General features: G+C 36.8%; 2 protein-coding genes across 2 annotated transcripts; one reads left to right on the top strand and one right to left on the bottom strand.

Moving 5' to 3' along the window:
• Nucleotides 1-13069: 13069 nt before the first annotated feature.
• On the bottom strand, nucleotides 13070-33120 carry LOC129939700 (GILT-like protein 2). Its single transcript, XM_056047807.1, has 5 exons — nucleotides 32889-33120; nucleotides 32639-32797; nucleotides 22858-23025; nucleotides 22639-22779; nucleotides 13070-13314 (listed from the first exon to the last, which is right to left on the bottom strand). The coding sequence occupies exons 1-5, from the start codon at nucleotides 32982-32984 to the stop codon at nucleotides 13213-13215; spliced, it is 666 nt and encodes a 221-aa protein (XP_055903782.1). The 5' UTR covers nucleotides 32985-33120; the 3' UTR covers nucleotides 13070-13212.
• Nucleotides 33121-50971: 17851 nt separating this feature from the next.
• LOC129939551 (eukaryotic translation initiation factor 3 subunit D-1) lies at nucleotides 50972-53564 on the top strand. Its single transcript, XM_056047593.1, has 5 exons — nucleotides 50972-51045; nucleotides 51106-51306; nucleotides 51666-51814; nucleotides 51894-52667; nucleotides 52723-53564. Exons 2-5 carry the CDS (start codon nucleotides 51108-51110, stop codon nucleotides 53281-53283), a joined length of 1683 nt encoding a protein of 560 aa, XP_055903568.1. The 5' UTR covers nucleotides 50972-51045; nucleotides 51106-51107; the 3' UTR covers nucleotides 53284-53564.
• The last annotated feature ends 3108 nt before the right edge of the window (nucleotides 53565-56672 follow it).

The following is a 56672-nucleotide window of genomic DNA, read 5'->3' as shown; positions in this document are numbered from 1 at the left end:
ACATGCCACGTGGGCACCACTTGGTATCCTGCCTTCCTGCCTGCCTGCCAGCCTGATAGAGAATGTTCTTCATACATGTATAATGTATTTTTGTGGCTATATACAACACATAACATACACATATTTGTATACATCAGAAGGTTATGGAGTTTGTTCTTGGTTTGTTCTGGGAGATGTGGTAAGGTTCCGTCAATTGATTTATCTGTTTTGGAGTCTTCAAGTGTATAATCTTCATTATAGTCGTGTGTTACACTTATGGTGAAGTCAAAGTGGTGAGGTTATGGGCTAATTTTTGATTAATAAAATCAATATTTTTGTTTGAGAATGTATTTAAAAAGATATGAATCTATAAAGAAAACATTTAATATTTTCCAATTGAATTTTTTGGATCTTAAACATTTCAAGGGCAGATTATCATTAGGTTTTTTGTTAAGAGCTTGTTTTTTAACTTCCCATAGGAAGTTATTGTAATCGGTCCGATTTGTCGAATTGAAAATTTGTATATTTCTCGACGTCTCAAGGTCCCTAGAGTCGAAATAAAAGATTTTTAAAAAGATGCCTGTGCGTGCGTGTGTACGTACCTACGTTTGCGATGTTTTTTTCGTCATCCATAGCTCAAGAACCAGAAGAGATATCGACTTCAAATAACTTTTTGATCTACAGATAATAATACAGAAAGCAATTTAAAAAACGAGGCTGGGATGCAACCCAAACTGATAACTTTCAATCTTGTCTGTCGATTTGTCTTGCTTAAAAGTTTGTAGGTTTTCGTGTTGCGTTAAAAAAGTTGTCAGTTGAATTATCCTTAAAAAATTTAAAATTAGCAACAATATTTTTCATATAAAGAAAAAATTGAGTTTTGTTGAATAGATTTTTAGTCGAACATTTTTTTTTAGTAATTTCTTAAATTTTTACAAATTGGATGAATGCAATTAATTTGAGAGATATCAAGAACCGAACATCAATTTTTACCAAATTTGCGTACTATTTTTGGTAGATTTTATATTTATTGAAAAAACGGACTGTTGGATTTTTATAAAAAACTAGTGAATATCGAAAACAATATTTTCTGCGCAATAAAACAAGTTTGAAGACAATATTCGTAATTTTTAAAAGCTTTTTGAGTCATAAGTAAATTTTTACCAAGTTTTAGTATTGTTTTTTAGTTAGGTTTTTATTTTTTGTAAAAAAGAAAGGTTTTCCCCAAAATTTTACTGAGTGTTGACAACAATGTTTCTTAAAAGATAAAAGAAGTTTAAAGCTAATATCATAATGTCTTAAAAATTTATTTAAGTCGAAAATCAATTGTTACCAAATTTTATTAATTTTCTTTTTTAGATTTTTAGTTTTTGTAAAAAAAAACTGTCCATTCGATGTTTTTAAAATTATTTAAGAATGTTGAAAACAATATTTCTTATAAGTAATAATTAGTTGGAACCCAAAGTCTCAAGTTTTTGAAAAGATATTTGAGCCGAAAATCAATTTTTACCAACTTTGAGTAATGTTTTTTTCTTAAGTTTTTTTTTCTGTAAAAAAAAACTGTCAATTTGATTTTTCTCAAAATTTAACCAGATGTTAAGAACTTTATTATTCGTTGTACAAAATTGTTTTCGAGATAAAATCATTTTTTGTTGGTGAAATTTTCGAGGGGGCAAATATTTTTTGTGATGTTCAAATGGTAGACATGTGCATTCAAGAGGACACAAGCGTCCACAGGTTTTTCTCAAAACCCAACTCTGTCTATCAACTCCTACTCTCACCTCCCCGCGGTAAACATCGGGTGCCTAGTACCTCAGCTGGAGATTGGGTTCCAACCCCAGTGGAAAGTTGTTGGGGGCAGAAAACGAGAGAGGGGGAAGAGGTGTTTCCACTAAGGCACCTCTCTTTATCCAGGTGGCAGCGGACGAATTCTCGAGATGGAATCAACGGTGGCGTCTACAGTTCCAGTAAGGTTGAACTACTTAGTGAACACCTTATAGGGCTTCTTCGACATATTCGGAGCCCAGGCATGTAAGGAGCGGTTTATCCGGCTCCCTTTCCTTGGAGTTATACTAAGGATCTGGCCCTCCAGGATGGGGGTTGTGCCGTACTGGGGAGTTCTTGGCCACGTAAAAAATACCTTAAGTTTCGAAGAACCAACAAGCCTCGGATACGGACGGATTTACTGTTGACAACCCACGCAAAAGAAATAAGGACAACGAACTTCGGATATGGACGTGGAATGTTAGTTTCCTTAACAGACCATGTGCAGCCGAACAATTAGCGGAAGCCCTAAAGTGCTGCAGGGCAGATATTACAGCCATCCAAACTAAAAGACTGCGACATCTACTACGGCGACTGCCACCGAGAACAAAGACAGCGGCTATTTGGGTGTGGATTTGTTGTTGGAACTAGGCTCAGGCAAAAAGTCTCGAGTTTCAACAGTGTGAGCGAGCGCATCACGACAATCCGCATCAAATCAAGGCTAAATTCGCCAACATAAGCCTAATATGCGCGCATGCTCCAACAGAGGAGAAAGATGAAGACACCAAAGACATATTCTTCGAGCTCTTGGACAAGACATATGAGCAGTGCCCTGGCTATGACATTAAAATTGTCTTAGGGGATTTTAATGCCAAGCTAGGAAGAGAAGACATCTTTGGTGGCATAATCGGGTGATACAACCTGCACGACACCACCTCCGATAACGGATTCAGGCTGGTCCATTTCGCTGCGGGGCGAGACGTTCTGGTAGCTAGTACTCAGTTCATGCATCTTAATATCCACAAGGGGACATGGAAATCTCCTGATCAATCAACCGTCAACCAGATTGACCACATTGCAATCGACGCACGACACTTCTCCAGTATCCAGGATATCCGAACATTCCGAGAGGCCAACATTGACTCGGACCACTACCTCGTTGTAGCCAAGGTCCCGATCAAAGCCAAAACAAGAAAGTACTGTGAGAAGATTCGACGTTAGACGGCTACAATCGCAAGAGACTGCCATGTCGTTTTCCGATCGAGTCTCTAATAACCTCTTAAGGAGTCTTATGCTTCCTGCATTAAGCATTGAAAACCAGTGGCAACATTGCCTTGCAGCCATCAGAGATGCCGCCTCTGAAGTGCTAGGTTTCACACGGCCACCACAGCGAAACCCCTGGTTTGACGACGAATGCCGGCAAGCGCACAACAGGAATGAGGTTCGTAAATTTTACCAAAAGGTAAAAAAAACCTCCCAAGGGTACCAGCCACGAACCGAAGCCTGTAAAGACGATCAGGTGAACATCGTAGTAGAACCAGGCATGACTTGTTACGGAGCATGCACCAACTCATCTGCAAAATATGATCGGAAGAAAGCATGCCCGATGAGTGGAATCTCAGCATAGTGTGCCCGATACATAAGAAAGTAGACCCTCTAAACTGCGCCAACTACAGAGGCATCAGTCTCCTTAACATTGCGTATAAGATTCTCTCTGCCGTATTATGTGAACGTCTGAAGCCATTCGTCAACAACCTGATTGGTCCTTATCAGTGTGGGTTCAGACCAGGAAAGTCCACTATCGACCAAATATTCACACTACGGCAGATCTTGGAAAAAACCCAGGAGCTTCAAATCGAGACCCACCAGCTATAGGGAAGAGCTCTACTGAGCAATGTCTAGTTATGGCATCCCTGAGCACGCTGCTCTATCAAGGTCGGAAAAGATCTTAATTTTTAAATCGCATTGTTTAAGGTTATAACAATTTCCCGTAGCTTTTAGCCCATCAGCTCATGAGGCTTGGTTCTTCTTAATCTCCGAACATTGTCTCGTACATTTACCGATTCATTTGATGTCAAAAAAGGTTATATTAAAGGTCGCACTGTCATGCGACTTCTTTAATATAATTCTGGAAATAATTGTGCAAAACTCAACCGTCAACACTAGAGGCACAATCTTCCAAAGATCCATCCAATTACTCGGATACGGGATGATATTGACATAATTGGAAGATCAAAGCGTGATGTCAGTGGAGCGTTTTTGAGCATTGCGACGGAAGCGAAGAAGATGGGTTTAGTGGTCAGTGAGGGCAAGACCAAGACGTCTTGGACAAAACGCCACCATGGACAGCTATAACTCTAAGGTAGTTAAGGACTTTGTCTACCTAGGCACCGCTATTAATGCAGACAACGACACCAGCGCTGAAATCAAACGAAGAATAACTCTTGCAAATCGATGCTTCTTTGGACTCTCGAGCATCTAAAATCATCATCTATAAGACACTAATCATCCCGGTTCTCATTTATGGCGCTGAGGCCTGGACCCTGTCAAAAAAAGATGAGAGCGTCTTAGGATGCTTCGAGAGAAAAAATTCTTCGGGTGATTTTTGGTCCCGTACGCATAGATGGAGTATGGAGGAGAAGATACGATAACAACGAACTGTACGGACTGTTCAGCGACACTGACCTTGTTAGCAGAATTAAAGTCCCACGGCTTAGATGGCCAGGTCATGTAGAGCGGATGGACATCAACGCTCAAGCCCGGAAGGTCTTCGAATCCAATCCCGAGAGACGGCGCAGTAGAGGAAGACCGCGACCAACTTGGCGTGCAAAACTGGAGACAGCTAGCTAGGGACCGAGCTGGCTGGAGACGCTTGTTGGTTGAGGCCCAGGTCCACCCTGGACTGTAGCGCCACTTTAAGTAAGTAAATAAGTATGTAAATATTTTTTGTGCAGTTTTTTTGATCTGTAAAAATAAAAGTTAATTGAATTTTTTTTTCCAAAAATATATTTGTTTTGTATCACGTTACAATAAATAATCCCGTAGCAGTTGGTCAATAACCAACTGCTACGGGATGGGAAGTTATTAGTGTGGGTCGCAACCCAACCTCTTTTTTGTAATTGTGATGGAAAAAGGTCGATAACCAACTGCTTGTAAATATAATAAAAGGTTAATTCAATTACGAAAAGTAATTATAATTTCCCAAAAAAAATATTATTCAGCAATCATGGAAGATTTGAAAAAAAATGTAGATTGTCGTTTTTTTACCAAAACTCAAATTTCGTTTATGAATGTATTCTTTTTAGATGTTCCCATTACAAAACCAGTCAATACATTTAAAACAAAATTATAAACGAATAATCACATCAACAAAGTGCTGCTCATTTTTAACACAACATTCCTTCAGAAGTTCAGCATTTTACCTGGAACTTTACTATCCTGGGCTATTCTCACTCGGGGCTTCACATGGTAACAAATCCGGTAATCGAGTTGGCCATTTCACATCTCATCGCAATGAAATCATACGTCCAGAAAATATTTCTCTTAAAATTGGCCTTGATGTATGGAACCATTCAAGTTGATATAAGGTTTCTCAGTACTTTGTGTTTACAGTGACAGTGAAAGTGACATCCGTAGAGCCCGAGCATTACACAAAGCCGATCGAAGAAGAATGTTCTTAACTGCTTGGCGCACGCTTTAAAAATTGTCTGTAGTCCTTACTGTTGGATCACCGATCGATCGAGAATTTTTAGGTCTGAAAGAACCACTTCTATGGACCACTTTCGTGTATCAATAACAGAGGCCCGTTTCAATAAACGTGTTGTAAACAAAAGAGCAAGTCTCCCTAGTTACTGAAATAACATCAGGCAACGAGTCGATACAACCCATACTCATGAAAATACGGCTTCCTTCATCGCCTTACATACGAGTACCTCGCTGCCGGCCCAAAACAAATTTCGAGATACAAGATATTTTTTCTTAAACGTTTTTTATTCTGAATTACTGTGAATAAAATTATTACTAGGTATAATACTCGTACCGTGATGTTTAATGCTTAGGAATTTCACGCCCTCACATTACTCTCACACAGATAAAGTTGAGAGCTGTATGTCAATAGGCCCTAGTTCTCTTCGAGCTTTTAGACCACCCAATTTATTTTGCTAAGTGAATGCGATTATTGTATTACCACATATTAAAGTCGAAGCACAATATTAAACAGCTTTGCTACTTATAATAAAGAGTATGTCTGGTTAGTCTTTTATAAAAAGCTATTAAATATTGTGTTTCTACTTAAGTATCTCCAAAAATAATAAATGTTTTTAATGTGTTAAGTTAAATTTAATACCAATTTAGCGGGTTTTGAGAATTGATTGAATTGATTGAATATTTCAAAGTCCACAGAAGAAATCAAAGCCAATATTCAATATGAACGAACATCGAATTCCATAATTCCATAAACACCTGTATTGCACATTTTGAGATATCTCAAATAAATTTCTTGTTTTTAGCAAAAAAAAACAAAATATCTTCCGAGAACCAAGTTTAAATACATTCTAAGTACCTTAATTAATTGTATAGATAATAGATATACATGAATTTTATTTCAATTCCTTCAGCAACTGCACTTGAACTCATAGTTCTTAAATCGTGTGCACTTTATTACGTTGCTGGTTCCGCATCCAATGAAGAAAACAGGAATCAAATTCCTTTTCCAATAAAATGCTGAAATTATTTTGGAAATTTGATTTTGTCATCATCAAAAAATATCTGCTTTATCAAATTCCTTATCTCATATATTTATTCTTTACCGAAGAATTTACAATTTAAGAAATCCAATACCATAAGAATCCTTTTTTGCGAATAGTTAAAGATACGACTTTCGGAGATTAACAAACATATGCAATTTGCTTTTGATCAGAATGAAGGATTTTGTGCACATATATTATAAGTTCATATACAAGGTAAAAGATTGATGATGAGGATGATAAAACAAAAGGGATTCCTTATCTGGATTGAAAGTTTCAATGTGCAGCAGTTTTAATAGAGATGTGAATTGATTTTATTTTCTTTCATTTATATTACGAAGGAATATCTAGATGTTAAAAGCACCATGATGATACAACACAGGATGAGTATAAGAAGATTATAAAGGATGATGATGGTGCAGTACCATTTACTCAAGGATCTTAGTTTGATTTCGATAATAATATATTTATCAAACAGAGGGTTAAAAGCTCGATTTTTTTCACAGATTCGAGAAGTTTTTTAAGACTTGAATCAAATATCGAAAATTGTTGGTAAGTTTTTACAGGTATGAAAGAAACTCTCTCATTAGAGCTAATTTTTAAAACGACAATTGATATTTGTATGCACATGAATAGTAAATGAAAAAGTGGCCGCCGCCGCTGGCTCAAATGAATTCAAGCCAATCGATAATGGCCCAATTTTCGACCACTTTTAGAAGTGAAATACTCAAACGGTTGTAAAATTGGATGATCTTGGAGGATACGTAATAGGCCCATGACAACGTAGAATTAAAAAAATGTTCCTACAACAAATTGATTAACTCCATTATTTACTTCCCATAGGAACTTACTGTAATCTCTCCAAAATTTCGGGTGAAAATTTTGACACTTCTCGACGTTTCAAGGTATATAAAATGTTTTGCAATGCTTCTGGCTGATATTCACTCTAAAATCGACAATCCTGCTTATTTACGTACCTACCCATTGAGCCACAAATGAACTTCGACACTGACTGACCATAAAATGGAAGAAGCGCACGATGAACTTTCTTAACAAAGCTCGAATTTCGATAGTAAAATTCAATAATTTGCAAGCAAACTGAAGATGTTTGACATTGAAAGAAAATACGAAACCTTCGTCAGCTGTTTAAACCAGTATTGCCAAAAAGATAAAAGCTATAAAATGACCCTTTATTTTAATTTGTTTTTGAAAAATAAACTGTAAGTTAACCCGTGGCAACATTGTCTTACATCTAAAAGATATCTGCACTGTATGTCCAGCATAGCGAAACCCCTGGTTTGACGACTGGTGCCGGCGTAGGCATGCAATTAAACAACAGGAATATTAAATGACGCTGCACAGAAGGACCAGTGCTGATCGCTAGATCCACGAGCAGAAAAGAAAGAAAGGAGCATATGCTTCTTAGATGGAAAAAAAAGAGCATGAGAAGCGTGAAATCGAGGAGATAAAAGAATATCATACCAACCACGAACCAAAGTTTGTACGGACAATCAGGAGAACATCGTATAAAACCGCAGTCTATACTGAGAATATTGGAAAACCACTTCTCCAAATCATATAACAGCGATGATGAATCGAATTCAGCTGTAAGGTAGATAGAACCGTTCAAACTAGGCGACGCACAACAACCATTCCACTTACCAACCTCGACGAAATTAAGATAGCTCTATCGAAAATAAAGTCCAACAAAGCTGCTGGAGATGACGGAATTGCTGCCGAACACCCACTCATCAGCAAAATATGGTCGGAAGAAAACATGCCCGATGAGTGGAATAGTTTGCCCAACACTCAAGAAAGTAGACCCTTTAAATTGCGTCAACTACAGAGGAATCGTCTCCTGAACATTCGCGTATAAGATCCTTTCTGTCGTATTATGTGAACGTCTGAAGCTTTTCTTCAACAAACTGATCACCATCTCATTATCGATTTTAAAGCCCGATGAGCTCTACAGAGCAATGTCTAGTTTTAGCATCCTTGTCAAACTTGTCCGTTTGTGCAGAATGACGATGGAGAATGCACGCTGCTCTATCAAGTTCGGAAAAGATCTCACCGATGCGATGTCAAAAAAAGTTCTAGACAAGGCGAACCACTGTCAAGCGACTTCTTCAACATCAATCTGGAAACAATTTTGCAAAACTCACCCGTCAACCCTAGAACCACAATCTTCCAAAGGTCCATCCTACTACTCGGATACGCAGATGATATTAACATAATTGGATGATCAAAGCGTGATGTAAGTGAAGCGTTTTTGAGCATTGCGACGGAAGCAGAGTAGATGGGTTCGGTGGGCAATGAGGGCAAGACCAAGCATATGCTGTCATTAAACAAGGACATTTAAATCAAACAAAGAATTATTCTATCAAATCTATGCTTCTTTGGACTTAAAAGGCATTTGAGTAATAAAGTCCTCTCTCGAGCATCTATACTCACCATCTATTAAACGCTCATCATCTTGGTTCCAATTTAAAGCGCTAAGGCCTGGAACTTGTCAAAGAAATATGAGAGTCTAAGGATGCTTCTAGAGAAAAATTCTTCCGGGGATTTTTGGTAACGTCTGAATATATGGAGAGTGGAGGAGAATATGTAACTACGAACTGTACGAGACTTACAGCGACACTGACCTGGTGGAAAGAATAAGACTCCAACGACTTAGATAGCTGGGTCATGTAGAGCAAATTGATTTCAACGCTCCAGTCTGGAAAGTCCCATGGCCCTATTTTCGTCCCCAAATTCCAGGTTCTCTGAGGTTCAAAGGATTCAAAAGAGAATCCCTTTCTGTTACAATGTTGCTCCTCATTCGATCCTAGTAGTGGCAGTTATCGGAAAAAAAACGATGTTTAGGATCAAATGAGGACGACAGCAAAAGGCCTGAAATTAACCTTTTTCATCTTGATCATAGCTTTTTTCATTGTTCATTTACTCTCTCTTTCTTTTGTTTTTGTTTCCCTTAGGCTAGTTTATTAGACAATCTCTCGAACTCGTTCTTATTTTCTGTTCTCTTTCTTTCTCTCTTTCTTAGTCTTTCCTATTTGCTTTTGCTTTTTCTCTCTCACTTTATTTCATTTCATTTATTAAGACGCTTTTTTCTTTAAATACTATAATTATATTTTAATTTTATTCTTTTTTTAGCCCTTTAAAAAGAAGTTCTTATCAACATTATTGATTAATTTAAAAGTAATAATTCTTAGTCGAAATCTTCTTCTTCGTCGTCGTTGTCTGCATTGGCGTCGTCGTTGTTGGTGTCGTCGACAGTACCAGCTCCGTCGCTACCATTTTCACTATTACCAGCTCCATCCTTGTCATTTTCACTATCATTGTTGTCATTGTAATCATCATCTTCAACAGTGAAAACAAAAAAAAGGTTGATTTTTCTGTATGTAGGAGCAAATGAGGAAAAAAGATCCTCTTAAGGATCAGAATAGAGCCAAAATTTCGACTAAGGCTTGGGTTCAATCCCTCCATGTGTAATATAAGATTTTTTTATCGGGTACTGCCTTATGCTAGGGATTGACAAATTATACAAGAGTAATTCTTGTCATGAAAAGTACTATCTCAAATGAGCCATTTGTATTCAGCTTAAAACTGTAGGTACCCTCCAACAATGGCAACCGTACTCGCACACAGGAATGGTTGACAGTTGTAAGTCACAAGGACCTAGTTCTCAACGGAATATTGCGCCTAATTTATTAACTTCCCATAGGAAGTTATTGTAATGGGTGTGATTTGTCAAATTGAAAATTTTGACATTTCTCAACGTTTCAAGGTCCCTAGAGTCGAAATAAAAGATTTTTAGAAAGATGTCTGTGCGTGCGTGTGTACGTACGTTTGCGACGTTTTTATCGTCGTACATAGCTCAAGAACCAGAAGACATGTCGATTTCAAATAGATTTTGTTATACAGATAATAAGGCAGAAAGATGTAGAAAGGGCTCTCAAGACAATTGCGTGGGTCATTTTTTTACCATAGCAGTTTGAAAAAAGGTGAAAATTTTGGTTAACCCTAAATATCTTACGAACAAAAAACGCTAGAGACTTGAATTAAATTTTATATAATAAAATGTAACGTGATCTCAAAGATGTAAACGGTGATTTCTTAAGAGCTTGAGAACTTTTTAAAATAAAAAAAACGCATAAAATTTGCAAAATCTCATCGATTCTTTATTTGAAACGTTAGATTGGGCCATGACATTTACTTTTTGAAGATAATTTCATTTAAATGTTGACTGCGGCTGCGTCTTAGGTGGTCCATTCGGAAAGTCCAATTTTGGGTAACTTTTTCGAGCATTTCGGCCGGAATAGCCCGAATTTCTTCGGAAATGTTGTCTTCAACAAATGTTGCGTTCAACAGCATCTTTGAAAAAATACGGTCCAATGATTCCATAAGCGTACAAACCACACCAAACAGTGCATTTTTCGGGATGCATGGGCAGTTCTTGAACGGCTTCTGGTTGCTCTTTCAACCAGAAATGAGCCTCATCGCTGAACAAAATTTGTCGATAAAAAAGCGGATTTTCTGCCAACTTTTCTAGGGCCCATTCACTGAAAATTCGACGTTGTGGCAGATCGTTCGGCTTCAGTTCTTGCACGAGCTGTATTTTATACGGTTTCACACCAAGATCTTTGCGTAAAATCTTCCATGGGGTCGAATAACACAAACCCAATTGCTGCGAACGGCGACGAATCGACATTTCACGGTCTTCAGCAACACTCTCAGAAACAGACGCAATATTCTCTTCTGTACGCACTGTACGCATTCGTGTGGTTGGTTTAATGTCCAATAAAGTAAACTGAGTGCGAAACTTGGTCACAATCGCATTAATTGTTTGCTCACTTGGTCGATTATGTAGACCATAAATCGGACGTAAAGCGCGAAACACATTTCGAACCGAACACTGATTTTGGTAATAAAATTCAATGATTTGCAAGCGTTGCTCGTTAGTAAGTCTATTCATGATGAAATGTCAAAGCACACTGAGCATCTTTCTCTTTGACACCATGTCTGAAATCCCGCGTGATCTGTCAAATACTAATGCATGAAAATCCTAACCCCAAAAATCACTCTTTATATATTTTGAAAAAAATCTATTTAACTTTTTTTTTATAAATCAAAAAAACTGAAAAAAAATTTGTCACCTCCAAAATTTAACGACTAAAATATGATTTCATCTTCAAAACAATTTTGTGCAACGAAGAATAATGTTTTTGCAATCTCATAAAATTTTGAGAAAAATCGAATTGACAGTTTTTTTTACAAAAAATAAAAACCTAAACAAAAATTAATAAAAGTTGGTAAAAATTAATTTTCGACTCAAATAACTTTTCAAAACTTTGAGATATTGGCTTTAATTTACTTTAATCTTTCAAAAAATATAGTTGTCAACATTCAGTAAAATTTTGAACAAAATCGAATTGACAGTTTTTTTACAAAAAATTAAAAACCGAAAAAAATTAACAAAAGTTGGTAAAAATTGATTTTCGACTCAAATATCTTTTTAAAACTTTGAGATATTTACTTAAATTTACTTTTATCTTTAAAAAAATATTGTTGTCAACATTCATTAAAATTTTGAACAAAATCGAATTGACAGTTTTTTTTATAAAAAATTAAAAACTGAACAAAAATTAACAAAAGTTGGTAAAAATTGAATATGGATTCAAATATCTTTTCAAAAACTTGAAAGTTAGACTTCAAACTTATTTTATCTTATAAGAAATATTGTTTTAAGTATTCTGAAAGATGTTGAAAAAAATCGAATTGACAGTTTTTTACAAAAAATAAAAACCTTAAAAAAAAAATTATAAAAGTTCGTAAAAATTGATTTTCGACTCAAATATCTTTTCAAAAATTGTAGATATTGGCTTTTAACTACTTTTATCTTTCAAAATATATTGTTGTCAACATTTAGTAAAATTTTGAAAAAAATCGAATTGACGGTTTTTTTACAAAAAAATAAAACTCTAAAAAAAACAATACTAAAACTTGGTAAAAATTTACTTTCGACTCAAATAGTTTTTCAAAAATTAAAAATATTGGCTTCAAACTTATTTTATTTTACAGAAAATATTGTTTTCGATATTCAGTGATTTTTATATAAAAATCCAACAGTCCGTTTTTCATAAAAAATAAAATCTATAAAAAATAGTACGCAAATTTGGTAAAATTGATACTAGTACATATAGACAAACTTTTAAGGAAGACAAATCGACAGACGGGATGGGAAGTTATCAGTGTGGGTCGCATCCCAACCTCTTTTTTATTTTATTTTTAGTCCCGAAGGTCTTTGAATCCAATCCCGATTGACGGCCGGCGGGCGAAGTAGTGGAAGACCGTGACTCGGGTGCGAACTTGTCGTTGCGAAACTAGGTAAGGACCTAGCTGGCTGGAGACCCATGTTGGTTGTGGCCCACGTCCGTCTTAGAATATAGCGCGGCGTTAAGTAAGTAAGTAAGTAAGAAAGGTAATATAATCCAAGAAGAAGCGATTATCTTATTATTTTGTGTGAGAGTTTCTAACGTTTTAACAGAAACTCTGTGTTTCTAAATGCTAGTAAAAACAATTAATCTGGTTTATCATGACTTTCTTTATTTCATCGAACCTTAATAACAACTTGATAACATTGAAAGTGTCTTGGTGTTTATTTATTATCTTATCAAATCATAAATATTAATCGATTCATGTAAACAAAACCCGCATTACAATATTATTAACATCCACTGAGCTTAATGTTAAATTTGTTTTCATATCTCTTACAGAATACAGCATCAAAATCTTCAAGTATATCCTCCTGTTCATCCCAGCTGTAAACCTATGAATAAACACAAAAAGCAAAATATATTAAATAATAAAAACAAGACTACAAATGGTATAAATGTAATAATTGTTTTCATATTATGAAACATATAGGAAACTTAAAAGCATCATACTCGTATCTATTCTAATTTAAATTTAATTCAGTGTAAGTCACATACCTACCTAACATAATCCGATTTTCTATCTATGGCACATTATTTGTCTAATAGGTAGAATCGTTCGATATTATTGTCTATTTTAAAATAAGGGTGACCATATACCTTTTTTTAAATTTTAATTATTAAAAAAAAAGAGACATATCGTTCAAGAGTTGTTTTATGATGATAGGTAAGTAGGTATTGAGGTAGTTGGTCGTAGAACTTTTTTGACTGATGTTATATGAATTGATATACTGGAGACACTAGCGGTTTTTCTAAGTACATAACGTTGATGCCGTTAAAAACCGTTTGATTAGCTTTAAGAAGTGTATTTTTAACTTCCCATATTAAGTTATTGTAATGGTCCGGTTTGTCGAATTAAAAATGTTAACATTTATAGACGTTTGAAAGTCCTTAGTGCCGAAACAAAATATTTTTAGAGAGATGTCTGTGCGTGCGTATGTACGTACGTCCATACGTTCGTATTAACTTTTTTTGTAAATCAAAAAAAACTGAAAAATATATTTGTCACTTTCAATATTTTACGAACAAAAAATGATTGTATCCAATAATAATATGCAAATAATTTTATGGAACGAGAAACAACCTTTTTTGCATCTGGTAAAATTTTGAGAACAATCGAATTGAAAGTTTTTTTTATACATTCCTACAATATCTTTTGAAAAAAAAATCAGATTATGGCTTCAAAATAATTTTATCTTATTAAAAATATTGTTTTTAACATTCGGTAAAATATTGAGAAAAATAAATATCCAACTGTCGTTTTTTTTTATAAAAAAAATAAATCTACAAAAAATAGTACGCAAATTTGGTAAAAATTGCTTCTCGGTGTTTGATATCTCGTAAACAATAGATACAAGGTACAAAACAAGATTTGACTTCCAATCAGTTTCATTCATCCAACTTGTATTTGCTTATATAGGAAATAAAAACTTTTAAGAAATGCTACTAAAATTGGTAAAAATTGGTTCTCAAAATATTCTTGGTAATTTTTATGGTTCTTGATTTTACCCGGGTAGTACCCATTTCAACAAAAATCCGGGTACCCGGGTAATGCGGGTATCTATCATCTACGTAGCATCAAATCTACTAAAACGTGACACTTTTATTGTGTTCCACGAATCACGCACTGCTTCCCACAATTATTTCAAATTCTATTGTTTTGCTTTATGAACTGCGTTCTTAAAATCCCCCCACAAATTTGCAATATGGTTTAGGTCTTGGGATTGAGTGGGTCACTATATAACGGATAACTTCTTCTGGGCAAACTATTAGTTTGCCTTTTTAAACGTATGCTTTGGGTCTTGTTGGTATACCCAAACCAACGGCATTTCCTCCTCTGCATAGGGTAACATAACCTCCTGGAGAATGTCCACATACTCGGTTGCATGCCTTATACCCCCCATGAGATAAATAGGCCCAACCCGTAAAATGAAAAGCAAGCTCACATCATAATTTTTCCTCCACCATGCTTCACTGTTTTTATAGTGTACCGCGGATAGTATGCTACATTTTAAGGTCTTCTTGACGACCTGCATTTAAGGGTCTCTCAATGACCCTTCGACCCAAAAAGGACGACTTTGCTTTCATCGCTTCACAGAACATTCCTCCATTTCACTTTAAAGTTTTCCTACTATCCGAAAAACTAAAATGCAAATTCTTTCAATATAATGAAATTTTCTTACCAATTACTAACTTAAAAAACATTAAACCAATGTACATATCTGTTACATGGTTTTTGAGACAAAAAACTCAAAACGCATTTTTTTTAAACACAACAAAGATTTTCACTTGGCCTTTTAAGAATAACCAAATTCTAGTTACAAAGTTTGCAGAAAATATCTTGAGTCCATATCCATTTTTGGCCATTTTGTTATGAGCATTCAGACAAATAAATAAAAACGCAGTTCAGTCAATACTAATCTTTTAATTCCAAAATTATTAATCTAATAAAAATCGTTAGAGCCGTTTCGCACGAAATCCAGATAAAAAAAAACCGTTACATGGAAGTTCGAGCTAGACTGGGATTTTCTTTAAACTCTTATATATGAAGCTTTAATAAAATTGCCCCTCCCGGCTGAACGGAGGGGAATAGACCCCCTCCAATTCGATTTTTTTTGTCTTAACCGATATAGCTTTTTGACACACCTAATACAAAATGTTTAAAATTATAACATTGTTTTAAGAGATATATTTTGTTTGATTGAACTTATATTAGTCCCGATCCCAAAAATGCGGGTTCTACGCCTTCTTCATCGAACAGTTCCACAGTTTTGAATAGAAGGAGAAGCAGTAGTGCAGATCCTGCCAGAAAAAAAAGACGCCAAAATGACGAAACTTACAACGCAAAGCGACAAGAACAAATTTGGCAGGCAACCATATTCATGATATCTTCAAATGGGCTGCCGATTTCATTCGTGGAAAGTGATGGATTTAAACATTTTATTTCTGTTGTTGAACCCAACTATGAAATTCCAGCAGTTTCAACTATTTTATCCAGGTTACAGCTATTATATAATCAGGTTAATACAAAATTAAAAATGCGATAGGGTAAGCTTCTTCTAAGGCTTTAACTACAGATGGTTGGTCGTCCAGAGCACAGGACTCATTCGTATCAGTTACTGTGCTCTATGTTAATAATAATCGGGAACTAAAAAATTACGTATTATGTGCAGAATACATGGAAGAAAGGCACACTGCAGAAAACTTGACACTTGACACTTAGAAATGGTCATAGCAAAGTGGGATCTACAATAGAAAATATGTGCAGTTGTAACTGATAACGCAGCGAATGTTGTATCTTCAGTACGTTATGTTGAAGAAATTCGAAATAGTCTTTGCTGTGCCGCACACACGTTGCAAATCTGCGTTAAACATGCCTTGCAATCAGTAGAAGCATACCAACTTGCACTGAAAAAAGCGAGGACTTTAGTAGGTCACTTCCACCACTCTAATATGGCTGCTTTTGAATTAGGTAAGAAACAGCTACAACTTGGTTTACAAGAATTAAAATTAATTCAAAGTTGCCCTACAAGATGGAGTTCATCATATCTCATGTGTGAAAGGCTTATAGTAAATCGACCAGCTGTCGTTGAGGTTTTGGAGGACAGAACTAGAACATGTTCAAAACTGGCACTGAAGCTAGAAATAAGCCAGAAGGAAAATGCGCAATATTAGAAGCTATGACCAAAATTCTAAAACCATTTCAGGTTGGAACTACAATTTTATGCCAAGAAAGTATCACCATTTCTATTCTTTGACGGATTATCAATGGACTCATTAATAAACACCTCACTTTCAACGTGCGTCGGAGATGACGAAAATACTATCAAATTCGTGGAAACAATAAGAGAAAGTTTGCCACAGAGGTTTAAAATGGGTTAAAGGGGTGAATTCGAAGAAGTTCTCACGGAACAAATTTCATAATTTTTAGAACCAAGACACAAAAACTTAGACGTCGAAGCTGAACACATGAAAGATGTTATAAGAAACCATGTGCGGCATCTAACAGAAAATTCTTTGCCGAACGATAATAGAGAAATCGTTTATGGGAAGCGAACTGCCATTGACTTTTTATTAGATGCGAAATCTGATTGTGCAAATGTCAACAAGTTTGATATGTATCTGAGGGAACCACAGATAAACTGCAATGTTTCGGAGCCCTTGAAATGGTGAAAAATAATGAGGCTAAATATCCAAACCTAGCACTGCTGGCCAAAAAGTATTTATGTATAGCAGGTAACCTAAAAGATCAAGTCTGTTGCCAGAAAATGTTGGCTTGTTGACATTTTTGATTAGCAATCAAAAATTGTTACAATCAAGTCCTAAATAAGTTTATATTTGTAATTAATTTGGCCACGTTTTAATATCTTAACGAAAAAGTTATTGTGTTTTTAATGACTAACTACTTCTTTTCCGAAAATGTTTATTAAATTTACGTTTTTAAGATGAAGATACATTTTTTTAATAAAAAAATTGATATGAATTTGTTTATTTTTAGTCGAATCGAAATTGGAGTACTTATCTATGTATGTTGTATAAGGTAAGCAACAGAGAAATTATATATATTTATTATTTTCTTTCAATCTTTCTTGCGGGTACTTGGGTACCCGGGTAATTACCCGGGTATGCGCCTATGCGGGTGTCTAGAGACCTAGTAATTTTATTTTTTTTAGAATAATTCAACTGATAACTTTTTTAACAAAACACGAAAACCTACAAATGTTTTAAGCAAGACAAATCGAGAGACGGGCGATGGAAAGATATCAGTTTTGTTATTCACAGACTAAATGAACAGAACATAAAATGTGCTTCGAAAACATTAAATTTTCAAAATATGGTCACTCTGTAATTATTATAGTGTTGTTAAATGAAAACCGATGCGAATAGAGTATATTGAAAGGACCAAAGGACCATATAGGTTGTAAAACTAATACCTTTGGTGAATGAATGAAATCATATTCTCTGTTTTATTGTTTTGATGTCAATTGATTTGGCAAAAAGGTTATTGAGACTCTAGAAAGCGAGACTATTGAAGTGCGGAGGTTCATGTTCCTCATTAAAACACACTCATATCAATTCAAATCGTATCGTATCGTGCCCTAGATATATTCACCTATGCTCAAAGTACAGTATTCAACGGCATAATAATAATTGTTAGGTCATTCGGTTTAAGATATTTATGCAATAGGGCTTAAGCCTACACTACACATATTCGTTCATTCATTCATGGAAAATATTCCGAAAAAGCCTTTTGCGGGAAGCTTATGTTCATGTCATGATATTATTATTTATAAATCTCTTTTCAAAAACGTTCAATATTTTCGAAAAAGGGATTTAAGATATCGTTAGATAAATGATACTGATGATTAAGTTTTTGTAAACCATACGTATGGAGGTATTTTCCAAAAATGGCAGAAGGAGGGTGGTTTAATAATAATTAATAAACCTGTGGAAAATGCAACAAATATATTATAAAATCCATAAGAGGAAAAGGCGATGTAAATTTGATTGCGTACAGCAATGACATTTATGATAAAATGCAAAATACATAAACTGTTAAAATAATTTTCCTAAATTTCATTCAATGGGTGGATTTAATCCAAAATAGATTTATAATGGCCAAAATAATTACACACTAATTGTTCAAATGGTAGACATGTGCATTCAAGAGGACACAAGCGTCCACAGGTTTTTCTCAAAACCCACCTCTGTCTATCAACTCCTACTCTCACCTCCCCTAGTACCTCAACTGGAGATTGGGTTCAACAACAGTGGAAAGTTCTTGGGGACAGCAAACGAGAGAGGGGGTGAGAGGTGTTTCCACTAAGGCACCTCTCCTTATCCAGGCGGCAGCGGACGAATTCTCGAGATAGAATCAACGGTGGCGTCTACAGTTCCAGTAAGGTCGAACTACTTAGTGAACACCTTATAGGGCTTCTTCGACATATTCGAAGCCCAGGCCTATAAGGAGCGGTTCATCCGGCTCCCCTTCTTTGGAGTTATACTAAGGATCTGGCCCTCCAGGTTGGGGGTTGTGCCGTCGGGGTGACTTCCTGGCCACGTAAAAACATCATAGTTTCGAAGCACCAACAAGCCTCGGATACGGACGAATTTACTGTTGACAACCTACGCAAACGAATTAAGGACAACGAGCTTCGGATATGCACGTGGAATGTTAGGTCCCTAATAGACGACGCGACGTTCAGACGAACAACTGGCGGAGGCCCTAGTTATAGCAACCAGACATCAATGACATCCAGGAAATACGGTGGAATGGGCCAGCCGGGCAAAAAGAGGATGTAAAACTGCGATATTTACAATGTGGTGACTGCTACCTGGAAAACCAACAGCGCTTATTTGGATGCTGCTTCGCCATTGAAGCCAGACTTAGGCAAAAAGTCTTGAGCTATATGTGCATCAATGAGCGCCTCATGACCATACGCATCAGGGCTAAATTTAGCAACATTAGCCTGATATGCGCGCCCGCCCCCACAGAAGAGAAAGATGACAACACCAAAGATATGTTTTTCGAGCTCTTAGATAGTAAAATTGTCCAGGGCGACTTTAATGCCAAGCTAGGAAGGCAAGACATCTTTGGTGGAATAATCGGCAAAAACAGCCTGAACAACAACACTTCCGACAACGGATTCAGGCTCATAGATTTTGCTGCGGGGCAAAACGATATGGTAGCCAGTATGCGTTTTCTACGCCTCAACATCCACAAAGGAACTTGGACTTCTCCAGATCAATCTACCGTCAACCAGATTGACCATATTGCGATCGAAGTCAGACACGCTTCCAGCATCACGGATGTCCGAACTTTCGGAGGAGCTAACATCGACTCGGACCACTACCTCGTTGAAGCCAAGGTAGCACTTGGGGTTTCCAGACCCATAGCAAAACAGGGAGGTGCTGGGAGAAGGTACAACGTCGAACGGCTACAATCGCCAGAGATCGCTGAATCCTTCTCCGACCGAGTTACAAGTAACCTCCCTCGAAGTTCTCTGCCTCCAACACGATGTATCGAAAACCAGTGGCAACATTGCCAAGATGCAATCAGAGAAGCCGCCTCTGATGTGCTGGGTTTCAAACAGCCACCAACAAGGAACCCCTGGTTTGATGAGGAATGTCGGCAGCCAAATGCAGCCAAACAACAGGCACCCAAAGCGGCGCTGCATAAAAGGACGAGAGCTGCTCATGAGCTCTATGAGCATAAGAGGCGAGAGGAACACCCACTTCTGAGAAGGAAAAAGAGAGGGCATGAGAAGCGTGCGGTCGAAGATGTTGAGAGGTTTAAAAGCAGGAATGAAGTTCGAAAGTTATATGAACAGGTGAAACGAAATTCACAGGTACATAAACCTAGAACCGAAGGCTGCAAAGACGAAAGTGGAAACATCATAGTGCAACCGCAGTCAATGCTGAGGATATGGAAGGACCACTTCTGCAGACTGTATAACGGTGAGGATGAACCGGATTCCGCTGTCAGGCAGGATGATTCAACACAAACGACGAAAGCCAACAATCTTGTCCTCCCGACTTAGACGAAGATTGCCATATCTAAGCTGAAGTCTAATAAAGCCGATGGAGTGGATGGCTTGAATGCCGAAGTCCTTAAAGTAGCTGGAGATAAGTTGGTTAGGAGCATGCACCAACTTATCTGTAAGATATGGTCGGAAGAAATCATGCCCGATGAATGGAACCTCAGTATTGTTTGCCCGATCCTGAAAAAAGGAGACCCTCTTAACTGCACCAACTATAGAGGAATCAGTCTACTTAACATCGCCTATAAAATCTTCTCTGCCGTATTGTGTGAACGTCTAAAGCCTATCGTCAACAACTTATCAGTCTAGTTTTAGACCAGGAAAGTCCACAGTCGATCAAATATTCACATAACGCCAGATCCTAGTAAAAAACTCAAAAACACCAAATCAATCACCCAATATCTTTTCATCGATTTCAAGGCCGCATATGACAGCATCTACAGGGGCGAGCGGTATAGTTGTATGTCTAGTTTAGGCATTCTTGCCAAACTCGTCCGTTTGTGCAATGACCATGGGGAATTCACGCTGCTTGATAAAGTATGGAAACAACTTAACAGAACCTTCCGATGTCAAAAAAGTTTAAGACAAGGTGATGAGCTGTCATGCGATGTTTTTAACATCGTGCTTGAAAGAATAGTGCAGAGCTTACACGTCAAAACTAAAGGCACTATCTTTCAAAAGTCTGTCCAATTTCTAGCATATGCGGATGACATTGACATAATCGGAAGAACCCGTGATGTCAATGGAGCATTTGTAAGTATTGAGGCAGAGGCGGCAAAAATGGGTTTAACGGTTAATGAGGGCAAAACAAAGTACATGCTGTCGTCAAGAAAGGACATACATTACCGAGGTCTTGGTCAAAACGTCATCATCGACAGGCGTAACTTTGAAGTAGTCAAGGACTTCGTTTACCTAAGCTCCACAGTAAACGCAGAAAACAACACCAGCGCTGAGATCAAACTCAGAATAACTCGTGCTAACCGCTGTTTCTTTGGGCTAAGAAAGCAATTGAATGGCAAAGCCCTCTCTCGAAGGACCAAAGTGTCGCTATATAAGACCCTTATCATCCCCGTCTTGCTATACGGTGCAGAATCATGGACTATGACAAAAGCGGGTCGGTTCGGGAGAAAAGTTCTTTCCTTGGTCTACGGTCACGTATGCATCGAAGGAGAGTGGAGGAGCAGATGCCACGACGAGCTGTACGGGCTGTACAGCGAACGTAGGCTAGAAGGGTAAACGTCCAACGACTAAGATGGCTGGGTTACGTAGAGCGCATGGAAACCAATGCTCCGGCCCGGAAAGTCTTTGAATCCAACCCCACAGGATAGCGCCGTAGAGGAAGACCGCGGATCAGGTGGCGCGTACAAGTGGAAAGTGACCTCACCCAACTTGGAGCACGAAACTGGAGACATCTAGCTAGGGACCGAGCTAGATGGAGAAGTTTGTTGGGTGAGGCCCTACTTCACACAGGACTGTAGCGCCACCTTAAGTAAGTAAGTAGATTTTTGTGTGGTGCATTTTTTTAAGAGTGCCGTCTTATTTCTTGTGCACGCACCCAAATGGTTCTTTCGTTTACGGGCTTTTTAAAGATTTCAATACAATTATGGAGCCAGTTTTAGCTATCATTGGTTTTCATCAAAATTGTAAGAGCGATTATGAAATCAAATTTGTAATGCTTGGTGTCAAAATAAAACTGATCAGTTGCAGATTTTGTATAAAAAAATTATGTAGCCTTTTTTCTTTGAGATCGTTTTTAATTTTTCAATTATTAAATCGTTTTCAATGAATAGCTTATTGCTGATATCACATTTTGGAACATAATAATAATAAAAGTTTTACTTCTAACCTCACATTCATAACTTCAATTAGGAAATTTCATTTCAATGATATAACCGACTTGTCTAAAAAATATAGAATGATTGGTTTCAATGATGCAAACAATGAAAAAATTATTTTTCAAAATCCATTTTTTTCCGAAAAGCTAATGAATGGTCTTAATTTGTAATTTCATTATTCATCTTAAAAGAAAAAACCACAGCTTTCAAAAAGTCTTCGCTAAACTTCCAGTTAGCCATATTAAAATATTTTACTCAAAATTCTGTATTTTAGTTTACTTACATTATCAATAGAAATCGTCGGGATAAATGATGGATTTATTGAATAAGTATCGTTGCCATATTTTTCCAAAATATCTGAAGTCAATCTTGTATTTTTAGAATGTTGTGCAGCATCTACGTTTATTCCAAATTGGGTGGCACACTGTTTGTTTTGTAAAAAAAAAATCAAAGGAAGAATTAAAGAAAATTCATGTTAAGTTCATTTATTACGAGTATTTACTTTATCCAAGTTCCGGTTGTATCCACTCATCAAACATGAGATCATGTCAAAAGCCTCGCGTTTGGTATTATGTTCGATGATACTAGCGTGAAGTGCATTTAATTCACACTCCTTTCGACCATGCTGACATCTCAAAACTTTTTCGTTATTTCTTCGATCTATGTAAGACTAAAATAAAAAATAGATACATTAAAAGTGAAGCCGTCACAAATTTAAGGAGCATTATATCGTTTCGACAAATTATTAAAAGAGTAGATTTGCAATTCAAACCATAAGTTTAAGCACTTTATGTGGAGCATTCGTGGAGATTAATCAAAAATAATATAAAAAACACTAACAACAATATCTCTATTAAATAGAACAACTTGAAAAAAGGACATTTAACGATGATAACATTGGAGAAAACGTCACCATGGACAGCTATAACTTTGAGGCTGTTGAGGACTTTGTCTACCTAGGCACAGCTATAAACTCAGAAAAACGACACCAGAGCTGAAACTAAACGAAAAATAACTCTTGCAAATCGCTGCTTCTTTGGACTAAGAAGGCAATTAGATAGTAAAGTGCTCTCTAGAGCATCTAAAATCACCATCTGTCTATAAGACACTCATCCCCCCGTTCTAATTTATGACGCTGAGGGCTAGACCCTTTTAAAGAGAGATTAGATCGTCTTAGGATGCTTCAAGATAAAAATTCTTCATGTGATTTTTGGTCCCGTCTAAATAGATGTAGAGTTGTGGAGAAGATACAACACCCCTGGTTAAAAAAAAAACAAAAGTCCACCAACTTAGGAGGCTGGGTCATGTAGAGCAAATGAACCTCAACGCTCCAGCCAGGAGAGTCTTCGAATCAAATCCCGACGGACGACGCAGTAGATTAACGCCGCGAATCAGGTGACGAACGCCACAGGTGGGAGAATTCCTCAACCAACTTGGCTAGGGCCCGAGCTGCCTGGAGACGCGTGAGTCCCAGGTCAACCTGGGATTGTAGCGCCACCTTAAGTAAGTAAGTAAAAAACAACTTGGAAGTAAGTATCTTCTTTTATTCTTAAGATATTTAACTCAACATTTTAGTTTTAGTACTTTTAATATTTTTAACTTCCCATAGGAAGTTATTGTAATGGGTCCGATTTGTCAAATTGAAAACTTTGACATTTCTCGACGTTTCAAGGTCCCTAGAGTCGAAATAAAAGATTTTTAGAAAGATTTCTATGCGTGCGTGTGTAGTGTACGTACGTTCGTACGTCCGTATGTCTGTACGTTCGCGACTTTGTTTTCGTCGTCCATAGTCAAGAACCAGAAGAGATATCGACTTTAAATAAATTTAGTTCTGCAGACAATGTACTAGCAAAGCTTTTTTCACTCGCTCTGCTAATATTTTAATCGCGAATGATCTGATTAGCAAATCTTCATAGATAATAAATTATTCTACTTACTTCAAAACTGAAAGCCTTCGGGAAATTCGACCAACAAAAAAAAAAGAGCGACGACGGTTGAGCGGATTCAAGAAAAAAAAACACGCAAGAAAAACAAAGTTAAACTTTTCGGTAAGGTGGTCAGTGCTTGTGCTTGGATGCCCGATCCTTCTTTTATTTTCTTCTTTCTCTTTCTCTTTTTTGTTTTTAGCTTTAGTACTTTTTTTTGTTACACTAAAAGATGGCCGATGATTTTTAGTGGTGGCAAATTTGAAAGTTTAAGAATTTTAGTACAAATTTAGGATCTTGACATCTTAAGCTATACTTGCAATGATTTTTTATTTACATTTTAGAATTTTTTAATTCAAGTTTAGACTTTAGGTTTTACATTTAAATTAAAGTTTAAGTATTAAAAATATCAAATTGAAAATTAATTTAGTTTTAAGTCAAAAGTAATTTAAGTAAGGATTTTAAGTGAATTCAAAAAATTAGTTTAAAAAAAATCATTAATAGATTTATGAACTGCTTGTGCTTCAACAGATATAAATAATAATAGAAATAAATAACTTATTGTAAGTGTATAAGGATGTGGTATATAAGTGGAAGACGTAAAGGAACTGTAAATGGTGAAAAATATTGAAATAACAAATCACCAAACAGACAGACATCGTTTGGACTTGAGACTTTTTGATAGTCATTGGAAATGCCTGCTAAATCTGAGTTCAAAAACTTAGTTGGATAGTTAACAGCTTCGGTAGCATCATCTACTGTATCTTGAGATTTAATTCGTTGACATCCACAAATATTTGCTGCTAAATATTGATATTTCTGACAGCCACTCATGAAAAAGAACATCTTGTGAATAATCATGCAGAAATCGACGGGTAATTTTATGCTTCCAGTTTCATCTGCAGTAACTTTTCCGACGCCTATATCTAACAATTGTTTTAAGAATGTTTCAGCGGATGCATCTTAAAACAATTGAACAAGCATTTTTACTTTCAGTTGTACTTTTTTAACATTACGCCACATTGGCGATGAAAGGAGTAACAGAGTGCCGCCAAACAGTCTGTCGTTTTTTTGTTATACCTTTCATTCATCCCAGATTATAATTTACACTGTTTCAGCATTGTGGCCAAGGATGATTGTTTTTTTATATTGCACACCGCGCCTGGGTTATTTTGAATATTTATAGTGGCAGTTTAAATACTGAATGAGCTTTTCTGCCTCCATCCAATAAAGTTGGCGCCATCCCAGAAGATGCAACAGCCAATGCGATACCATAATTTTATCGTATTTTGTCAACAATTAGCGAAATAACGAATTTTTGCCAGTTCCACCTAGTGCAGCCAAAATAAGAATCCATCTTGTCCTGCCGAAACTGTGGGCATGATGTGGTCATAAATGGTTCATCGCTGCCATTTCTACATTATTGTATTGTAGCCAAATTCAATTCAGTATCTATTAAATCAGATGCATTTCGATTTGGTGAATAAATAACGAAATGACTCTGTGGTAAGTTGGGAATGAGAATGCAAAGATCCTTAATAGCAAACAATCCTTCATTGTACATAGCATCACTGAACACTATCGTAAGATCGTTGCACAGTGTACATTTTTGATGCAATTACACCATACCACTTAGGAATATAAAAACTAGAAACAAATCTATTCTCAAACTTACCGTATGTATATATACAAAATTTCATTGAAATTGGTTAAGCCGTTTCGGAGGAATATGGCAACTAACACTGTGACAGGAGAATATTAGAACTAGCGGACCCGACAGACGTTTTCTTGTCTACACGTCTTTAATTTGAAAATTTCAAACTTTTAATAAGCTTAAACATTCTGGACCATTTTGATGAAAATTATTATTCAAATGTTTTGACAATATCTAACGTCATTACATGTAAATTTATTACAATTAGACTAATCGATAGCGTGTGAGAATGTGCAATGAAATCTTTAACTTGTTTTAATTAAAGGTAAAAAAGCTTACACTCAAACTATTTTATTTAAAAAATATATTTTTTATTTACAAAAACTTAATTTATCGTAATGCCATTGGATGTACAATATTTTTGGGTAAATCCTGAGGTGTATAAATAAATAAATTCGATGGTTTTCCAACTCTGGAACACGCAACATATAATTGGCCGTGAGAAAAACATGGGTTTTCTAAATCTAAGCCACAAATAGTGGCTTCAAGAATGTTGCCCATGATTTTTTTTACAACTAATCGCGGGCCATTACACAATTTTCAGTCGCAAATTATGTGGTGGCATTCCAGGTTAATCTAGTGAATTTAGAAACTCTACAGGATAGTTGACAACTTCGTCAGGATCAACAACAGTGTCAATCGATTTAAATGTAATTTCATCACCAGGCAATGACTGTTGTATTTTAAAATTGATGGCGTCAACATTAAAAAAAAAACGGATAAAATAGCTCGCTCTTGCAGCCATTCATGATTAGTATAATTATGTCTTAAATCTGGAAAGATACTTGTTATTAACTCATCTTTGGTAGCCACCATGTTGCAAAAATTCTCTGGAAGTTGAACATATTGTGTATCTTCATACAATTGAATTTTACCGTTGCCAATGTCTAACAATTGTTCAGAGAATCCTGACGCTAATGGATCATTTTGAAGTCGAACGCGCATATTAATAGTAAGGCATAATTTAGTGACACTTGGCCATAGATAGGATTCTTTCAAACATGCGTTTATTTCGTCTGCATATATTGCGCGTGGAACGACTGGTAATGTTTGTCTGAAATCACCAGACAGCAGCAGTAGAGCACCACCGAAAATCCGAGCATTATTTTTGATATCTTTCAGGGACCTGTCGAAAGCTTCAAGCGAATGCTTCTGGGCCATTGTACATTCATCCCAGATAATAATTTTACATTTTCTCAAAACTTCAGCCATGCCTGAATGCTTCTTTATGTTACACATTGCTTCGGGATTTGTATGAACGTTCAAAGGTAATTTAAGTGCTGAATGCGCAGTCCGTTTTACCAGTGCTACCTGGAGCGTCTAAAAAAATGAATCCACGTTAATCAATTGAAACGTTAATTTGATCATATACATTTCGTTGTTCAGCAGTAAGCAATTGTTCATTTTCCGCGAAAAAAGTAGCCAAAGAAGTCTTATCGAACTGGTGTTCACGTTGAACATCGCTGTTGATGATGTCTACTGCTGGGCGATTCGGCGCTGGCATTCCAAAATGGATGAGCTGCATGTTTGAAATAAGAATACAAATATCCTCAATCATTATTAATGACTCTTTGTATACTTCGGCGGAGAATTCAATATTAAGATTTTGATTAGTAATTCTAGTCCGATGCAAAATATCCTCACTCATTAAGTCTTATATTTGTTCCACAGAGCAGATGCATCAGACGGAAAACACGTTGTCAATATTATTGAAAATAATTGACGAATTTGAGATCCCAATGGTTATCATCCTCCAATAAATGTAACTAACGACCCGTATCGAAGGAAGAGTCGTATGAAGTACGATTGACTTTTCGCAAATATTGGAAGGACGTCGGTCCAGGGACGTTAACCAGTAATAAACGCAAAAAAAACATTCGCGTTGCTTAGGATGAACTTTATATAATCGACCTAAAGTTTTTGTCATAAGTATATCAGCGAATCCTGGTACTGGAATGCCTCGTTTCCGCGGTTCCCAATTCTTTGATTGTTTATTCCATGTACAAAATTTAGGAACATCAGTGTACATCAACGTCCTTGCGAATTGACCAACAGCATCTTGTCGACTACAAAGGTTAAAAAATTGAGTAAGAGTTGTTTTTGAAGCCGTCAAAGCCTGTTGTAGTGCTGTTTCTTCTGTAAAGTAAACACGCTGTCCGTTTTCAAGATGCACAGCCAAATGTATAACAGCAGGATCCCTTTCAAAATAGCTTCGTTGCTACTTACGTATCGACCCATTTGATAACGTGTTATTTCGTCATTGTCGTTAACATTTTGAACAGCAAATAAAGCTTTATCACTACCCTTGTGAACATACTTTCAAATGTATTTGATAGACTTCACCGAACTGCATAGTTCAACGTTTTTGTGCGCTTTGTAGGTTTTGGACAGCAATGGCGAATATGGAACTACCCAGCGATTATCAATCTCACACCATTTGACAGACGCAATTCATATGATTGACCACCATTGTCTAAGTCTCTACGTCGATAAGATGGATAACCGTCCATATTGGTGATAGTATCAGTTTCACATGGTTTTGAAAAACATTTTGTACATTTTCCATTATCCATACATGGCGACATCATGTTTAGAGTGCCACATGGACCATGGATCATATTTGTAGTAACAATGTTAAACAATTCTGGATCAACATTCGGATCTGAAATTTCCGCTGAAATAATTTTGTCAATTTCTTCTGCGCGTATTTTATCCACCAACCAAATTAAAATATGCGCATGAGGTAAACCTCGTTTTTGTCATTCAACAGAGTAAAGCCAACAACGCGTTTCACCAAATATCGAGTAATGTGTAATCAAATTCATCAAAGATTTTAATTTTTGTTTAAAGACACGTGCAGTGACATCATGACGGTGCATCGATGTTTGACCTGGCAACAGTAAACTTTTGATTTCATCCCAGTTTGGATTACACGTAAATGTTATAAAAAGATCAGGTCGGCCGTATGCACGTACGTAAGTCATGGCATCTTGAATATATTCCTGCATAACACGCGGGCTACCAGTGTATGATGATGGGAGAATATATGCGGTACCAATATTGTTGATGTCATTCGTTGCATCCACGTTGCCGATTACGGCGTCATGTAAATGAATGTACTCCTCAGCACGAAGTTTTGCTTGATTAAATTTTATGCATCGTAATCTCTCACTTTCGATTTTTACATACATATCGACAATGTACTGATGAAATAGCTGTCTGTTAAAAAAACATTGTTCAGCGGACAAAATTGTGAATCTAAACCATTCTCAGATCCCCTTGAACACACACAAAAAATTTCATCAAAATCGGTCCAGTCGTTTAAGAGAAGTTCAGTGACATACACACTCACAGAAGAATTATGTATATTAAGATATGTATGTAAGTATTGACAAAATAACACAATACTTATTTTCATTGTTTTTTTTTTTTTTTTTTTTTAATAATTAGCAAACACTAAAAGGGTTTTTTATACCTTTAATATGCCAAAGACACAGTGTGAGCATTAGGAAAAGAGGGAAGGGTTGGATAGGAGGTGTCGGTGTACATTGGTTTTAAATTTCTGAACATTGCAATGACAGGGAAAGATAGAGCGTGGCAAGGCGTTCCACATTCGCGTAGTTCGGCTAAAAAAAGAATCTCTGTACTTCATAGTACGTCCGAAGTTGGGCTCAAGGGTAAACTGATGGGCATTCCTAGAAGCGCGGGTATTACGGTTAAATTGTTTAAGGGGAGGAATGCAACTGGCTATTTCACTAGAGCATAGTCCGTTAAAATAACGGTAAAAAAGGGTGAGGCAAGAAACCTTGCGTCGATGTTCGAGTGATGTAAACGAGTTGATGATGTTAATGTCACCAATCATTTTAAAAGCTCTTTTTCGAATACTGTCTAAGAGGCTTAAATAAGTTACTGGAGCACCAGCCCAGAGATGAGAGTTATATTCAAGTTTCGGACGTATATAGGTTTTGTAGATTGTAGCCAGATCAGACGGAGAAAAAAATTTCTTGCAAAGTCTCAAAAAACCTAGACATCTTGCGGCATTTTTGGCAACATCGCGTATGTGATCGCTCCACAATAGGTGGTTGCTGATGCACATTCCAAGGATGTCAAGATTTTCTGTTTCGTTGATGCAAGTGCCACTCATAGATAGTGGCAAAGACGGTTTATCTCGCTTTAACAATGCAAGACAGCATTGCGTTTTCGAAGCATTGAATTCCACACGTTTTTTTATTCCCCATTGTACAATGCTGTGTAGGTCGGAATTTAATGAGCTAATCATATTTTGCCGTTGCAGTTCCACATCCGAAGAGGAGGGTTGTGAGTCTGGAAACGAATATGAAAAGCTAAGAGTGCTATCGTCAGCGAAACAATGTATTGGATTAGAAGTAGCAGACAGGAGATCATTTATAAAAATGAGGAAGAGGGTCGGAGACAAAACGGAGCCCTGGGGCACACCAGCGTTTATTTTATGAGTTTCAGACTTGAATCCGTCCAAAACAACTTGTATTGAACGGTTCGAAAGAAAATTTCTAATCCAACGAAGAAGAGATTCGTCGATACCGAAATGCCTTTGAAATATCAAGTGCAATAATCTTACTTTCTCCAAAACGATGTAAAGATCTGTTCCACTGTTCGGTGAGATGAACCATGAGATCACCAGTGGACCTATTGCTACGAAAGCCGTATTGCCGGTCATTAAGAAGCTTCCGTTCCTCAAGATATTTCTTAAGCTGATAATTAATCAGCGTTTCCATGACCTTAGAAAGAAGGGACGTTAATGCTATCGGTCGGTAATTTGTGGGAGAAGAAGATTCGCCTTTTTTTGGAATTGGCTGAACAAATGCAGTTTTCCAACTACTCGGAACGAGCCCAGAAGAATAGGATAGATGGAAAAGCTTACGCAGTGGTTTTGCTAGCGTGGAAGAACATCTCTTCAGAATAATAGCGGGAATACCATCTGGGCCAGCGGATTTATGAATGTTGAGATCTTTAAGAACTCTCGCCACAGTTCGAGTACGAAAAAAGATTGGTCCCATAGAATCATTTACGCGTTCAAGAACTGGGGGAGTCATGACACTATCTGTTAAGGTGGAATTTTCAGCGAACTGCCTTGCAAATAAGTTGGCTTTATCAATAGAGCTAACTAAAGGAGTGTCATTGACAACAAGCGTAGGAACCGAGGAAGAGGAAGAATTCCTCATGTTTTTTACAAATGACCAAAAATTCTTACTGCCTTTGGGACATTGCAGTATTTTTCGCCGTAAATTTTGGTCATGTAAAAATTTGGTCCTTCGAATATAGGCGTTGCAGGCCTTCCTGGCTTGCTTAAACTTTTTCCGGTTTTCCTCAGTTGAGTTGGCTTTAAAACACCGGAAGCTCACCTCTTTCTCCTTGATAACCTCTTTGCAGCTCGAATCGAACCATGATTTAACCTTGGGTTTAATACTTTTAACCCTATTCGGGATAAACGTTTCCATTCCCAAATGAAGCATAGCGACCAGTTAAAGATCCTGAAAAAATTATTGAGACCGTCCCAGTTGGCTTTCTCGTACTGCCAAACGGTTCTCTTTGGAGCTCGTTCTTTAACTGGATTTGTTTGACAGGAGAAATTAGCAGATATAACACTATGGTCCGATGTACCTAGAGGCGTCAATACACTGATTGTGTATTTATCAGGATCAGAAGTGAGAAACAAGTCAAGGGTATTTTCTGCTCGGCCGTTAACATCTGATATTCGAGTAGGCTCATTGACAAGCTGAGTAAGATGGTTAAACTCAGCAAAAATCTCAGCACACATTCCTTCGGGCGTTGTCTGGCCGGAATGGCGAAGCCACGAAGAATTGTGAACATTGAAATCGCCCGTAATAACGATTTCAGTGTGAGGATACAGGGAGACAATTCTTTGTATGGAGTCAGACAGAGCATCAAATTCCTGAGAAGTTGAAACTCTGTCCATACCGTATTGTGGTAAAAGTTGATATGCAACATTATTCCTAATATATATGGCGAGACCATGGTGTGAGAAGAATAATGGCACTAAGCAATTCCCATGAATAAAAAATTCAGCAGGATCGGAATCTTCACCTACTTGGGTTTCACTCAGACAGAAAATTCGATCTTAGCCCACGAACATTACTATAATCTACTCTATAATAACCAGTCATTGCAATATAAAAAAAATCTTAAAATCAAAACAAACGAACTTCTAAGTATATTACTGTATAAGATTATTTAAAGATCTTCACAATAAACCTCACTACTAGTGTTATGCCTTTAGTAGTGACGTTCAATTGGTCCGGACCCTGTTTTTTTGAAGTTTAAATCTTTTTGCACCTATTATGAAGAGGGTTAACTTAATTTTTTTTAGTTACACAAGTCTTAAAAACCATATTAAGATTTGTTTAAATTAATTTTTCATTATTTCCTATATAAACTTTGATAGGTACATTGTTTAAAAGAAAAGATTTTGAGACAACACAAAAACTAAATACATTATAAACTACAGTTTAAATAAAAATATACAAGTTCATCAAAAAACCCGATAGAACGTCTCATGCAAAAAACAACTAATATTTTAAAACATAAAACAAATTTACTTTAAACAGTTCCCCCCTCCCCCAAATTTTTAAAACATTCCTACTTACCACAACATTTCCAAAAGGTACAAACTTGAGATCAGTAAAATTAAATCGGTTCTTCAACACCATCGAAGGTAACAATTGATTTTTTATAAATCGTATGCTATCCGGGCATAAAACTTCATAATAAACTTTGACCTCTAGTTGCTTATTTGATGATGCCTCCTACAATATATTAAAGCATAATTTCTTACTCGTGTTAAAATTACATCTTGTTGATTAAACAATTATTGAAATCAAAACTATTCTTTCTTACATCGTCGTCAGCGTAAACATCTAACGTTAAAATTAATAAAACCACAGATAAAGAAATAAATTTGCGTGTGAATATTCCCATTGCCAACGACATCATTTCGTTTCGAATTTAGATTTCGACTTGGACTTGGACCGGATGACTGAACGACGAGACGCAACGCAACTACTGTGAGCGACTGAACGTTTAAAATAGAACTGACAGCAAAGTGTCAAATGGTGATAGGAGGCGTATACAAATCACTGTAGAGCTATCAGCTCTTTACTGTATGCTGCAAACACTGCTCAGCTGGTGAAGCGGGAACAAAAATAAAACAACGCAACAATCTTCAGCAATTTATGATACGCTTTGCTACGCAAATCATTTCAATTTATTGACAAAGAAAAATATTGACAAACCCATAACAGCATCGTTGACAATGGCGTTGAAGTTGTCAAATAATAAAAATTGTCCCGTTGTTTTATTTATAGAATATTTGAACATCTCGGCATCAACTTTGCATGTGCGTTTATGATAGCATAAGCTTCAATCAAGATTAAAGGTTTCTGAATTTCAAAAAAAATAATAAAACTTTTAAGAAAATGTAGGCTTTCGGCGACAGGTCTTATCACAAACTTTAAAGAACCAGGGCTGTATTAAGTCATGTGCAATTATGATGTGATTTGTTTCACTCTTTAATAAAACAATAATTTTTTAAATATATTTGCAAAGAGTTTAAAATCCTTAGTAGAAAATCTTGCTGAAAAACATACATTTCCCAAATGTTTGTTTTTGCAGCTCGAATGTGATTTCAGTTTTCAATAAAATCTATAGGGCCAGCAAGACGGATTCTGAAAGGCCTTTGTATCCTAAATGTGGAACTGGATTCAATTTTGTTTTTTAAGTTTTGTATTGCTTTATATTACATAACAAATAAAAAGTTATTTGCAATGAACAATTTTTTGTTGAACAGTTGTTTGGCACTGTTTTATTTTTATCGCAAAAATTATAATAATGTGATTTACCTTTTTAAAAGCTTTTTTCAGGGCGTATGAATAATAATTTTAATTGCCATCATATAATAAACAATGTACATTTATGAGATAACTATTTTAACATAAAACATTTGCAGCGGAAGTTATTTAAACAAAAATAAAAAAGACTCATACTAAAAAGATTCTTAACGATTTTACACCATGTTTTCATAAAAATGATATATTTCGTAGTTTCAAGTTGGTAGTGCTGTAATTTGACACCTGTCAAACTCAGCTGTCATTTGAAGTGTCACAAGTTTAGTAATAACAATCAAACAACGTGTTAAAATAATTAAAACTCTGTACAAAGGTATTGATTGTGATTCGAATGTAGCCAATACATAAGTTGAAGAGAGTTGGAGGGTTGTTAATGATGAATATGTGGTTCCAAAGAGAATTTGTAATAAGTCACACATTATGAAAGATATTTTGTCTACACTTAAGTGACAGTTTTATAATTATGTTAATAAAATTTTCATAAAAAAAAGTATAGATTGGCGATGTTTATTTAAGCTTTACTTTCAAAACTAAAAAAGAATGACCCTGTGCATCATTTAGGTCTGATGGATACATGCAAAAATTGTGTATATATTTTTATATATATTTTAAAAGCATAGGACTGGAATTCAACATTGTTAAACCAATTTTTTTTTTCAGTTGAAAATCTCACATTTACGAAAATGGAACGCTTACAAGGCATGTAAACTGTCAAAACCTACTGCAAAACTGCGGATTTTTCCACAGCCACATATCGTTCTTTAAGAGAAGGTTTACATAACCGTCCAACTACCCTAGCAATTGTTAAAAAACAAAATTGGGTTCTGAGAATCTTCAAGTAATTGAAGAGAGGCCATTACATCTGCGGGTGTGATTGGACCTTACTTCTTCGAAAATGACGATGAAACGACTGTCACAGTCAATTCGGAGCGTTATGGTCATATGAAAACCGACATTTTTTGTGCCTGCTATTGTTTACCAACACCTAGTATATTCTAAAGATTTTTCCATAGCTTATGACCAGCCAGTCTGGCAAAATCCTCGTTTTAAACCCTCCCAGTGGGTGCCGGGCGGTAATGATCACCACAGTTGTCTTGTACGTTGTCAAGATGGAGATCAGCTAAGGTCAGGTTGAATTGCTGAAGTTTCCTACTCCTTAATAGTAGCAATGCAATTTGACCATAGATACTGTGTCCCTAATTTCAGTGGTGGTGTGAGCGCCTTATATAATCCGTGCCGAAGAATGAAAGGCTGGGGGGCGAACCAGTCGCTAACGAGCTCATTCGGATGCCTTGGCAGGATCCGTCTTATCTTCTGCCTTACCCGGGTATATCGGCTCTGCCGGGGCTGACCTCTTTTTTCCGACCTACTCGGGGGACCGACATTCAAAAACTTTCATAAAATGGACGAACTAGACATGACGAACGTAGAAACATCCACAGACTTGGAGCATGAACTCTTGGCCTCCAGCCAGGAGACTTTGAAGGCGAGCTCATTTAGTGCCGGTAGTTCCAGCACTTTTGAGCAACCCAAAACCACAGGAAGTAGTCAGTGCTATTCATAGCACTCCTATACTTCCTAAACCGTATACAGAACCGAAACCCAAAAACCATCAGAAGGCGCTTTTCTCAGGAACCGCATCAAAACGGCCTCTCACATTCTTGCCAAGATTGCCAAAAATGAAGAAGGAGTGATTCTGGAGAGGGACGCCCAAGATAAAATAAAGTACCAGAAGGTTGTTGATAAATACAACAACCTTCTGGCCAACCGAGAAAAGGCCGTTAAGCGAAACAGATCTCAGGTAGAGCTCTGCAGGTCCCAGAAAAAGAGCAAGCTTGACGACCGGACAAAGCCAGTGAAAGCACCATCTTCTGGACGCAACTGCGTACTCTAAGTAAGGTTGTCAGAGATGACCTTCACGTAGCAGTTGTGGATGAGCTTTCCACAAACAGCAAAGGTCTGCTGAACGTGTGGAACTCTATCGAGGGCAAGCTCTCTGAGATGGTGTTTTCATACACTATCACAAACAGTGAGGGCCCCTACCCTAGTTTTGACTCTGGCGAGATGCTCAGAGGGTATAGGGTAATTAAGTGTGCGGACAGGTTTTCTAGGGATTTCCTTAGTAAAAGCATTGCTAAGGTTAGCAATGACTGCGAGGGCTTGAAGCTCAAGCTTATCGCAGCTAAGGACATCCCTAGACAACCGAAGGCTTGCATTTGGTTGCCGCTCATGAGCATAAAGCCAAGCGGACAGGACCTGATCCGCGGTCTTCAGAGGCAAAATCCGCTGGCACGATTGGGCTGTAGTAAAGGCAGAAGAACCGCAGAAGACCAGCGCCTCTTACCTTCTGAGGATTAGCGAGGAGAGTCTAGGGGCTCTGGAAAAGGCCGAATACAAACTCAATTTTGGCATAAGGAATGCCAAAATTAAAATTCTGCAGAGTCGGGGAATAGACACCGACAAAGCTGATGACAACGTCGAGGTTGACGATGTTATAAGAAGAGTCACAATCCAAAGCAAGTTGCCGGGCCCCAGCTCCTCAGCTAAAAATAATTAAAAAACGCGCTTAAGGTCATCCATATTAATCTGAAGCACTCTAAGTGTGCTTTAGATAATCTGAGAGTTTTCCTTAGGGAGGAAAACTTCGACATTGGCGTTATCCAAGAACCATGGATAAACGGCCTCAAGGTGCGAGGCCTCCAAGACAACCAATACGACCTCTTTTATAAAACCGCATATCAAGACCAAGGTAATCCCAGAACTTGTATTTTAGCTAAGAAACATTGAAAAGGTTTTTTATGTCCAAATCTAAGCACTCCCGATCTGACAGTTGTCAGATTTGAAGATAAGAATACACAGGGTTTGCTGTTGGTGTCTTTTTACTCTGCCCATAATGCTCCATCACCTCCGGAGGAGGTGTGCAAATTCATAACAGAAGCTAACATCAAAAAGGCAAACGTTCTGATCGGAGGCGACGCAAATGCTCGGCATACCCTTTGGGGAAGTTCTGTGATCAACGAACGAGGTGAGTCACTTTTTAATTTTATTATTGAAAATAATATGACCATTTGTAACAGAGGCAATACTCCCACTTTCGTCTTTCCGAGCTCGGAAAATTATGATGGATGGGAGGATGTGCTTGATGTTACTTTAGTAAACAACCGTAATTTATTAGTGGAGAATTGGAGAGTTTCCCCTCTGAATTCGTTTTCGGATCACAAGTGGATTCTTTTTCAAATTAATTTCGAGTCGAAAAACCCTCTGCCTTACAGAAATCCCAAAAGAACTGACTGAACGAAATTCAGTCAAATTTCTAATTCCAAACTTAGCAACTTACCGAATCTCACTAAATCGATAGGAGACCTTGAATCAAAGGTGAAAACCTTTGAAACTTCTATAAGAAAAGCTTTTAGAGTCTCTTGCCCAGTTAAATATAGCGGTAATATCCTTCCTTCTTGGTGGAATGAAGAACTGTCCAGTCTTAGGAAAATGACGAGGACAATTTTTTAATATCTGCCACAAACATAAGTTTTACCAACCGTATAAAGACTCTCTTAAAATTTACAAGCAAGCCCTGTCATCAGACAAAAGACAAGGCTGGAGAGAATACTGTCAATCAATCGAAGACATAAAGGAATCCGCAGGGCTCAGTAAAGTTTTATCGAAGGAACATTGTAATCCTTCATTTCTAAAAAAAACCTAATGGAACCTGGACAGCCTATCCAGCTGAATCTCTTGAGCTACTGATGAAGACGAACTTTCCGGGTTGCGAGAACTAGAGAAAATATTTTGTGGGCCATCAATATCGGGTTCCGGGCCATAGTGGTATCGTGGGAAATGAACGGGCTGACGAGCTAGCCAGGCAAGGATCGGCCCTTCATAGCTCACTTGCAGGAATGGTTAACATTCCTCTTGGTGCTTTGAAGGTTAAAATCTTTTCTATCTACCAAACTGATTCAAACCGAAGGTGGATCAATTTACCCAACTGCATTATAATTAGGAAGATATGGCCCACCTATAACAAAACCCGTACAAACGATCTTCTATGCAGGGCAAGGCAAAACAAAGCCAGGATTGTTGCGGTTTGTACCGGACATTGGCCTATAGGAGTTCATGCGGAGAAGTTGGGTATTCCTACAACACCTTTTGCCGTAGTTGTAGTGACCAAAGAGAAAGTGAAACGATAATCCATTTCATCTGCAAATGTCCTGCTTTGGCAAACACTAGAATGAAATACTTTGGAAAAGCATTCTTTCAAGAACTTGATGAGCTATCTGAGACAAAGATTAGAGACCTAATCTTTTTTCTCAATGCGACAAAATGGCTCTAACATAATCGCTATGAAGCTTCTCTATAAATCTATACCTTTCAATCAAAGGTCAAACGAGTTTTTGGTATCAAAACGGCGCACTACAGCGCTAATTGGATCTCAGCCTAGGTTGCCTGGAGATCGCCATTTCTACATACCTACCTATGACCAGCCAGAGAAGGATTTAGTCGAGAGGAATAATAACATTTTTTTGATTCCCTGATTTTAAGCACAACTTTGTTTCTCAAATCGTTATAAGCTCGAAACACTTCAAGTCTAAAACGTTTCCATGTTTTATATGCCGTATTGCGTTGATTGATTAGTATTTTTATATTATTAGTAAACCAAAGAGAGTCCTTGAACCTAAAGATTTTTGTTTTAATTGGGAATGGAACATTGAAAATTAAGTTTAAATTTTTCTGAATAAATACAAATGGATCATTTAAAACTCATCTTTCATTCCTACAATGCTACCTATTCTTGATTGGAAAATGTTTACCTTAGACTTTGCCGTATTTATCAGCAAATTCGACCTGTCACAGTATATACTTAACTTATTCATCATAAACTGTAGGCTTTCCGGTGTGTCAGGAAGCAACAACAAGTCGTCAGCATATAACAAAAATTGTATTGTTAGTCCTCCAGCTCGAATCCCAAAGCATCCACTATATCAGTTTAAGCTATAATATCCATACCACTTGTATTCTTTGCTGTATCACTAATCAGTGCAGCTATCTTCTCTCAGAACGTATTTATGTTAATATATCTAAAAGAAGACTTTCAAATAAAATACAATTTTTAAAAATGAACAGATAAAACTTCATTTAAAAAAAACGTTAATTTTTTCTTCCATCTTCTATCTATGCATAATTCACGTCATCTTACGATTACTTTTAAAGATATAATCGTTTTTAAAATGAAGTCTTCTAAAGATTCAAGGTACGAGTATATATCTACTACTCCTCCATGCGTACAGCTCTAGCTGCATGTAAAAAGTTTTCTACCTGCCTTGTTTCTTCGAAAACATTTAGTAGCTATTGTCAAAAGTTGTTTTATGTACCTTGGTACACTTTATGCAGAGATAAACATTCCTTCCAAAGTCACCCTTCAAAAAACTTCTGTAAGTATACGATACACCATCAGAAGCCAACTCATGCAGAAAGATTTATGGCAACAACGCTAATCGATTTCTTATATTATTTTGTTTTAGTTTCCTTACACGAGCTACATAAAGACTTCTTCAAAAAAGTTTCCAATAATACCCAGAATGCACAGAAGCACAGTCTCAGAACTAAGAGTTGTACGTTACTTGGGGTACTTATATGTTTTGTTCTTCAAGAATAATAATACTCGTAATTGTGCTTGCACCAGTGGCATATTCAAGCAACAGGAGAAAAATAAACTTTTTAATGTGGTATCACATCAAAACGTTTGTGGTGAACTTGTACCTGCAAACCAAAGGATAGGATAGGTAAAATTTAAGATTCGACATCACACTAAGAACACGGAAAACTTTTTAAAATTCGATTGAGATCTCTTCCACAGCATAGTTCAATAACTTAAGCCATTGTTTTGCAAGTACTTTGTTGGGAAAACTGAAAATTGACAAAAAACTTAATTAGGAAACTATACTCTTGCCTTAAGTATCAGAACTCAGAACGTTGGGTTTGAGTTTTGCCTTGAAACTAAAAAAAAAATCGAAAAACAAACGAATTAAAAACAAAAAAAAACATAATGATAATAATTATAAATTAACAAAGGTTTTACGGCAATTTATTTTTGATAGTCTAATAATACAGCGATACCACGCCTCCTTCCTCTGAGTGATTAAGGTATAACATTATTTTCCTTAACCATTCCTATTCTGTAAAATCCGTAATTTTCATCATTCTACAAGAATACAGTGTTCCATATAAACGATATCCAATACTAGAAACGTGGGTGTTAAACACGCCCCTGAGTAAACAATGTTTAGATTTTGTTTTTTGTAAATATGCACACCAACCACTTTTATAAAAAAAAAACTTGAGTGGCAATTTAAAATGTTTTGTTCAAATCTTTTATCTAAAATAATTCCTGCTCGTATATCCTCAATTCCAAAGTTATAAAAAAACGATATATATTCAGTTGTAGACTTTTATTATGGATTAGGCTGAACAGCCGATTTGATTGAGGCATTGCCCCAGAAACAAACAAAGCTCTGTTAATAGCTTTACACATGGTCGAAACGATTTGAACTAAAAGTTACACATCTAATTATGTTTGTAAAACTTTAAAATACGTTCTTAGTTTAAATTCGAAATAAACATCGGCACTAAATTTCTAAATTTTCAACAAGAACTATTAAAATTGGAATCCAATTTCAATGCCAATATCAATTAATTCCGAAAGCAGATATTGAAAAACTAATTTCTTACGAAGTGAACTGGAGAATTTTAATTTGAAGAGATAAATAGAACTACGAGTACTTCTTCAATACTGTTAAGTAAAAGGTGTTTTTTTGTTTTATAAGTGCTGTTAAACTTCAAGTTAGTAACTCTATTTTAACTGGTGGCCATTTGTCAGCTGTCAAGTGATTCATTTTATGTTTGGTAATTTGGTTTGGTTTAGGCATTTGAAAAATTGAAGCCACAGGATCAAAACAGTTTTGTAACGCGATGTAGTTCACTTTTAATTGAATTGAATTGAAACAAAACCGCCATATTTTGAGTCATGATAATACTCAGTTATATGCTGAGACAGTGTTACATTCACAAAAAATAACTGTTAGGTGTGCTTTATGAGTAAGTTTTAACAATATTGCTCAAGACTTCTTTAAAATCAATGTTGTCCAGAACGTATCTATTAATTGGGACCACTATAGAGAAATGATTACTGACTTTTAAAGTGCAGAAGCTGTGAGCTTTTCAAAGTTCTTTACCTCTAAGAAAACACAACCTAAATACAACCACAAGAAACCCCCCATAAAAGTGATTCCACCTCTTTAGCTTTACTTGCCCCCTTGTAGGTTTGTCGGAAAAAATTATAATTATTTTTTGAAACGCCATCTTTTTTTTTTATTTTATTATTATAAATTTTGACAAAATAAACAAAATTCAACATTCAAGTTGACAAGTTTCGTAACATATAAGTAACATATTACACCAACTATACGTTGGTTTCTAGTAGTCCATTAAGGCGTGTGTTTCACGCCTAATTTTAGGCAGTTTTAGTAATTTTTAGTCCAAAGTCGTTCCACACTTCCAAAGGTGCGCTACTTCTTACAAAAGAGAGCACGCGTGAGAGAGTAAAACATTTACCTTTTTGGCGGATTTAGTTCAAAAAATTTCTTCTGGCGATTTCTAGGCTGGCTGTCAAATTCCATTTGACGTTCACGACAAGTAATGACAGAAGAAAAAAAACTATTGTTTGAGGGTTACCTAAGTAACTCCTTTATTAACTGCCCATAGGTCCGATTTGTCGAATTAAAAATGTTGACATTTCTCGTCATTTAAAGGCCTTACATATCTAGTAGGTTAATGACTAGAATAAATCAATCGTGTTTGTTAGGCAACCTGTCAAACCAAAAACATAAGTTTTATATTTCTAAATTTTCTGATTAACAAAGCTGGAGAATGAAATATAAACACAATGGCTGCGTTCAATCTCGTATTGGAAAGGGTATCTCGTATAGGTTGACTTTAAGATATCTTGTTGAACGAGTTGGATAGCTGTATTGAGATAGCTGTCAAAAAATAAAAACAACTTTCAGCTGTTTACAAAAAACAGAGAAACATTTTAGCTTTAAAGTCAAAATTGTTGTAAGATAAAACATTTAATGGATAATTCAACTGATTCGTCGGAAGATGATGAATTGATAAGTGCGTAGCAATTTAATAAATTAGAGATAACCTTAATCTGTAATCTATTTTAAATTTCCTCTAAGCTCGATTGGAATTCTATACGACTGCCATTTCTTGAAAAATTGTTCTTCGCCGGGTTTTTGGGTCTCGGAGCTGGTCCTTTCTGTTTCTGCACTCCTACAAGAAGATTAGAATGTTTAGTTTAAAAAAGTTTAAAAAATAGACCGTAATCGTAGTTACCTTCTAAAATTCGGAGGCAAATAGCTTCTTTTCATTGTCTGTTATGTACAGAACATCAACAATCAACAAATACATACAACTTCGACTAACATTTTGTATCTTTTTGTTTACCAACAAATAGAAAAAGCTGAAATCAATTTTCAAGTTTCTTGAAATTCAACCATGTGTTGAATCATCTGTTCTGTCAGAACATGAACATGAACATACCCCAGAAATGTTTGGATACCTTTGGATTCCTTTTTTGACATTTCAGCTGTTTTCATCAGCTGTTATTTTACACCAAAACACTAACAAAAAGGTATCCGGATGCCCTTTCTGTCTGAGATTGAACGAAGCCAATGCTCTAATCATTCCCAACTAGCAGTCATATTAGCTACATATGTACATACATACATATGTTCTTCTTTTCATCCTTTTTGAATTGTGCGATAGAGAATTTTTGAGAAATCGAATCATAAAAATCATGTTCTCAGATTTCTGACAACAAAATTAAGAAATGTTTGCTGATAAGTCCAGAACTTCAGATTTGATCTTAAATCAAAAATAAATCAATTTATTTTGTCCAATTGAATGCAAAAAAGGGGACATTTCTGTTTTGACAGATCTACATTCATCAAAAATTAATTGAATTACATATAATAAACCCCATAAAAAGATCGATCAAGATTCTGTTTGCTTTCAGAACTGAGTTTTGGGAATTCTTTTGCAGTCAACTATCGACATTGTTCAGCTATTATTATCATAAAAAGTAGCTCTTCTAAAATTGCATTTTCGACCAAAATTGTGGTCTTCTTCCAAACAATTCGGATCAAAGTCGGCGAACAAACGGCGTTGTCTATGGTCATGAACTTTGAGCTCCTGGGCCAGTTGTATCTTGTAGAGGTGTAGGCTTAAGTCCCGATGCAAAATTCACTAAGTTGAAGTCTGGAAAAGGCCTAATTCTTGTGCACGGAGAGGAATTGACTGCTTCCTCGGGTTCTGCTGAACACTTTCACGGACAGTGGCAATGTTTTCGGCTGATCTTGCGTTCCTTGAGCGTACGGGTTCTAATTTGGCCACCAAACTTTGAAGAGTCGACTATGAAGGGCCACCACGTCCACCGTAAAATGGTCGTAATGCACGCAACGTTTGCACTATCGAACACTCATTTTGATAGTAAAGTCATATAATTTGAACGTACTGTTCAATCGAGTAACTTGCCATGATGATTTGACATAAAAAACTGAATTATAAACAAAAGATTTGACAGATTTCAATAAAACAGAATGGCGGCCGGTGCCAAAATCACCCGCGCCAATTGAAAAACCCTTTGTTATGAGTATGATTCAACCTTTTTCTGGGTCAGACCTGTCAGGTTAGATAAAAAGAACAGATGCTGATAAGCAAACGTCAGCAAATAATTTGTCGGGTTTTCATAGAATTAACATTCATTTCCACCACAGGTGGATTTGAAGCAGTCAATTCGACCGGCTACTGCGGCGACATTAGCGCATTCATTATTTTCACTTAAACTTTTACATACAAAACTTCAAACGCCACCTAGTGGCTGAGCGAACTTAAAAAATATCTTCTTCACGATAATACTATAGGTTTTATATACAAAGACGACATCATAATTCCCTTAAATAATTGTGTCATCGTTTGCAGTTATTCCAGAATTGTATGCTTTTGATTTTTGTTGATGTTTCAATAGAACAGAATTAAAATAATAAGGCAAGTGATGGTGGTTAGGGTGTCTTTTTGTTGAAGATAATTCGGTGTTAGAAAATACTGAGGAATGTGCAATTTTGTGAATGTGAGCATTATGTTCATTTTTGCTTCATCCTTAACCATTAGAACTCGGAGCTGGTTTATTAATCCAAAGAGTGTTTGTATACCATCTAGATCCGAATAAATTGTTGATGCTTTGTTTTTGGCAACTTGTAAACTTTGAATCAAGCTGTGAACTGCTTTACTCCATACAAAGTACATTTGTGTTTTTAGACTTTCAGGTACGTTACTACGAATTTGACCGAAAACGCCAGCTAGGGATGAAAGTTTTTTTCGATTGTTTTGATATGTGGTGTTTCCAGTTCCGTGAGGAGTCACCCAAAGTCCCAGATATTTGTAAGATCTTGGATATACAGTAGGGTGGAGCAAGAATGTATGAAATTTTTTTTTTTGGATTGGAAATTCTAATAGGGGGGCATTGGTGCCTTATATTAAAAGAAAAATAAATGTAGTTTATCAATTAATTTGGTTAAGATCTTCTGCCCCCGCACTGACTTCAAAAATCAAAAGTTGATACAAGATTTTAGTAAACAGATATGGCTGAAAATAGTATAAGATAAATAGATAGAAAACATTGTCCAAAATATACTCCTGATGATTAGAATTTTAATTCAATATAAAGAAAACATAAATTCATTCTCATAACAATATATATATGTATGTATTTTAAAATTAAGATGCTTGAAAATCTCGTTTTGTCTCAAACTTAGGCATAGTCTTCCGTGATTCTATTTTGGCTTTTATTGCTCCTAGTCGGGACTTTTTTGTGTACTGAGAAGTAGCAGCTTCCGTCGTCATCTTTACAGCTCGTTCAACAGCTTGGGTATGGCACGGAAGCCGTAAAAAGAACACTTCACCGCCAGATTCCACGATGCTCCGAATTTCTTGGTCACACAAGTTTTGCATAATCGGTGGGTCAGAAACCTTTCCTTGCCAATTTATCAAATCGATATACGTTGATGCATTGAAATTTATAGGAGGCACTTCAAACATCCTTGGTGTTGAAGACCGAGGAATACTGCGAGCTTTTAATATATGCCGAGCTGCCAGTTCCCTAATATGTTTATTATTATCTGTTACCATGCCAAGAAGAATGTTTTCTGGATGCGCGAAATAACCATTCTGGAAGATATCTTGAAGCCATAATCATGTTAAAAAGATGTTGTGTACCATCCTTGCACGATGGTTTATTTTTGATGGAGAACCAACATGGCGCGTAAACCTTAACAACAAATGTGGCCAAAGTGATCAAGTTTTCCGAAGGTTTCTCTGTTGTTACATATAAACGCATTATGCGGTTGGCACGGGTGAGCCAACGCGCATGTGACATTTTTCCTGGAGATTTATTTGACAGATCTTGTGGGAACTCACCTGATAAAACCGCTGCCACAATCTTTTGCAAGTACTGTTGATCTGTACTTAAATCTTTAGCCATTTCTGGCAAAACATTCCCTTTAATACGTAGAAATTTTTGAACAGGTAATTGTTCACAGGTTTCTAGTGCTTTTCCCAAAGGTCCAGAGTAAGAGTTAGGTCCCGAAGTACATCCATCAAGATGTTGAAATAAGTGTCTTAATGGTAGTTCATTCATGTGCAATAAACATATTATCCATTGAAGTGGTTTTTGAAGTTCTGTCTCAAGTAGTCTGATAATACCGCCGTACTTTCCTGTATTCACATTTGTACCATCACAACCGATAGCCAAAAGATGATGTTGAGGAATCTCTTCATCTGATAGGAAACTTCTTATTGCAATTTCTACTTCTTTGGCCGAACCAGTCTTTGGAACTACGTATCCCATGTATATGGATCCTGGCTCTTGCAGCAAAGAGATGTGCTCTTCATAAATAGTACTTTTGCAGATTTTCCCATTTTTTTTATTCAATTTTATGGTTTTATCTTTTCTGCCATCAAAATATAATGCAAATAATTCTGCAGTTGTGTTTTTGTTCATTAACTTTTCTCTGGCTTTAGATTTCTCTCTTCTTATTTTATGTCTGTCGATGACCCCGACTTCAGACCCAATATCAAACAAAACAGACGACGCTATCGCTGCTGCTGCTCTATCTGATACTCCATACCTATCACATGTCTTTGATAATGTAGGAAAATCAACGCTTGAAGAAATTATTCTTTTTTTCTCAGGAATATGTTTTTCCTTGGTCTGAATGAAGCTATCGGTACTTTCAGAATTTTCAGACGCTGACGATGAGGATGTAGAAGAAGTACTAATCTCCAAAACAGCAGTCGTAGAAGTACTACTTAAAACAGTAGTAGTTTGGTATTTCTCTCGAGTCTGTTTTCTTTCCAAACTCTTTCGCAGCCTGTTAGTGACAATAACATCAATTCCACCGATTGCCATACTTCGAACACTTCTTTGATCAATTAAAAATGTTTGTTCTTGTTTCGGAACCTTTTTTTCTTTGGGGCAGGTGCAGTGATTGAATTCTTTGCATTTGCATGCCGTAATATCAAAAAGAAACTTACCGCTTTCCTGAAATTTTTTTAATTTTTCTGGGGAAAGTCTCTTGACAGATTTTAGTAAATTTTTGTATTTTAAATGATATGCTTTCAACATCTGTATGATTCTGGTTCTTGTTACAGTCGGAATAGATGCAGATCGCCATATATTTTCTATTTTGGATGTTACTGTAGCTGCTACTTCTGGAAATGTGGGCTCTTTTGCAGTTTCCAATTCGAACTTTAATTGATGTCTCGTCCATTCATAGCACTTTATTGCATCTTCATAGGTAGGCAGAACGTTTTCTTTTATATCACAAGTATCACCAAAAATAGGGCATTTAAATACACTTCGAGTTCTTTGCATGTTTCTTTTTTTTGTAAAGAGTTTAGTTTAATATTTATAAAAGACAATTAAATGACTGATGCACACAGAAAAAAAACAGCGAAGTGATATGAAACAAAAAGCATGGCTAACTTGATTTTCAAAAGAAAGGTTTTTAAATTTAAAAGGGTAAAACAAGGAGACGTTCTTAATAAAAGTTTCAGTGTGATTGCGGAGGCAGTTATCGTTACCCAAATCGAATAATATTTTGGATTCATATATTTAAGACTATAAGGCAACTTTTTTTTACTATTAGATACCAATAAACAAACAAAAATTTTTTGCTCCACCCTAATATACAAACACAAAAGAGTTGGCCGAAGTACACAACCTTGTGATACCTCCATCTCAGCTGGTTGCTTATGGCTTGTACATCCGTCCAAACTTATGTAGTGATATCGATTTTCCATGTCTTCACATGGTAATACTAAAATTGTGATCTAATAGATCAAGCTTATCATGATGTGAAACGATGCTTTAAGTCGGGTTGTTTACAAAAAAGTGATGGATTCTAAAATCTATACGTGTAGGAATCTTTTTGTTGACATTAAAATAGTTGTGCGAACAAAACAGGTTTAGATATTTTAGAGCTAAATTGTCTTCAATAAGAATATCAATATTGAAATCGTCTACAATCATTGTGTTTCGTTTAGAGATGATTGAGATGTTTTCTTCGAGAAAGGAGAGAAATTTCTCCTTACACATGATATCAAACGAATTTATATACTTTGACATTTGCTACACAAATACTACCGCGTAATCACTAAAACGATGTTTAAATTCTTCTGGGAGATTTTAACGCCAACATTGGTAAAGAAGGCATCTTTGGTAGGTCAATCGGAAGATATAGCCTACACGACATCACATCTGGAAACGGACTCAGGCTTATCGACTTCCTAGCCGAGAAAAACATGGTGTTGAGTAGCACTAGATTCCCGCGCCCAGATATCCACGAAGGTACTTGGCGGTTCCCCGATTATCGAACATGCAACCAAATCGATCATATTGCTATTCTAGCAAACTTGGCGTTAGTACGTACAGATCAGCCAACATAGATTCCGACCATTGGATAGTTGGTGCTAAACTGTGCGTACTAAAATATCCATGGAAGCTCTTAGGCGAACAACAAACACGAGGAGAAGATTCAACGTTGGAAGACTGCAGCAGGGGGATACCGCCAGTTCCTTTGCCAACCGATAACCTAGAGCTTGCGAGAAACCCTACAACGGAGATGTGCCCAGAGACCCACTGGCAACTTTGCAAAGAATCTGCAGAAAAGGTGTTAGGTTCCTCATAGCCGCCACCAAGGAACCCCTGGATCGACTCCGAAGGTGCTCAGGCAAACAAAGCCAAAACGGAGACATACAGACTGTGGCAGCAAATGAGAACACGATCTTCTCGCCAACCCTACGTCGACAAGAGAAGGGATAAGAACCGCTTGTTCAGAAGAAATAAAAAAGCCCATGAGCAGCGTGAAATCGATAAGATCCAGGGATGTTTTAACAGGAACAGACGCGGACTTTTATAGAAGAGTAAAAACGAAAACAATGTGATTCACTACCCGCCCTGGAGCCTGCAAAGATAAGGAGGGAAATACCGTAGTCGAGACGCAGTCAGTGCTAAAAAAGGTGACCACCTTCTCTGCGCCAGCCAAAGAGGCATTAGCCTTTTAAACATCGCATACAAGATCTTGTAAAGCGTATTATGTGAACGCCTGAAGCCATTTACTGACGAACTTATTTGCCCTTACCTGTTTTGCTTCAGGTCTGGAAAAGACCCAAGAACATAACATCGAAACACACCATCTTTTTATCGATTTTAAAGCAGATTATGAAAGTATAGACAGGAACGAATTATACTGTGCTATATAACAAGTTTTGATATAACTACCAAACTGATACGACTTATCAGGATGACTTTAGAAAGTATTCGTTGCTGCGTCAAAATTGGAAGAGACTCATCCGAAATCTTCAAAACCACCTTCGACAAGGCCATGCGCTGTCATGTAGCTGCTTTAGTATTGTTCTTGAAAGAGTGGTGCGCAAACCCAACGCCAATGCAAGCGCCACCATTTTTTTAAAAATCCACACAATATATTGGATATGCAGATGACATCGACATTATGGAGAGAACCAAACGAGAAGTGACGGGTGCCTTCTCTAATATCGAGTCTGAGGCGAAGAAAATGGGTCTTGTCATTAACGAGGACAAAACGAAGTATTTACTGTCGTCAAATAGAGCCGATTCACACCGTAGACTTCGTCAAAACATGACAATTGACAGGTATGACTTCGAGGTGGTAAACGAATTTGTTTATCTAGGCACTGCTGTTAATTCTGCAAATGACAGTGCGGAGATCAAACGTAGAATTACTCTTGCTAATTGGTGTTTCTTTGGCCTAAGCAGCAAAGGAATAAGGCCCTACCGCGAAGTGCCAAAGAGACACTGTACAATACCTTAATCATCCCAGTCGTGTTGTATAGTGCAGAAACATAGACCCTCTCCCAAGCGGATGAAGGATAAAGGATCTCTTAGTATCTTCGAGGGAAATGTTCTGCGTACGATCTATATTCCGGTTTGTGTCGACAGGAAAAGTAACATCTGGCGGAGAAGATATAATCATGAGTTAAACGAGTTGTACAACAACTTGCCACTGGTCAAAAACTGCGTGTTCAACTTTTAAGATTGCTAGGTCATGTCGAGTGAATGAACATCACAGCTCCAGCCCGCAAGGTATTCAACGCTAAGCCTGAGGGAACAAGAAGCACTCCGGTGGAGTGATCGAGTTGAGGTCGGCGCATGTCAACTTGGTATTCGAAACTGGAGGCAGCAAGCTAGAGACCGAGTAAGCTCGTGAAAGTTATAACTTTATGCCGAGGGGCACAACTGGAGCGTCAACTAAAGTAAAGTAAAGTAAGAATTAAAACTTTTGATTAAAGCTTCAAAGTCATCAGTTTCATTTTGTGTGGATCTTGCATTGATATAAAAGATCTTGGCTGTGATGTGTGTGAACATATCAAAACTAGCAATGTTATCATGGAGAATATTACGTGGGGAGAAGGAAAACTGATGCGTCTCAAAAATCATTGGAAAAATCAATGTTCCGAATCTGCTTCACGTTTACATTCTCTGTGAGGTGCCAAGTACTCTTCCATCTTTTACCCAAGCCAATGCAAGTTTTTTTCTCTATGTCAAATATTTCACATTTTGTTAATTATTTAAGATACTAGACTTCTTCAAGTGGTTACCCAAATTTGAGAAAAGCATTCCCAATCGATTAGTACAGAAAAAAATCACTGTTCCTAATGTGTGCTGCTATAACTATACGCCGAACCTTAAATTTCGTTCTCCAAATTTCTGCAAATAGTTTATTTGTACATTATTCACATCAAATAAATTGAAATTCCCGACTTCAAAGAAATTCATTAAATTTCCCTTTGATGTATGAAAAACTTCCACTTTCTATAGAGTTCCCAAAAAAACGCGTATGTCAAGGAAATGTCAAAATAAACTATGTAAGCTTAAGATACCTGTTGACAGGCGGAGTGTAAACACTCGCACATTCATTACGATATCCACCTTAAATCTTACGTTTTTAAAACTTATTACATATCCAACTTTAGCTTCGATTTTACCCTTGCGATATCCAGCCACCATTTTGTATTTATCCATTAAAATACTTCTTTTATATTCATATGCTGGAATGGTAAAGTCGTTTCATCTAACTAGATATTTAAAACAAGTTAAAAAATACTTAAATCTAAACATTGTAAGTAAAAACTCCTACATTTAGTAATTGCATTAATGTATAATTAAATTTAATAAAGGATTTGTTACCATCTACACCCTTAAATTGCGATTGGTTAACAAAAAGTTTAGCTGACGGCCCACTCAGCCGTCATAATACCAAATTAAAATCAATTCGAACTTTACTTAATTTCTTGAACCACCCTGCAAATAATTTCCCCTGTTTTGTACGCCATCTACCCATCAAAAACTGTACTAAATACACCTGTCAAATTTTAGATTGAAATAAAATAAAATTATGTCTGGCAATGTCTTCTCTTCATCTGTCATTGTCATTCTTTTCCCCCGTTAACTTTTCTGAATTTGTCACGTCAACTTTTTCAGAAAACATTTTCAAGTAAAAATTCAAATCAAAATATCAAAAAAATTCGAATAAAAGTTAAATTAATAATTGCAGCAATGGGTGAACCAATATCTACCGCCACAACATTCCCGATTTTCGAAAAACCCGTACTTCAGTACAATGAAAATGGGTGGGGACCATGCGAGTTGCCCGAAACATTTAAGGATATGCCCTACCAGCCTTTCAGTAAAAGCGATCGTTTGGGTAAAATCTGTGATTGGACTGGCTCATCGGCTAATGATAAGAAATATCAGAGTAAGTATTGAAAATATCAAGAAAATTAACAATGAACAGAAAGAAGTCTCGCCGAGAAAGCTTAAAATGAGTTCTGAAAACAAAGTGAGGTTAAAAACGATGCGAAACCGTGCGTCGTGTGTTTGCTTGCGGTGGTGTCGCAAAATAAAAAGTGTAGCCATCTTGGCAAATTTCCCAGCACCAAACAAATTTCACAACTCGCATCTGTCAAAATTAATTTGTAAACAAAGTTGAAAAAGAGTTTAAAGCCGGCAGCCTTCCTGGGTTTCGCTATTTTTAGCTTCTCGAGACTCGAGAAGCATGACCCACCTGATTGTTCTTATGGTTGAAGTTATAAAATATTATTTCTTTTTCTTTAGGCAAATACCAATCGAGCTTCGGAACAGGCAGTCAATACGCCTACTTCCATGAAGAAGACGAAACGACCTTCCACCTGGTGGACACTGCGCGTGTACAAAAACCACCACATCAACGTGGTCGCTTCCGTGGGAACTTGAGGAACTCGAGGTTAGTCTTTTGCATTTCAAAATTTCAAATCCAGTTTTGTTTTATTGTGGGCTCTCCTTTTCCTTCCTCAAAACTGATTCATGCACCGGGGACGCAATTCTCGTGGTGGGCTCCAATCTGGTATGACCACTCTGGGCGGAAAGAATGTCAAGTCACGCGATAACCGCCGTGGAATGGGCAAGAAGTTCGGAATGCGTAACGCTCCCCCAAAGATCCGTGATGCTTCCGTGGCTGTCCGTGCCGACTGGTTGACTGTTGAGTCCATGGACTTCCCACGTCTCATCAAGTTGTCGCTGCCAAACATCAAGGAGGGCGAGGACATCGTGACTTGTGGTACTCTGGAGTACTACGACAAGAGCTACGACCGTGTGAACGTCAAGAACGAGCGTCCTCTTCAGAAGATTGACCGTATCGTCCACACTGTCACCACCACTGACGATCCAATCATTCGTCGTCTCTCGAAGACCGTGGGTAATGTTTTTGCCACTGACGCAATCCTGGCCACCATCATGTGCTGCACCCGTTCCAACTACTCGTGGGACATTGTTGTGGAGAAGTTCGGCGACAAGATCTTCATGGACAAGCGTGACAACACAGAGTTCGATTTGTTGACCGTAAACGAGACCTCAGTCGAGCCCCCAACAGATGACGATGCATCCCCCAACTCTCCCAGGAATCTGGCCATCGAGGCCACCTTCATCAACCACAACTTCAGCCAGCAGGTTCTGAAGACCGGCGAAAAGGAGCCCAAGTTCAAGTTTGAAGAACCAAATCCTTTCATTGGAGAGGACGAGGATGTGGAGATCGCCAGTGTGGGCTACCGTTACAGGAAGTGGGATTTGGGTGGTGGAATTGTGAGTCGGAGGAAAAACTCTTTCATATCCTTTGTTATAACAATTTTTCTTTTAGGTTCTTGTTGCCCGCTGTGAGCACGACGCCGTTCTACAAACCCCCAACAATGAAGCTCAATTCCTTACCATCAAGGCCCTCAACGAATGGGATTCGAAACTGGCAAACGGTGTTGAGTGGCGTCAGAAGCTCGACACCCAACGTGGTGCCGTCTTGGCCAATGAACTGCGCAACAACGCCTGCAAACTGGCCAAGTGGACCGTTCAAGCCGTTCTCTCCGGCTCCGACCAATTGAAATTCGGTTATGTTTCTCGTGCTCACATTCGTGATCCCTCTCGCCATGTCATCTTGGGCACCCAGCAATTCAAGCCCCATGAATTCGCCACCCAAATCAATCTGAGCATGGACAATGCCTGGGGTATTCTGCGTTGCATCATCGACATTGTCATGAAGCAGAAGGACGGCAAGTACTTGATCATGAAGGACCCCAACAAGCAGATGATCCGCTTGTACGATATTCCCGATAACACATTCGAGAGTGATGGTTCTGAGGAGTGCGACGATGACAATGAAACTTTCCAACCCGTTTACTCGTATGGCAGCAGCAGCAAAAGGATTTAGATTTCCGTAACTGGATTTTTTAACCTCTCTTTTTTTACCTAAAAACATTTTCAATTAAAATTAAATAAAATACAGAGCAAGAGAGATCGCAATAGTTTTGTAAAGGGGAAAAGTGGAGAAAGTGTTTTATTGGAGACTAAAAGAAAACAATTTAAATAAATAATATTGTGTTTTTATACATCCTGCGAACAAAACTTGAATTCATTATGATTGTTTGTGACAAAATTAATAATTATTCAACAGCCTATATCTTCTTCAATAAAAAACATCATAGGAGAAAATTTTGTTGTTTTCTTTTTTTTAACTTAAACTTAAACGCCAATATTGCGAGCGTTAATCTTCCTACTTAATTATTCTCTTTTACTTTCCAAAATTAAACCCGACGAATTCCCATGAAATTTGTATTCGTGTTTACAACTAAAGCTAAGTAGGTATACGCGATTGGATCTTCCTGTGTTGGCGGACTCATTTGACTTTCAACCAAACTTATTTAAGTATTTGTACGATAAGTATGTTCCAATAAAGGCAATCTAAATCTAGTTGTCCCTGGTGGCAGTAATAAGATGCCAAATTTTCAACTAATCTGTATTTTGCCATTTCTTTCGAAGGGCTCTGAAAAAATTATGTTTAATCAGGTTTTTGATAACATTGAGTTCAATAACTTTTTGTCTTCATCACAATCAGATTTTTGAAAGAAAGTTGATATTCGACAAGCGTTAGATGCTAGAAAAGCAGAAAACAACGCCAGCGCTAAGATCAAACGATCCCAAACTTTCTATCGTTTGGAGAGAAAAGTTTTTTGCGTGATCTACGGTCCCGTATGCATAGAAGGGGAGTGGAGGAGACGTAGACTTAGCCAAAAGGATAAAAGTGCAACGACTGAGATGTTTGGGTCACGTAGAGCGCATAGAAACCAATGCTCCGGCCCGGTAAGTCTTCAAATCTACACCCACAGGACAACGCAGTAGTGGAAGACCGACGATCAGGAAAGTGACCTCTCCCAAATTGGAGCGCTGAACTTTAGACATCTAGCTAGGGACCGAGCTAGATGGAGAAGTTTGTTGGGTGACGCATTAGTTCACGCAGGACTGTGGCGCCACCTTAAGTAAGTAAAAAGTCAAATGCTGACAAAGTACATTAGGCCGAATCCGAGCGGCTAATTTGAGAAAGCACTTTTTCATGACAAGAATTACCCTTGAAGGATTTGTCATTTTAAGGTGGCACAGGCAAGGATTGAACCCAAGACCCCTTGCATGACAGTCCAACGCACTAACCATCATGCCACGGGTACTACAAAGTACATATGTATCTTATTTTTCATTCAATTCTCCAATGCTTTTGGCTTTGATTTGCCCTCTGGTGCTTTAAAATAAAATTGTTGGAACTTTAAGTTGACAGCTCAAAAGAGTCATTGGGCAGGTTCAGACAACATAGGGGACTTCATTTGTAGTCAACTTCATTCTTTGAACGTATATTTTGACCAAGGCGGCAAGATAACTAGTTAGTTTTTCAAATGTCATGAATTTCAAATTCAAAACTTTACTTCCCAAATCTCTACTTCAAGTTTATAGTACAAAAAGTACCAACAAAATGACTGTCTTCTCAGGTAAGCTACATGTCCACTACGATTTGTATTTTGCATTGTAAAGAAATATTAGTTATTTCTTTTCCAAATTGACAAGGAAGCCTTTTACAGAAAGCATTAACTAAAGTTGAGGAGAAAATAAATAAATCATAAAGTGATAAAGTTCAGCTTTTGGGTGAATTAAAAGACATGATCTACTGTCATTTTGATAGAAAAAGACTTGACTTAATAGTTAGGGAGATTTTTCTTGACTAACTTTCCAGTCAACTTTCTATTAAAGTTGCCTTAATTGGAAGGTATAATTTTTTGGCAGCTGGCCAATCAAATACTACAAACTTGCCTAACTTTCAAGTCCCTTATGTCGTCTGAACCTGCCCAATGGGCAATTTCAGGCAACATGAGGGACTTCATTTGCAGTCAACATCATTCTTTGAACTTAAACTTTGAATAAGGAAACTATTCCAAATTCAGAACTTTACTTCGCAAACTATTCAAGTTCATAGTACAAAAAGTACCAACAAAATTACTGTCTACAAAACACACCTCAGGAAAGTTACAAGTCCATCACGATTTGTATTTTTATTGTAGGGAAATATTCAATGGCGGATCCACGGGGGGGGGTCATAGGGGTCATGACCCCCCCCCCCCCCCTGGGAGATAATTTGTTTGCTTTTTCATAGGAATTCCCTTCAATTCAAAACTAATCGTATTGCGTTAATGGATATGACCCCCATTATATTTTGAATTATTTATTTTGTATATGAAAACAACATTTGTTTTTACTTCCTTAAACTTTGTTTCTAAAAGTACTAATTTTGACTGAAGATTGGACCAAGAACATAATATGAATCGGATATTCAGCCCTATTCCAAAAACACAGCACAAATTCATCAACTTTTGACCAATTGACGATCCAGGGGGGGGTCATATGAGCCAAAAAGCTGATACAGTTAAGTTGTATAAGTAAAGATTTCATTTAAAGATTTATTAGTAATTCAACGACATTCACCCAAAAGTCGTTTGCTGTCAAAAACAACTCAAAGTTTAATTTTCGCTCAATTTAGAACGCGAAAAAACTTTAGTCATGCTATAAATTATTTTCATTAAAATTTTTTCTAAGAAAAAGTGCAAATATTCAGGTTCTTAAAAAGAAACCTTGAATAAGAGATCATCAATTTTATATTAAGTTGACTTTGAATTCCTTAAACTAGCCTCCAATTTTATTATTAAATTTTTTTGACACACATAAATAGTGATTATTGAAGTGATTTTTACTGCGACATAATAGGAACAATATAGCTAGTTTTGCATTAGTGAACAATTTCAAACTAGAGTTTTTAATCAAATATGACATTACGACGGTAGAGAAGTCGAAAAAATTGGGAACCCCGATTCCTTCCGTCTGTCTGCCTTTCCTGGCCCCTACAGTCCAAACAATTGTGTTGATTGAAATTAAGATTTTCAGTTTATTATTGTAAGGATATTTTATTATTTTATTAATAAAAAATAACAGCAGTCCACACACAAATTTTTTGCTTCAAACATGTGATTTTTCTAAAACTTTCTCAAAAGTTTGTGTTCTTAATTTGGCTTCTTTCTACAAGAAAAACATATTTTCGTATTGCTCCAGAAGGGTACCCCCAGAAGGGTACCCCTCAAAAAAATCTTTATTTTGTTTTTAAGTTTTCTCAAGAACTAATTTAACGATTTCAAAATTCTTCTTTTTCTGTTCAAGCTCTTGTCAATGATTAAATTGATGATGATTTTTTATGATCAAAAATATATTTTTTTTATTTTTAATAAA

The sequence above is a fragment of the Eupeodes corollae genome, chromosome 1, assembly GCF_945859685.1.
Source record: "Eupeodes corollae chromosome 1, idEupCoro1.1, whole genome shotgun sequence".
In the NCBI taxonomy this organism is placed as follows: domain Eukaryota; kingdom Metazoa; phylum Arthropoda; class Insecta; order Diptera; family Syrphidae; genus Eupeodes; species Eupeodes corollae.
The sequence above is the reverse complement of the archived record's forward strand: the minus strand, read 5'-3'. Positions and strand labels throughout refer to the sequence as shown.

What these genes read in the sequence shown, in the direction of transcription:
- LOC129939700 (XM_056047807.1), bottom strand. Translation starts at nt 32,984, where the DNA reads ATGATGTCGTTGGCAATGGGAATATTCACACGCAAATTTATTTCTTTA. An exon ending in ATGTTTACGCTGACGACGAT is followed by an intron (nt 32,798 to 32,888) that starts GTAAGAAAGAAT and finishes AATATATTGTAG; the next exon opens with GAGGCATCATCAAATAAGCA. An exon ending in CGACGATTTCTATTGATAAT is followed by an intron (nt 13,315 to 22,638) that starts GTAAGTAAACTA and finishes GTTTATTCATAG; the next exon opens with GTTTACAGCTGGGATGAACA.
- LOC129939551 (XM_056047593.1), top strand. Translation starts at nt 51,108, where the DNA reads ATGGGTGAACCAATATCTACCGCCACAACATTCCCGATTTTCGAAAAA. An exon ending in TAATGATAAGAAATATCAGA is followed by an intron (nt 51,307 to 51,665) that starts GTAAGTATTGAA and finishes CTTTTTCTTTAG; the next exon opens with GCAAATACCAATCGAGCTTC. An exon ending in GGGATTTGGGTGGTGGAATT is followed by an intron (nt 52,668 to 52,722) that starts GTGAGTCGGAGG and finishes TTTTTCTTTTAG; the next exon opens with GTTCTTGTTGCCCGCTGTGA.